Source organism: Apium graveolens, chromosome 10 (genome assembly GCF_009905375.1).
Source record: "Apium graveolens cultivar Ventura chromosome 10, ASM990537v1, whole genome shotgun sequence".
Taxonomy (NCBI): domain Eukaryota; kingdom Viridiplantae; phylum Streptophyta; class Magnoliopsida; order Apiales; family Apiaceae; genus Apium; species Apium graveolens.
The window spans coordinates 219,138,100-219,210,188 of NC_133656.1; the positions used below are offsets into that span (position 1 = coordinate 219,138,100).

Here is a 72,089-nt window from a genome sequence, read left to right on the forward strand (position 1 = left end):
ACATGAAACTTTTATTCAGAAAAAAAAATTTAAAAAAAATATTATGAAATTATATTTTAAATGAATATTGAAAAGCATGCCGAAAAGTAACGTATAGAAATCGATGGGACAGAGGAAGTATATGATTTGTCATGAAAATGAGATGACGGTCATGCAATGTTCTTCGGCGAGCGAGACTCCAGCTAGGCTCACGTAGGGCCTTATAACTAGGGTAAAGTTTAACCACATGGACCCGATTCACGGGCCTTTATAATACTATTGACTTATCCAAATATTCTGTATAGATTTATGTAATATCCCGTAATTTTTAGAATTCGATTAATAAAAGAATAATAGAATAAAAAGGATTAAAATTAGATAAGGACTAGGATTTAAAATTGGGTTAGACTAATGGGCCTAAAATTTGGATCCAATTCTAATATGGATAACTTGTAGTTTAAGATATAGGGTTTTGTCTCGTTATAAATACACCTTATTCATCCTCCTCGTTTTAAGTATTAAAATTCGTAAGGGCTCTTCTCAGCAAAAATCAGCAGTCTTGTAAAATTCGTAGAAAATTCATAGTATGTCAGAATTCAGTGACTCTGGGCTTTTCGGAAAGGTATTTTCATTCTCTACAACTTTCGTGCTTTGTATTTTCCAAGATAACGTCGTTTAGCGGGTCAAAAAGGCTATATTCAGATCTGGTCAGTTTTAGAGGTAAGTTTTCGATCGATCTTACTAGTGTTTTCAAAATTGTGTATTATGCGTGTATATTTGATTATCAAAAAATGGGCTAAGTGATGATATTTTTGAAAGTATTATGTGTTACAAGTATACGTATTGTTGTATCTCTGTGGTGTCTAGATGATAATTCTGAATATTTGATTTGTGCCATGGTTTGTGAAAATATCAAATAAGAACTTAGGACCGCAGTCACCGGATTGTAGTGACAGTTTTCAGAAAATTTAGGACCGTTATCACCGGGTTGTAGTGGTCTTGGCATGTGTTATTGATTTTGGAATTATTGTTGTCTATGTGCTATGTGTATTGTGTGTATCGAATAAGAATAAGAACAAGAAAGTGTATCAAAAGTATTTGTTTCGTATATCGTATCGTATAGATTATCGTATTTTGTTATATGTGTTCATGTTACTTGGCCTACTAGTTGGATCGATTGATTTCTTGCTGGGCTGTATAGCTCATTACTTACAATTTCAGGTTTCGCCTAAGAGTTCGAGTTGGATAGCATTGAAGTTAGAGGACTTAGAATTGGAGTTGTTTGACTTTTAGACTTCTGTTAGCTGCGCTTTTGTAATAGTCTCCTTTGTAATTGAATTTTCGATTAGTAAATTGTATTTTTTTTTAGTTTCGATTTTAGAGTTAATGGTCAGGAAGTGCGGGTTGTTATAGTATGTAATATCCCGTAATTTTTTTAGAATTCGATTAATAAAAGAATAATAGAATAAAAAAGATTAAAATTAGATAAGGACTAGGATTTAAAATTGGGTTTGAATATTAGGCCTATAATTTGGATCCAATTCTAATATGGATAACTTGTAGGTTAAGATACAGGATTTTGTATCGTTATAAATACATCATATTCGTCCTCCTCGTTTTAATCATTAAAATTCGTAGGCCTTTATTCATAAAATTTAGCAGTTTTGCAAAATTCGTAGAAAATTCATCGTAAGTCAGAATTCAGTGATTCTAGACTTTTCGGAGAGATCTTTTCGTTCTCCACAACTTTTGTGTTTTGTGTTTTTCAAGATAACGTCGTTTAGAGGGTCAAAAAAGGCTAAATTCAGATCTATTCAGAATTTGAGGTAAGTTTTCGATCGATCTTACTAGTGTTTTCAAAATTGTATGTTATGCGTTTATATTACTATAACCGCCCGCACATCCGGACTATTAATTCTAAATCAAAACTAAAAAAAAATACAATTTACTAATCGAAAATTCAATTACAAAGGAGACTATTACAAAAGCGCAGCTAACAGAAGTCTAAAAGTCAAACAACTCCAATTCTAAGTCCTCTAACTTCAATGCTATCCAACTCGAACTCTTAGGCGAAACCTGAAATTGTAAGTAATGAGCTATACAGCCCAGCAAGAAATCAATCGATCCAACAAGTAGGCCAAGTAACATGAACACATATAACAAAATACGATAATCTATACGATACGATATACGAAACAAATACTTTTGATACACTTTCTTGTTCTTATTCTTATTCGATACACACAATACACATAGCACATAGACAACAATAATTCCAAAATCAATAACACATGCCAAGACCACTACAACCCGGTGATAACGGTCCTAAATTTTCTGAAAACTGTCACTACAATCCGGTGACTGCGGTCCTAAGTTCTTATTTGATATTTTCACAAACCATGGCACAAATCAAATATTCAGAATTATCATCTAGACACCACAGAGATACAACAATACGTATACTTGTAACACATAATACTTTCAAAAATATCATCACTTAGCCCATTTTTTGATAATCAAATATACACGCATAATACACAATTTTGAAAACACTAGTAAGATCGATCGAAAACTTACCTCTAAAACTGACCAGATCTGAATATAGCCTTTTTGACCCGCTAAACGACGTTATCTTGGAAAATACAAAGTACGAAAGTTGTAGAGAATGAAAATACCTTTCCGAAAAGCCCAGAGTCACTGAATTCTGACATACTATGAATTTTCTACGAATTTTACAAGACTGCTGATTTTTGCTGAGAAGAGCCCTTACGAATTTTAATACTTAAAACGAGGAGGATGAATAAGGTGTATTTATAACGAGACAAAACCCTATATCTTAAACTACAAGTTATCCATATTAGAATTGGATCCAAATTTTAGGCCCATTAGTCTAACCCAATTTTAAATCCTAGTCCTTATCTAATTTTAATCCTTTTTATTCTATTATTCTTTTATTAATCGAATTCTAAAAATTACGGGATATTACAATTTAAAATGAATGTGATGGGGGACAGTGAAGGAGAGTGGCGGCTCGTGGGTCACTAACTCACAATTTCACAGAGATCGAGATTTTGAGGGAAAATTTTGAAACAAAAACGCTTTTAAATTTAGAATTTTTTTAATATCTAGAGAAACATTTTTAATCCGAGAAAGAATTTATTGAAAAGCAATAAAAAATAATGAGTATATTTTAATCTTTTCAGTAATTTGTTATTCTAAAAATTAAGGGGTGTATTCATTTCAGATTTTAAAGGATCGTTAATAATCTACGGATTTTAAAAGATTTTCGTTGATTTTAATTTTTCGTGTATTTTGATGGAGTTGATCCAAAATCTTGTAGAGTCTTGCAGATTTTTTGGAGTTTTTAATAAATCTATCAAAATCCCATGTATTTTGAAGAGATTTCAAGATATTAAAAATGTACTAGCAAATCCATCAAAATCCACAACTTTTTTAAATAAAAGAAAATCCATGGACTTTTGAATATCATTAGATTTTGATGGATTTTTTAAAATCCAAATTGAATACCACCAAATTTTGATTGACTTTTTAAAATCTAAATTGAATACACTCAGATTTTAAAATACTTTTTTCAATCCTTGTTGAATACCTGCAGATTTTAAAGAATTATTTAAAATCCAAATTGAATACCCCATGATTTCTAAAATCCATAAAAATCTTTCAAAATCCCAATTGAATACACCCCTAATTTTTTTTTTCTTCTGAAAATAACACTAACTATGTTTCAACAAAACAAGCCAAGAGTTCATAAGTACATTCAAATTTTCTTTCTTATATTGTTATTTCTATTCGTAAAATGACCTAACTACTCTCTCAAACATGATCAGATATAAAAATGTTAGAATTATCAAATTGAATATTTTTTTTTATATAAAATGATCACAGAATTCACATGCATTTATACTGTATTTTAAAATAAAAATAGTTGACGCGCGCAATCATATCACGAATGATATATCATTTTATAACAAATTTTGATATCCAATTTGATACATTTAACATAACTTACTTTAATATTATTTATGATTATGGCTCATGAGTCGCTTAAATACTGTTTAACTTGGTTCACGTGATTTGCAGGTTATTGCGTGATCCCGAGAGTTTTACCCAGTACACACCGGAAAAATAGCGGCTGCGGGTTTACTAAGATAAAAAAATATAGTTAAAAGAATTTTATTATAATTTTAATTACATTTTTTTCTTATATATTCTCCTTTCTGGGGTGGATCATCGGCGGAATCATATCCGTTCAACTCCGAACACCGTTAAAAATGTACCTTTTCATTTTGAAGAAATATAATTAACATGATGGTATAAGTATAGAACATGTATATTATCCAGAGGGCCTAGAGCTCAGAATTATTGCACATTTTATTTAATATTTCCTCCGTTTTAAAATACAAGTCCCTTTGACATTTTATTCGTATTTTAAAATATATAAAAGTTATACTCCGCATATTTTTTTCTAATTTTTTCTTTCCTTAAATTAAAATTTAATATATATATACTTTTATTCAAAAAAAAATTGAAAAATAATTTGTGAAACTATTATTTTTATTCACCTTAAAATACGCATAAAAAATAAAAATGACTTATATTTTGGTACAAACATACTAATAAAGAGGCATCAACGTAAGCAAAAAAGATACTTAACATGGCTGTGCATATAATTGTTGAAATCATATCTGGGGAGTATCCGTGTAGTTCAAGAAACGAATAAAATGATTAATTAAAAAGTAAGTAACAAATAAAAAGAAAAGGACGAAGAGATAGTTCAAAAAGATAACCAATCAAAAATGGTTCACAAGCTAGATCAAGATACTATGTTCCGACAGCAAGAGGCCTTATATGCCAGATCATCTAAATTACGATAAAGACATAGCTACATTGTGGCCGTTGCTTCAGTTTCAGATTCCGATTCCGGTGGAGAATAGTCTGTAACGCTATAACCATGGGCTATTTGACACAGAGCATTCACTACCTGTCCACGTCACGCAAAACCATAAGTATTCGAGATTCAGCAATTTATCCAAAAAAATATTACAAACAAAACTCTTGAATCGAGCCCGAGGTCAAGGGCTCGAACTATGGGTGTGCGTGAGTTTACTTAGCAAAAAAAATACGAATCAACTAGTACATACTTGATCAATCGAGTATCTTCTATACGGATTGGTGGCGAGACATTTTTCTGTTATCCGAACCATCCAAAAGAGTTGCACAAGATCATAAGAGTCTCCTATTGCACGGTCTAGTAAATCAGGGTAGTTTTTTTCCCTTAAAAGCGGCGTTGCCTATTTTTCAGCAGGAAAAGATAAGGACAAACGCACAGATGAGATATTACCCAGGCATCGATGAATAATTATCGGAATTTAGAGGATTATCATAATTTACCCATGTCAATAGGCTTCTCCCATTGGTATCTTTCAGAGTTTTCCAACCAGTAATCAGCTGTAAAAGAACTACTCCGAAAGAATAAACATCTGTTTTGCTTGAATGTATTACAGTTTCCGCATACTCTGGTGCCAAGTAATCGAAAGTCTTTAAAACCCTGGTTCCTGAAGAACGATCCATGTCCTGATATTGGTCTCTTGTGACTCCATAGTTTGTCAGCTGCATTCATAATGATAGTGAGATAACATTTGGAAAGTCCGCATTATTGGTTCTAAATCTAATTTGAGATGAAAAAAATTAAAATTAACACTGATCATACCAAAGGCTCATAGTCATGTGTAAGTAGGATGTTCTCTGGTCTCATACTCCCATAGAAACTTTTTCTATGTAGATATTGTAACCCTCTAGCTGATCCTAGTGCTATATAAATCCTTCTTTTCCATGTTAGTCCTGTACATCTATCTGCATAATAAACAGTTATTAGAGCTTTTTATTACCAGTTTCTTTACAAAACTAAACATAGTAAATGTACAATACTGAAAATATGGTTTATCTCACCTGATAGTTGTCTGTTAAGTGAGCCATTGCAGACATAATCACAGACCAGCAACCTTTGTAACCCTTCTGAATATGATCCTAACACACCAACCACATTTTTATGTCTAGCCTTCCCAAGTAGCTGAACTCGATTCCTAAATTGCATATCACTGGTGGTTTCCCCTCCGCGACTACTAACAACAATCATTGTTCGATCATTTAAAACCCCTTTATAGATTAGCTTGTGATTGTTTGAGAGTATATTCTGCTCAGAAAATCCAGCTGTAGCACGTTGTAGTTCTTCCAAAGTAAATTCTCTTGCGTTTTCATCTGTATGCCTTGTGTTTGAGCAAACCGAACAGATAGAGTTATTATGTAGTGGTTGCTGTTCACCTGTGTGTCGATGAATGATGTTACAATGATAACTTCTGGTTATGTGTTTTTCATCAATACGAATAAAAGAGCCTCGGGTTGTTGCTACCTACTTGTGAATTGATGATTTGCTTGGATTTGGTAGGGATGCAATCCTTCAGGTTCTGGTGCTTTTGGCGCTCTGATACATTTTACACCTCCATCCTTCCTCATTCTCAGTATACCACATGTGAGATTTTCCATAATGTATTTAATCTCTCTCCTTAGCTTCCTATTTTTTAGAACAAATGTTGAATATAGTAATATCATTGTAGGCCTTCTCCTATCACTTTAAGGTATTGGAAGAGTTTGTTACTTAAAAAATATTTTACCTGTCGAGGATCACACATGTAGCATCAATATTGTTGGCCGCTTGTACAGTGAACTTTTTCAGTGAGTGTCCTGGTTCCACCGCTCTCTCTATTTCAATCTAAATTACATGGAAAGTGTAATGTTGTTATCAAAGCCTATTTCATAATAAACTTGAGTGTGCGCGTGTGAGTGAAATCTGTTTATATACAAAAAAACAAGGGAAAGTAGCAACTTATAGTTAACCTGTTGGTTTCTCATAAGCAAAAGTATGCTTTTCATCTCATTGTTGGTTTCAAACTCAGCTAACTTCTTCCGTATCTCTCTATCAATACTTTCTTGTCTTTTCAAAATTGTTGCACTGGAGTGTAATCTACTTTTGGACACTGCTGACCAATGCAAATTAAAGATTAGAAAGCAGAATCTATCATTCCTTGACTACAGAAGAATCATACAGACTCAATTTACCTAGTATTCCACAACTTAGCAAGGGTGATCTGTTATTTGTCTTCCTAAACGGCTGAACGATGCGCAGAAATTTGATCCTGTCACCAGACTTAAGAGATAAGCTATGCAGCGCCGATCTGATTGGATCCGCTGAAAGCTCTCTCGATGCATCTTGAATAACCAGAACCCTATGAACTCTTGACGACATTTCTTTATTGATTAACTAGCAGAAATTTTTTTCTCGAAAGAAAGAATCACATAAACCCACGCATATATGTAATGAAAATCAATAGGTGGTGATATATATACTAGCTAGCTCTTGCGCAAAATATACATATATCTATGATGAATGAGTAAAGTGCCATATATACCACTGCACTTGTGATAAGCCACTAGCAAACTTGATTTGTACAATTTTCTTGTTTATTTCTATGCTTATTAAAACCGTGTACTCACATATAGACAAATTGTGAATGAAGACAAGACCATTCACCAATGTTGATTATATCCAAGTTTAGGATCTTGGTTTGTAACCATTTATCTATGTTCAAACAGCTTAAAGGGGGCTTGCCTACCTATGTGTCAAATTTTGACACATGATCATTGTCCCATTGACCAAATATACAGATAAGTTCGATTTTTTCTGTCATTCTGAGGGCATTTCCTGGTTTTTGGCTATTGAGATAGTAGACAAATGTTAGTTCCAACTTGCTTCCTAGCTGAAGTTGCTCAGTATCACTGACACCGCACCTATAACCCAACTGATATATTTTGTCCAACACTGCACCTTAGAGATAGAGTGATTCCTTATATACAATTCTTGTATTTCTTTCCCTTGGAATCTCCAGATTCTACATGTTGAAAAACTCTTTGTTGGAACGAGGAATACTATTTTTGGTTCAGAATAATACAAAAAGAGACTGTATGAGACATGGGAAGCTTGATTGGTTGTTAGATGAAGTTTATTAATTTTACCGAGCACACCTTTACTTATATAATACATTATTAGATAGTAGGTTACTCTGATTGGTTGTCGGGGTAATGTAGTTTATTATTTGTTCATTGTAAAACTTGGACAAAGTTCAACCTAGGTGTTTTTTCTTCAAGTAATTATCTTCCTGAACCAAGGGTATCTTAAAACAAGATACAATCTTATAAAGCATCTTGAACACTACACAAACAAACTACAGTACGCTCTTCTACAGGCTACACAATACAAGCGAACAAACATAAAGAGCAAATTCTTGCATCCAAGCTGTTTAAACAAACTGATATAATTACACGGATGTGATGCAGTAGAATCTGTGAAAAGAACTTCACCGAGATTCAGTCTGTGCCGCTTTACTGAACATTGCATCCCTTTAGAAAAAAGGAAAGAAAAATAAATAAAAAGGAAATAAATATTAAGAAGCTGGTAATGGCTTTTGAGGACGACCAATATTGTTTTAGGGAAGGATAATTATTTATTCCACTGGAAAACAATTAAAAGTCCGTATCTGGTTTGATTTGGTTTACTGTAAAACTATTGTTCTCTGCACAACTTAGGATTTTCTGAATACAATAATAAAGAAGAGTGATTTGCCGCAGGATTCCTTCACAATGATGTTGGCTCACTAGAAGCCATTTGATCCACGTTAAAGTCTGCACTGAATCCCTTATGAACTAATGGATGTAAACATATAGCAAGACTCTCCACCAAAACAGGCAGTAATGTCTTTATGCCTAATATATGCAACGTAGGTGCTGTTTTAGCAAAAAGGATGCCTGATGAATCTCACTCGTACAGGCAAATCAGGCATCCAATAAGCATATCTTGAGTTGGTACTGAAATAGGATCCCCAATCACCAGAAGAAAGGTTCATTTCACTTGAGCCTCATAAGATAAAAAGCCCTTTATCTGTTCATGTTGAAGGAGTTCTAATAATAGGACTTATGGTCATGTATATCTTGTCATGTATAAAATATTGGAACATGATATGCTTAAATTATAGGAAAGGGACAAAGAGAAAACTGAAAACATTCTATCATGGAATGCCACTGTAACACTTGGATACTAAAACTGAAATGCAACAAAATATAATACAGAAGTTTCTCAAATAACCAAAGACAAAGGTATGTAACTTTACCTCTAGGTTTGCACCTGAGATGAAAGTTAATTATTTCCTTCTGCTCCACCTCTCTAGTCTCATTACAGTGATGTGGGATCGAGATGTTGACATATTAAGTGAAAGCTGCCATTTAGTAACAGCGCTACAGTAATATAAAAGGCCACAAGCAGCTGGACAGCCTCAACCTAAATCATAAAAAAGGATTACAAACCTGAAAGTCGATAAGGAAATATTGGAGAAGAAGAGGTCCGTGAGTTCATCATTTCATAAATTCCGTTAACAAACTGCACTAGTTGATCATATAAATATTCTCTTCTTCTTCTTCTTGTTTTAGACATTCCTTGAGAAAGCAGTATTTTAGAAATGGCAATATTTTAGAATTAGCACTTTAATCACTCCAATGCTGTTCACTACTCTCAAGTCCACGACCCTCAGGATGGGCAGATGTCCCGTGCTCCAGGTCCCCCCCCCCTCCCCCCCGGTTCTGCTGTTTGAAGGCAAAATTGGCAGTTAGGAGCTAGTCTGCCAAGCTTAAGAAATCTTTTAAGCTTTACATACAAAACATTGTGGAAAAGAAAAAGGGAACAAGCATAACTAGCAAAAAGAAGAGAAAACATAGTTAAGTATAAGAGTAACAGAACACCCGAGTAAACTAAAGAAAAAAGAAAAAGAACAGATAGGCAAGAAAGGACGAGAATCATAAAAACTAAAAAAATAAAGGCAAAATGTAACAAATACCTTAGCATCATGCAGGTAACTTGTTTTATTGTTGGAGTAATCTATTCTTTGCTTATTGCATGAAAATTGGAATACTTTAACCTTGTAAAGAAAAGAAGAGAAAAAGAAGAACAAAGCGAAAGGAGAAGAAAAAAATCAAAGTCCCAAAAGAAAAGAAAGAGAAGAATGAGTTGTAAAGCTATTAAGCTATCAAGATTTTATTCTCTTTTTTAATTTAAATTTATAATATTTCATAGTCGTGCCTCTGATAATCTATTGTTTCATGATTCTAGTTAAAAATTAGAAGTTGAATGAATTATCAAGTCTGGGAGGCTTTTATAATTTCTTTCTGAACCTGCAATGCCTTGGGAATTAAAACACAGTTGAGACTTAAACCAAATTAGAAACTATGTTACTCGGACTCTTCATTTTACCTTCGAGTACCCGTGTCGGACACTCGACACTTGGACATGGACACTCGGACTCGAACACTTAATTTAGGCCAAAAACATATATATTTTTCATAATGTTGCCGAGTCCGATACTTGGACACGTGTCCATGTCGGACACTTCGGCTTAGAAACACCACATCAGTCTATTATGTTTGATTAACCATTACAGAACTAGTTAAAAACTAGGGGAACTACAACTTGTCTATGTGTAGTGTACACTGAGCAAAGTTGAATTGTTATTCTACTCATCAGCCAAACTATATTTTGTCTTCATTCACTTGCACTATGATCATTCATTCAACTTTTAATTTTTTTGCATATGCAAATGACTTCTATTAGTCCATATCCTGGTCTTTGCACAGAGAAACATTATAATCTGCTAATACAAGTAAACATGTGACAAAACACAATCTGGAAAATCAGTGTACCTTATATTCAAACATAAAACAGAAACAAGGAAAAACATTAGTTACAACTTAAAATTAAATATGTAACATTACCAGCAATTAAGCAACACCAGTAAGCAATCACAAACTTGAAAAACAGAAACATGGAAACAAATTACACACTATTGCTTGGTCTTCACTTCCCATGTAGTTGCATTATTTAGCTACTTGAACTGCAGCCTGTTGATTACCTGCTTGAACTGCTGCGTGTTGATTACCTGTTTGAACTGCTGCCTGTTGATTACCAGCTCGAATTGGTGCCCGTTGAATGCCTGCAAGAGTGGGGTTCTCGCGAAGTTCTTTATGCTTGATTTGGCCCAACAATTTAGCTGCTAATGGCAGGCCATCACACCTCTTCACAATTTCTAACTTCAATATATTCAAATCCCCAGGAAACAGAGTCCCATCTTCCTCAACAGTGTCTTTAAAGATTTTCCAGCAAGTATCCTCGTCTGTAAGAGGCTCAATGCAACGCAAATTCTCTTCATCTCCAACCATATTTTTGACAACTTGTTCAACTCTGCTTGTCACTAGTACTGTACCACCACACTCCTTTGGCAATCCATAAGAAAATTTCTCATAAATTTTAGCATTATCATTCTCTGCATCAGAATCAGGCATCTTAAACCACTTGTCTGTGTCGTGAGCATCATCAAGAACAATGAAGTACCTCTTGCCTGTTAACTGCAAACGGAGAGCAGAGAGTAGTCCTCTAATACTGTGCCTTTGATATACCTCGTTAATGATCTTGTCATCGATCCCAAGACACCTCAACATTCTCTTGACAACCTCCTTTTTGTTGTCCTTGTCTTCACCTTTCTGTTTGGACAAACAGACCCAAATTCTTGGAAAGAAATAATCACTCACTCTAGGCCGGCTGAAAATGGATTGGCAAAGAGTCGTCTTTCCAACTCCAGCCATTCCATGAATCCCAAATGCCTTGAATGCATCAGTATCTTTGCGACGTAGTACAAGAAGCCTCTCCAAGGACAATATCTTGTCTTCAAAACCATGAACTTTTTTGGGGTTCACCAATCGAGTACTCCAACGAAACTCCACTACTTGAGGAGTTGTCCTGATTTGGCTAGCATTGTCACTTGAAGCAGTTGGCGCAGTGACGGAATGGCTGGATTCCTCCGGCTTCTTGGTGGTTTCTGGCTTAAGGTCCTGCTTAATTTTCTTTAAGGTTTTGGAAAGCTCATTCATTGAAGAAAGAGAATCAGTAGAGTATGAGAAGGGCTTTTTGGTTATCATTTGCCATTCGGTCAATACATTGTTGAGGTAGTAGAGCTGTTCCCTCAGCAAATCTTCCTCATTGACAGGTTTAGTAACAACAGTTTTGGAGTCACTCTTAGCACTGGCATCAGTAGTACCAGATTTATCAGCAGTAACGCCTGATTCTTTCTTATCACCGCCAGCAGAAGTAGAAGGAGTTTTTGACTTGTGATCTGCAGCATCATCAACACGAGAAATTTCGGATTCATTTGTACTAGGTTTAGCTAAAGTAGCAGTCTTAGAAGCGTTTGAATCTTTCTCACCATCGCCGGTAGAAGTGATTGACTTGTCTCCTGACACAACATCTGTAGCAGGAGAAATTTCCGATTCGTCATGACTAGTACTTTTAGCAGAAGTTCCAACATTAGACTCTTTCTTACCACCGTCAGCAGCAGTAGTATGAGTGTCCGAATCCTGTTGATCCAGAGCACCACCACTTGTCGCAGAGGCCTCTGCAGGAGTAGACGCTTTCGACTCAGCTGGACTGGTAGTTTTAGTAGATGTCCTATCGAGCGGAGCGTCTGACTCTTTCTTAGCACTTTCAGCTAAAGGAGCATCTGTGTCTTTCTTATCACTAGTATCACCCGGGGGAGCACTAGACTCTTTCTTATCACCTGCAACATCAGAAGCAGCATCTGTTTTGTTCTTATCACCAGCATCTAAAGAAGCATTCGTCTCTTTCTCGACACCAGCATCCCAAGGAGCGCCTGTCTTTTTTTGGTCAACAACATCTGAAGCTGATTCTTTCTCATCACCAGCATCCTGAGGACCGCCTGACTCTTTCTTATCACCAGCATCCATAAGAGTGCCAGTGTCTTTTTTATCCTCTCTAGCATCCAAAGGAGCACCCGTGTTTTTCTTATCGCCACCAGTGTCCTTTTTATCCTCTCCAGCATCCAAAGGAGCGCCTGAATCTTTCTTATCACCAGCATCCAAGGGAGCGTCAGTGTCCTTCTTATCACCACCAGCATCAGCATCCATAAGAGCGCCAGTGTCCTTATCCTCTCCAGCATCCAAACGAGCGTCTGACTCTTTCTTATCGCCAGCATCCAAAGGAGCGCCCTTCTTCTCATCACCAGCATCCCGAGGAGCTTTATCGCCACCAGCATCCATAACAGCGCCAATGTCCTTATCCTCTGCGGTATCCAAAGGAGCGCCCGACTCTTTCTTATCACCAGCATCCAAAGCAGCGTCTGTCTTCTTCTTCTCATCACCGACATCCCGAGGAGCTTCTGACTTTTTCACACCAGCAGTAGCAGGCAAAACAACTTTAGACTCTTCCTTAGCACTACCAGAAGTAGAAGCAGTAATGCTGGAATCATGAGCCGTAGCAGAAGGTTTGGGCACATCTGGAATTTTGGCGACAACATTAGCAGCAGCAGGCCTTGGATGAGGACGAGCAGGAGATTTTGACGGACCGGTAATTGACTCTTTTCTAGAGGCGGCAGCAGCGGCGGCGGCAGCAGCATCTAGTTTAATTTTGGTCTGTTTCTTCTTGATCAGGTCCCTCAACTCACAAAAGTCCTTGTGAAGTTTAGGAAGGAAATATTTGACAGCGAAATGAAATTCACTTGTTTTTTCAGATTCTTCAATGGCAACGTTCAGCTTCTTCAGAATGTAAGTCTCCAACTCATCTCCCATTGATCCTATTTATTTTGATCTCCAATCAAATCTAACTCAACCTTGAACCTTCTACTTGTTGACTCGCCCTTATATTTAATATAATAATGGTATATTATCTGCTTATAGCCTCACACTCACACATACTTATATGGAAAACTCCAGTGATGGTGAAGCTGAAAATTCATTTTCAATTGGGCTTTTCTTTTTGTTAACTCGCATCCCTTTGCGTAATGAGTAGGATAGTTTCAACCCAAATGGGCCCAAGTGATGACCAAAAAGGCTGCTTCTATTATATGTCTTGGTTACGGAGAAAGAAATCTATACCTTCCGTCCCTGCCCAATTCAGGCCCGCTTTTAATAACCTCCTTGAATCACTTTACTATATTCCCTACATACTACTTGAATCATCAAAAATTATGATACCATCATATCCATATATAGGCCGTGCATTCACTTATAACCTAACCGAATTTTTTTTCGTTAATCGAAACCAAAATAGTGCAAAAATCTCTATCGAAAATCGAACTAAAATATATTCGATTTAAACCGAGACCGAAATAAAAAAATCGGTTATTACCGAAAATCGAAAAATAAAACCGAATTCTAAAAAAAAATATCAAAATTGCAAAAAACATTCATAAAATTGCAGGAAACCTGTTCCAAGCCTTCAAACTACAATACTTGGCTGATTTCCGGTGCTCGGTTGCAGACCATTATTATAATTTATAATATGTAATCCACAAGTTCACAAATCGATTAAATCAAATCGAATCAAGTAGAGTTGATTTACCTAAAATTGGGGTTTCTTTTTACTTCTATTAATCAAATCGACTGTGGAGTAAATTAAATGTGAAAGTGATAAATTGATAAAGATTGAGTTTGGTGAAGTGAAAGTCGAGACACTATGCGTGAGAGACCAGAGTCAAAAGTTAGGTCTTCTTTTACAGTCTGCTACTACTAACAACTATGTATAACTTATTATATTAATAATAATAATTTACCTTACTGTTTTAGTAATTCGGTTATTTTTTCGATTTTTCGGTTAACTGCGGTTAAAAACCGAAATTCAAAAATATCACTACCGAAAACCGAACCGAAATATAGCTTTTGGTTAACCGAGTCGAAAAAAATTCGGTTATTCGGTTCGGTTTTCGGTTAACCGAACCGAATGCACACCCTTATCCATATATCTACCTTCATGGAACATTGTTCCATATTATGAATTAGGTAAAAAAACCGCACTTTGCACGGTTAAAAAATATTGTAAAATATGTAAGAAAGGTTTGGTTGCTCACAATGTTCAATTCATTTAGGTAATATGTTTTGTATTAACACACGGCCTTTTTAACTATCATTTTTAGCGCAGAGTAGAAACATGACATTACTTTAGCAAAGAAATGAGAAAAGCAATCTCCACATGCGAAGCATACGGTAGAAAAAAAAGATTATATTTATGATTTATCAGTTTATAGAAGTCACCATAAAGTGTCAAATTAAAGGTTTTGTTTTACTAACATAAATTTTTTTGAGTCCACTCTTGTCTTTTCTAAGTGTCTAGTAAATATAAGTAATGGCCTCTGATCATATAATTATGAGTGTTATTATAGTTCTATCAGCTTAGTTCCTACTGTTACGGTTCTAGGTTTGGGTACAAACACCTCCATAAGGAGTCTCTTGAACATACCATGCGGATACTACTTATATTATCGAAGCAAAAACACTGATGCAGTTCAAATACATGAAAAAACATAACTCATGTATCACGGCACAACAACTTTGTGAAAATTTGTGGTACTAAAATTATTAGCACTAAAATTTAAATCGACTGGTACTTGTATAGTGAGACTTTTGCTGGTAGCTAAAATCCAAATAAAACTTGGCACTCTTTTTTTTTTGTGTCCATAAATCTCATTCTAACAATTAATTAGTGATTCATGCCAAAACTTAAAATATACAAGTGTACTGCTATGCTCCTTTTTAGCTAAATTTTTTTACCTCTTACTGGATCCTCAGAAAACACTACCTCTCGTATTTATCTATAGCATTTTCAGTGCTTTGTTTGGAGTTATTATATTGTTTCATTAGACACAAATACAACTTATATAAATGAACTTATGGAAGTGCTGTAACTCTAAAGAAAATAAAAAATAATATTTGCAAATTAGTCTTATTTATTTATTACATGTGAATGTAGAGCCCTAAAGGTTATAAAATACTTAGCAGTGTAAATAAAGTTACTAATTTGTGAGAAGATAAAAAATAACTATTAAGTTTTGGATGCCCCTCTAGTATAGAGTAAGTTCTACAGAGGTACCCTGTTAAATTCTAGCCTTTGCAGAAGTTCTGGAGTATCTCACTGGTCAGGCATGAATAATTATCTTTAGCTGAGGGTTTTGAACAATAATCGGTCCACATCCATGTAGATTTTAGTTGAATACAAGCGACTGCTATTTCTGCGAGGCATGCGTCTAGGAGTCCAACAACAACAGCGCGGGTAACTTCATGATGTTCCAGTAGGACGACTTCTACCTAGAAAAATTAATAATAAATGAAATGGAAGTACTTGAGCATCTTAGAAAGGCTATTAGATTTCTTATTTACTTAAATAATAGTATTTGATTCCGTTTCATGCATGATGCAAAGCAAGAACACAATTGAAAGCGAAAATTGTATGCTTACCTCTTCAGGGTACACATTTTCTCCTCCGCTATTGATCCTTCCATTAGTTCGACCAAGTAGCCAGGCATTTACATCCTTGTCTAATCTCCATATATGCTACATGTATCAAACAAACCTCCATTACAAAGAACAGACTCTTTGGTGGTTGGTATTTGACCCCAGTAACCAAACATCATACGGGGACCCCTTACTCATTTTCGTCATCATTCTGTACCGGTCTCTTCTTTGATATTTTAACTTGGGAGCACAACACCATCTAGAACTATTTTTAGATCTGAATGATGTCAAAAACATATCAGCCGTAATTTTTAAATAACAAAGTGAATATGCTCAAATACGACCAACATTTGTGCATTTTTAACTCTACTTTATTAGAAAAGCAGGTTGCAACAACAAATGCTGATCTCTACAATATATTGTTAGTCGCTAATACGTGCTAATAATACACGCAAGTATACGCGTTCACAAGTAATATAGAATCTTTTCTAGTTCGTTCCCACGGAGACTGGTTTTGGTTAACTAATTAATCTATGCACTTAAGCAACAATGTATGGTTATTATTCAATGCTAAGACGATAACAAATAGAGGTTGTTTATAACTAAGAATTAAACTAACAATTATAACTAAGAGGATAAGATTGGTTGAAATAATATATAAGACAAACATGAGATTCTAACTTCATTAAATACTTCATTTAATAGCCTTATTGTTCTCAACCTTAGCATACAATGGTGATGACACTAATTAGACAACACGAAACTGATAAACGCCAACTTTCGTTGCACGAGTACCATACTACCAGACATCCACAAAAGAGATAGAAGCTGAATAGACACCAATTATATTGAGACCCTATATGTCTATAGAATTTGACAACATAACGGGTTAAGCACAAGTCATCTATTTTGATTACATAGGGCAAGTAAGATGGTTAAAATTACCTACGAATCATGCATAACAATACATGAACCTATGCTAGCATGACAAGTTCTAAATCCTTAAATTCACTTTTGCTTCATTAAGAATTAACACACTATCTTATAAGTTCGCGACGCTCATAAGACGAATATGCACAACCATTACTAGGCTATCATACAATCACCACATACTAAGGCATCAAAATAATTTAACTAAAGAAATCCATAAATAAATCCGCTAGAACCCCACGATAACGATTAGCCCATGATCGGACTCATCATCAACGTGGGTTCTGATGAAAACATGGTATAACAAACGTAGTCTTTATAACGAATAAATAAAATCAAGTACAAGACAAGATTAAGGTTCACAAATAAGAAAATTAGCATCCAAGTTACAACTCAAAACAAAGATTCACAAGTAAAAATAAGATCTTCTTCGTCTTCGTTGAATCGTGCTAAACGGCCTTCTTACGGTTCTCTTTGATATATCTCTAGATTCATATTCTGAAAACACTCTTATTTGAATATATATAGCAGCCCTAATCAATCTGGAAGTCTCCCAATTAGAATTGCATTAGAATCAGGATTCAAAACTTTCACAACGGCACGGGCGCGCGCTATCACAGCGCGAGCCGGCTTTCGCAAAACTCAGATTTTATCTTTTCCCATGCTGCTTTGAGCCGACTTTCCACGAGCTTTTATTCCAACACCACCTTGACACCATATTAGCACCAAAATAATGCTAATTCACATGATTACCCAGATAATGCCTGAAATGCAAAAACACTAGAAAATACGTTAAAATACTTAACAACTTGAGTACAAATACATCAATTCAAAGCTTATTAGAGTATTATAAAGTGTCATAAATGCCACTCAACATACCCCCAAACTTGAATCGTTGCTTGACCACAAGCATAAACAAACTCAAAGAGCAAGAAATAAAAATGCATGAATGCAAATGCATGAATGCAACTACATGAATGCAACGATCCTCGTAGAATAACTAAACCAATCAACAAGCAACACCTCAACAAATGCAGTTATTCGCATTAAGATCAATAAAATCTCACAAATCAACCTACAAACCAGAGACATGCATGTGTGCAAATGCTTATAGATGTACTATCGCAACTAGATCCACAATCATGACTCACTACTTATCAAAATAATTGCAAGTTTATAATTAGAATAAAAGATAGACTCAAAAGAACTTATAACACTTCAATTCTTATATCGGAGTTTAACATGGATTCATGCTTTTATTCACAACAACACAAACACACATATGCTTATTTGATCGTGCAATGAGTGAGGTCCACAAAAGACCTATACAATAGTACCCATGTAGCGAGCGTTAGGCTAGTGGATCTGAGACTATACAAGCCTTATGTCACTAGGCACAAAGTCCCCTAAGAACTTAATAACTCGAGTACTAAAGAGCCCACTCGTGATCAATTATACATAACACTTATTCTTTTTTTCCTTTTTTTATATTTTTTTCTTCTTTTTTTTTCTTACGAATTTCTGAACGAGTGCGTTTCACTCCATCTCGCTCAACCCTAGCCTACTCATAAAAATATGAGCCGGCTACTAGCCATTTGACACCTAGCCACACAACTGGCAATGAAATCCAACTTTCTCCAATTTTTAAATATCCATGTCTTTTATTATTAAGAGAATATCCTAAATTCTAAATATAAACAAGTGATTAAACCTCGATAAATTAACAAACCATGATCATGATCTAGCACTCTAGCAACCTATAAGACTTAGTAAAATACAATTGTCTCTAGTATGCAAATCAATTCGACAAGACTCAACATCACTAAATACGACATCACTATATTAACATCAATATCACCAAATAATCGGAAAAAATTATCTAAGGGATCATGTTATAATGCAAATGCATGAAACTAAATGAACAAAATATCATAAAAACTACCAAAAATAAAAAAAAACTACATGGCACAATATGCAAACTATATGAACTAAACTATTATGAACATGCAACTATATGAGACTCACACAAAAACATATTCCTTCAACTACTACCCCCAAACTTAAAATATTCATTGTCCTCAGTGAAGGTAATAGAAAGGAATCAGGCATACCTATTGCGAATCAGAATCCTCACCCTCAATGGGTGGAGTGTCAGGTAGACCTGGCAATTCGTGTCGTGTTGTGTACTTTCGTTTTTCGTGTACCAACATGTTGATCCATGAACGAAACGAAAATATTTCGTGTACCCAACTTATGAAACGAAACACGAAACGAACATTTTATGTTGACACTAAACAAAATGAAAAGTACACGAAATATTTCGTGTACTTTTCGTGTTATTACACGAAACTGAAACGAAAACGAAAACGAAAACGAAATGATACACGAAATAGCACACGAAAAAAAAATAGTCTGCCAACTAATTAAAGTTAATGTTTATATCAGAATGAACCTTAAAAATGGATTATATCTCTAGAAATCCAGAGGAACTGTAATGGCTATTAATCTCAGCATACATAAAATATTAAAATGCTTAAAAAGTCATTAAAGTCTAAACTATGCAGACTCTCAAATGGCAGAATACATCACAAAACACAAGTGATATTTTTAAAAGGTTAAAGCCAGGAACTTCATTCAGTGATTCAGGACCAGGAGTGAGGCTGCTCTGCCATTGTACAATGCCCTCGAGGATATTTTTATAGCGTGTCCTCACAACCACGTCAATACTATGGATGACATTCCTGCATAATTTTACAGAATTTATGAAGTTGCTGGTCTAGGATATGCTGGCATACATGTAAAAAAATGAAGAATACTATTACACACAGTGAAAAATACCTTATGTGGCAGGGCCTAAATCATCCTTAATTGACAAGTTTATAATATCTTGAGTAAGCTCTTCCAAAGAATAATTGGGAAGAACTGAAAAAGGAAAATTTCAAAATAAGTATTTAGATAAAAGTTCTATTATAAATATGTATAAAACGAAATATACCACATGTTTTATTACCTTCTTTTTCATTAAATCTCCAATCTCGTGTGCAAATCAAGCTTTCAACAATAGCATGTGCTAAACAACTTCGATATTGGTCCAATATTCTTCCACCGATACTAAACGATGATTCAGAGGCAACGGTTGAAATGGGAATCGATAAGATATCTCGAGCCATTAGAGCGAGATTAGGAAATCTGAATTGGTTTGAGTTCCAATATTCCATAATATCAATATCAAGACTCCTGTTTAATCTTTTTTCTTCCAAATACTTCTCCAACTCTGTTTTTTCCACTTGATTCAGATCTCTCTCTAGGGCATCAAATTCCTGAAATAAATTATAATACAAGGGAGGTTATAAAATAGGCAGAGTAGCAATAAAATGAAATGATTGGACATATAATTCAGGTTTAACAGTTACCTTCATTACATCTGATCCAGCCATCTGGAGTGAAGTGCCAGCATCAGGTTCACACACAACAGTATACGTGGGAATTCTATCTTTGTAAAGATCAAACAGTTGCTTTAAAGTGTCATGAAGCAATGTTATTTGTTCACAGTATTCTCCATACAACATTTTGTAGGAAAACTCCACAAAATGAGTCTTATATCATGGATCAAAGACAACGGCAATAGCAAGAATGGTATTATAATCTGCCCAATACTTATCGAATTTGGGTTTCATTTTTGTAGCCAAAGACCTTGCTACATAATTCCTATCCTCAATCGACTTAATCAATGTAAGTTGGACCAAAAAAACATTTGGAAAGTATAAATTTGCTGTGGGATATTTCGATCCGGAAAACAATTTTGTAACATTATAGAATACTCTAAGAAACTTTCATATCCCTTCCATCTTATCCCATTCCTCATCATCAAGATCATGTTTATAGTTAGAATCACTTAATTTCAAGTGGGAAAAAGCTCGACGATAATAGAGTGCACTATCAAGCATTATGTATGTTGAGTTCCACCTAGTTGGGACATCTTGACGCAAACCTTTGCTCCTACTTAAAGCCACTTGTTCTATGCATTCTATAAAATTCTCTTTCCTACCTGGAGACCCTTTAATATATTTAACCGATTCTCTAACTTTTACAACGGAATCATCCATATCTTTCAAGCCTTATTGAACAATTAAATTAAGGATGTGAGCACAACATCTAATATGAAAAAACTGCCCTTTATTTAGCAAAGCATTCCTTAAATTCAGTTGTGTCCTCAAAATATTCACAAATGCATCATTACTTGATGCATTATCTAAAGTAATACTAAACAACTTGAACTCAAGATTCCATTCGCACAAAAGCTTATAAATTTTATCAGCAATAGTAATCCCTGTATGCGGTGCAGGCATATATGAAAAATTTAGTAACTTCTTATGCAATACCCAATCATCCGTAATATAATGTGCCGTAATTGTGATATACCCATCAGTTGCAACTGATGTCCACAAATCTGAAGTTAAACGGACTCTACCATCATAATTTTTGAACATATTAAACAGCTGCTTCTTTTCATATTTGTAAAGTGCTATTATATCACTTTTTAAAGTGTTCCTACTAACCAAAGTAGCTTTCGGATTAGCATAGAGAAAGGCATCCCTAATACCTTCATACTCAACAAATGAAAGAGGCGGATTATGTCTTACCACGATACTAGTGATCATATCTCTGAAATTTTTTGGATCGAATGATGTGTTCCGTAATGCAATAGAACCTTGACTGCTTGACAAGATCATCTGCCTTACATCTCCGGTGCTTAGACAAACTTTCTAATGTTTAAGCATATTACCTGTCCCATTTGTTGAATTGTAAATGCAGGTAAACCCACATTTCGAACATCTGACATACAATACCTTATCTTCTCCAATCGGAAGTTCATCAAATGTATCCCATGCTTTCGATCTTCTTTTTCTTGTTCCCTTGCGCTTCTGTCCAGGTTTACTCGAACCCTCAGTTGGATTAGTCGGGTCAGTTGGGTCGGTTGCTTCATCATCTTTGTCTTCATCGTGCTTGTCTCCTTCATCATCGCTTAAAGATTCATAATCCTGCAAACGATTCACAATCACAATCGAGTCCTACTTAGATATATGACGAACCTTATGAAAATTGAATTCAACTCATGAATTATGAAAAACCAAATTAAATCAAAAACAGATTTGATAATCCACACACTATATAAATTGAATTCAACTCATGAATTTGATATGTACTTTTCTTTAAGTACAAATTATAAATTCACACAAATTGTTCAGCACCCAAAAACAAAAAGATTGCTTTAAAAGATCGAAGCTTACCGGAATATTAGTGTTCGTTTCTTCCATTGGAAGCGAAAAACTCACGGAGCGGCGGATTAAAAGAAGAGAGCGGTGAAATGTTTAGAAGCGGCGGAATGTTTGAAAGAGGGAGAAAATAAAAACCCTAAAGTGCTTTTAGTTTCAAAACATGTGGTCCACGATTTTGGTCTTAATTCGGTCAACAACTACTTCCGGGTAGAAAAGTAAAATTTAAAATTAATATATATATATTATTTAATTACATATCTATTTATTTATTTCATGTACTTTCGTTTCATGTCGTGTACCTGTCGATAAAATCAAAACCAACACTATAATTATTCGTATAATTTCGTGTTCGTGTACTTTCGTGTTCGTGTACCGTAAAGGTAAAACCAAACCCGTTATTATTGTGTCGTGTTCATGTCGTGTTATCGTGTCGTGTACGATATTGCCGGCTCTAGTGTCAGGAGGCGGATACACAGAGTCCTCACCAAATACTGGCCACTTGATGTCAACACCGGTGGCTCTAAATGCAGTCCCAAGTGCTTGGGTGAGATCGTGTGCAAACTGACTATGGATGTCGTGCATCGCATCCATCCTCCTCGCGAGACGCCTATACTGCGTCGAACTTAAACCAGCTCCCATATCTGCTCCTGCTCATGCCTGCTCCTTCCCCTGCTGTGATGGACCAGCCTCCTCTCCATACTAAGCTCTCCAAGCTGCTCGACGGGCATGCTGAGAACCTCCCGCAGTAGAAGCCTCCATAGGCCTACCACCTGGCAGATGAGCATAAGAGTACCCAAGCCCCTTAGGATCGGGCTTGCCGCCATACCACTCAACCATATTGTGCAGCGTAGAACTATCAATAGGAGCACTAGTAAGCTGCAGCTGCTCATGTGCTGCCAATGAATACCAAACGCCATGCACAACTTCGTCACAACGGACGCATACGGAATAACACCTGTAGTACCTCTTCTCAAGAATCTCAGAATCCCCTGATAAATCACCATCCCCAAATCAATGTAATCACCCTGTAGAATACCCCACAGCAAACGAGCACGCTCTACAGTAATCTCATGCACATACAAAGATGGCATGATGTTAGCACAAATAAACGAGTTCCAAGCCCGTACAAACCTGTTCATGCACGACGCAGGGAATGTGGAGTAATTAGTATTTCCCCTCTTGAACTTTCAATGAGTCTCAGGCACACACAGAGTAGCAACGATCAGATCCAAGTTGAATTCCTCAGGAGTCTTATCGTTCCAAGTGTCCTGACCCACCTTCCTCGCAGGCTGCTCAATCACCCTCCTAATAGCATCGACACTGTACTCCACAGTCCTCCCTCAAACCATCGTGAAGCCATTCTTCTCCGCTTTGGCATTAGCATAGAACTCCCGCACAATACTCATGGGCACAGCAGCGGGAGCCTCACAAAAAGAAACCCAACCCATCTCAAGAATCATCTCCAACAGCTTACCATCGTTTCATGATGGCAGAAAACCTCGCTCCTTAGTAATAGGCTTCGAGAGAAGCCTCGTGTACTCCTCCTCAGCCTCAGGAGTAGAAAACCTGGGCCTCACACCACCCGCAGATGAAGAATCGGTGGTGCTGCTGCTTACTTGTGTTCTTTGTCTCTTGGATGCCATCGGAATTGAAGAAGAGAGAATAAAAGTTTAAGTGTTTAGAGAGAATTTGTGTTTGAGAGTTTGTGAATTGGTGGATAAGTGGTGTATAAGTGTATGTATGTATAGGTGGAGAGGTGAGAATTCTATAAGGAATAGAAGTGGAAATTAATTATGGGAATCGTGGGAATAATGAGTTTGATTGGGAGAGGGAATTATGGGATGTGGAAGAGTAAAAATCGGGCTGGAATTGATTTTGGAGTAAAAGTCCTGAAATTACCTTGTAAACTACTGTTTTATTTTTTTTTCGAACAAAAACACGGCACGGCCACGCGCTAGGACAGCACGGGCGCGCTCACTCTCTGGAAAACCGGCGCGGGCGCGCGCTAAGTCAGCGCGGGCGCGCTTGGTTACTGGAAAAACGGCGCGGCCGCGCGCGGCCGCGCCCAGCTTCTGTAGTTGGCCCTGAATTTTTTTATTTTTCTAATTTTTTTTTATTTTTCTCCTTTCTTCTTGCTTCCTCTACCTACTAATGTAAAACATACTTGGGTTGCCTCCCAGGAAGCGCTTGTTTTACGTCATTAGCTCGACGTAGAATCTTGATCACATGGACAATAAAACGGCACTCACCGCCTCGCGGTTTGCCGTGTCACCATAGTAATTCTTCAACCTCTGACCATTAACCTTAAATGCCTGGCCCGGATCATTCTCAAAAATTTCCACTGCTCCATGTGGAAACACAGTTTTGACTATGAAGGGCCCTGACCATCTTGACTTCAACTTTCCAGTAAAAAGACGGAGACGAGAGTTGAACAAAAGAACTTGTTATCCCGGCACAAATGATTTGAGCACTAGACCTCGATCATGCCACCTCTTGACTTTCTCCTTATACATTTTGTTGTTCTCATAAGCTTGAAGTCGAAACTCGTCAAGTTCATTCAATTGAAACATCCTCTTCTTTCCAGCTGCATCCAAGTACAGATTCAATTTCTTCAAAGCCCAATATGCCTTATGCTCGAGCTCCGCAGATAAATGACATCCTTTACCATAAACCAACTGAAACGACGACATTCCCAATGGAGTTTTGTAAGCTGTTCTATAAGCCCAAACAACTTCATCAAGCTTCAAATACCAATCTTTCCTTGATGGACACACCACTTTCTCTAAAATGCGCTTGATCTCTCTGTTAGACACCTCAGCTTGACCATTTATCTTAGGATGATAAGCTGTGGCAATGCGATGATTCACATTATACCTTTTCATCATAGCAGTGAACTTGCGATTGCAAAAATGCGACCCCTCACCACTGATTATGACTCTTGGAGTTCCAAACCTTATGAATATCTGCTTGTGAAGAAAATTAAGCACCACTTTCGCATCGTTCATTATCAACGCCTTAACTTCAACCCATTTTGACACGTAATCAACCGCCAACAAGATATACTGATTGTTACAAGATGAGATAAATTGCCCCATGAAGTCAATTCCCCAAACATCGAAGACCTCAACCTCTAGAAGCACATTAAGAGGCATCTCATCCTTCTTAGACATATTACCCACACGTTGACATCGATCACATTTCAAAACAAACTGGTGAGCATCTTTAAACAATGTCGGCCAAAAGAAACCTGTTTGGAGAACACGAGTTGATGTCTTTTCTCCATCATAATGTCCTCCATAAGCCGTTGAGTGGCAATCTCACAAGATCCCCCCGTTTCACTGTAAGGAATACATCTCCTGATGATTTGGTCAGCTCCTTGACGAAAAAGAAACGGCTCATCCCACATATACCACTTCACTTCATGTAGAAGCTTCTTCCTTTGAGCATAAGATAAGTCAGGAGGCATGGTATTACTCACAAGGTAGTTCACAATGTCTGCAAACCACGGTTCTTCTTCTTGCACTCCAAACAGCTGCTCGTCGGGAAAAGACTCATTTATCAATGTCTTATCCAATGAAGTGGCATTAGGGTTCTCCAAACGCGAGAGATGATCAGCGACTTGATTTTCAGTCCCTTTTCTGTCCTTGATCTCTCGTTCAAATTCTTGAAGCAAAAGAACCCATCTAATCAATCTAGGCTTCGAGTCTTTCTTTGAGACGAGATAACGAATTGCAGCGTGATCAGTGAAAACTGTCACCTTAGTCCCAAGTAGATAAGATCAAAATTTCTCAAAACCATAGACAATAGCCAAAAGTTCCTTCTCCGTAGTAGTATAATTTAGTTGAGCACCATTTAGGGTCTTACTAGCATAGTAGACCATATGACATATGTTGTTCTTCCTCTGCCCAAGAACTGCTCCAACTGCATAGTCACTTGCATCACACATCATCTCAAAAGGTTGGCTCCAATCAGGTACAGTTATGACAGGTGTCGTGATTAAACTTTTCTTTAATGTCTCAAAAGCTGTAAGGCACTCGTCATCAAACTTGAAAGGAACATCTTTTTCTAGCAAACTGCACAATGGCTTCGAAATCTTAGAAAAGTCTTTGATGAAATGCCTGTAGAAACCCGCATGACCAAGAAAACTGTGAATTCCCTTAACAGAAATAGGTGGAGGCAGATTCTCAATGACCCCCACCTTGGCTTTGTCTACCTCAAGGCCCTTATTAGAAACTTTACGCCTAAGAATAATGCCTTGTCGCACCATAAAGTGGCATTTCTCCCAATTGAGAACCAGATTGGTCTTAACACACCTCTTGAGAACGTGTCCAAGATTTTGCAAGCATTCATCAAAAGAATCGCCAAATACAAAGAAGTCGTCCATGAATACCTCCACATTCTGGCCAATCATGTAATAACCCCAATTTTTGGAATTTTTGAAACCCTTATGAATAGTGTTTTGCTGATTATGCTGAATAAGAAAATTTTTCATGCCACACTATGTAGGGGCTCTTTTATTGATCTTCTGGGATATTATTAGTACTCTATATGATAAATAAGTGTATGTAAAGATCGTCAGAATCCAAATTCGAACACTTTGATTTTTCCCGAAAATCTACCAGATACAGAAAGAATTGAGTATAAGGTAACAGAATAAAAAGGATTTAAATGCAAGGATTAAAAGAGAGGATCATGAAAGGAATATAATGTATTGAGAAAGGTTAAAGAAACCTATGTAATAAGATCCCGGGTATGATCCCTCAAACGATAAACGAAAATAAAAGTTAAGCAAACCGTATAACAGATGAGTGGTCATTAGGCAAGCAATTAAGAGTTAATCAAGGAGGTTAGGGATGATGATGTCATCAAACCAACAAGAAGAGGACAAGTGTGGAGGGTGACATCACATGATGACCAAAGCATGACATAAGGGAAAGAAGTGTGGTTGATTTATAACCACACAATTTTTTTTTCATGGTTAAAAATGATTAAAACAAAACAAAAGTCAACCAATCAAGGCAAATCAAAACAAATCACAAAAAACACAAAAGCTCTTCCCTTTTCTTCATCAAGCTCTCGGCCAAAATAAACACAGCAACTTCAAACTGCCATATCTCCTTCAATACTCACTCAAATGTTGTGTTCTATAGCTTTTTGGAAAGGTATTGAGATGGCCTACAACTCTTGTTCACAAGTATCGTCCAAATAATCATGGTAAGACCCTCATTTTTACAGTTCTTTCAATCGGACTTTTAGAAACTTTAAAGCCTAACTTTGTGTTCTTGATTTCTTTGGAAAGATCAAGCTTGTAGGAGGCTCCATAAGGCTTCCTAGTAACTTTCCACCCTTCAATAAAGGTATAAATCTTCACACCCTTTAGTAATAAGTTTGAATGTTGAAATTTGGAGATGGTTTGGATGGATGAGTAGTAATTTGAATGATAAGCATGATTCGAGCTTAATTGTTAAGTAGTTTAGTTGAATTTGGAGATGTTATAATATATGATTGGATTGAGATCCTTGAGCTTATTATGACTGAAATCAGTAGCATTTATGTGTATCTTGAGTTATTGTTGATTGGTAGTTGGATTGATATGATTTGGAATGGTAAAAATTTGGGAAATCGCGTAAACATAGTCGTCGTAATGTCCGATTTACTTTAGACTGTTTTTGCTCTTAACATCAGGACCCGAGAAATCCCTGTTAGGTTTTAACCATTGCCATGATTAGATATTTCATGTTACAAGCTTCGTTTTGATATATGGTTCGTTTGAATCTGATGTTCGGTTTAGGAGAAACGACCGTTTTATGTAACGGCGTTTCGCGACCGAACCATTACCCCTCGCCTTACTTTGAAACCTTGGTTAAGGACTTTAAATGACTATTTGGGGTATGAAACATTTATGTAAAGTGGATTAGGCAGTTGGTAAGGTGCTCGCGAAAGAATCGCCTTAAAACTCTTAATGGCTAATTTATTAAAAATAGTGGAGCCGAGGGTACTCGAGCGACTTAAGTGAATCGTTAAGCGCGAAAGCGAACGTTAGGACTCTAAATGGTTGAAGTCTAGTTTCTTAAGCGACCGGGGTTTAATTCCAACTTATGTTGTTGTTCATAGGTTATCGGACCCCCTCTAAGCTTAAGTCTATCCGGGAGCACTCAGGCAAGTTTTCTACCCGTTATACTGTTGTTGTGATGTATATATGTATATGTATTATCTTGTGATAAGTGCATGATTGTTATTAGCAAATTCTTGCGATATATTGGAGCATGTTGATATGATATATATGCATGCATGTTTCGTATTCTTGATTTATATATATGTTGGTTCAAATGCTTATTAGTTGCATAATACCTATGCTAGAGATAAGCAGTAGTTGCGTATACCCTGAGTGTAGGGGACCCAAAGGTGAACCCTTTTCTAAAACCGGGAGTAGATGTTCCCGAGTATATTATATATATTTATATATATATATATATTGATGTAGTTTTCAAAACTATTAATCGAATAAGGTTTATTCGATAACTTTATATTATTTAATGAATATTATTTCGAATATTCATTCGGGGGCTTATAACTCCTTTTATTTTATTTAATGAATATTATTTTGAATATTCATTCGGGGGCTTATGACTCCTTTTTTTATTGAATATTATTTGAATATTCATTCGAGGGCTTATGACTCCTTTTATTTTATTTAATGAATATTATTTCGAATATTCATTCGAGGGATTATGACTCAGTTTATTTTATTAACTGAATATTATTTGAATATTCATTCGGGGACTTATGACTCAGTTTATATTATTTAATTAATATTATTTGAATATCCATTTGAGGACCTATGACTCCGATTATTTACTGAAATATATTCTTTATTTTATTAAAGAATAAGGTGTCGATAATCAAACTTATTTTTGATTATTCAAATAAAGATAGTACTTTCGTATAAGTATATCTTTGGTTATTTAATACTCATTTCAATTATAAGTTTTACAACTTCTACTTCAATTATTTGTATAAAGATTATTTTTTATGGGAATATTATTTAAATAATAATATTCAGATATTTTCTAATATATTGGGACTGATTTACTTTATTAAATCAGCATTATTCCAAACACTCTTTAAAGTGTTTTCGAGTCTTTAAAATGATTTTTAAAAGTTAGAGCGGATCCCAAAACTCATTTTTATATATTTAAGATCTTCCTTTTAAAGGGGATTTAAATACTCGCTCAAAAGCAGAGGGATCCGGCTCTGTGGTGTATTTTATATTCGCAACAAGGTTGCGGTTTTGGTAAATGAATTGATTACTTACCCAACGTTCGGGAAGTAAGTCAATCTATTTGAGTCGGCATAAGCAACATGGGCTCAGTGGGCGTCCATGAAAGTGTAAGTGGCTCAGTGGGAGTCCATCAAATGCGTAAGTGGCTGAGTGGCAGTCCAGCATAAGGTCCTATTGCGACCAGGGTGATGACCAGTGGGGAATTCGTCCGTCTACTAGTAGAAAAGGTTACTTATTGGTATCTTTGCCTGATCAACAAGATATCAGGTTTATGCCAAGGTTTTCTCCTTTCCAAAATTCATTGGATATTGCAACTCTGTTTATAATTTTCATAACAGAGGTTTTCAAGGAGTGTATGAAATATATATATATAGGTGTATATATATATATCGGGACTTAATGAAGTATCTCGTAACTTCATTATTTATAATGATATTTCAAGGATTGAATCTATTCAAGTTTTATCTTGTAGTCTCATCTGGGTGATGAACTTTTGAAACTGATTATAACTTGAACGGTGGTAGTTCAAGCAGTATTCGGATATAAGTATATTGGAGTATCTTGTAACTTCATCTTTTAAACTTATATCTAGTAAATGATTATCTTGTGCATGTCAAAGATTTTCGGAAAAACGTTGAGACAAGGTTAGATATAGGAGATCACCTTGCAACGATATTTTATACAGTTATAAACTGGAACTCTGTGTATATTATAAATGTCAGAGGATTTCAAAGATTGTGAAAAGTATATATGTATATATATACTGAATATTTTGCGACTTGGTCGCGTTAAGATATCAGCTTGGTTCATTTCTTCTTGACCAAGACTTTCATGAGTACTATGAGAATGCTCTTATATTGTTAGTTATTATACATATTATTTCGGTGGGCTTGTTGCTCACCCTTGCTTTCTTCTTTCATCACACAACATCAGATAGACAAGATGAACTGGACCAAGCTCCCAATTCGCGAGCGGATATGAAACGTTCCGCAGTTTCCTATAGGCGTTGGTGTCGCTGTAGCTGAGGTAGGAACTACCAATAGGCTAGGCTTTCAACTTTTGATGTACCAGACTTATGTATCTCTATCAATTATAATAATGGCAAATAAATGTAAATTTATTTAGAAACCCTTTTAAGGTGTAATGGCATATAATTTTGGAATAAAATGACTCGTGTTATTTTTGGATATTCATCTCTGAGACTATAACTTGTGGTGTGTGTGTTTATTATGGGGTCGCAGTACAGAGTAGTTGATTGTTTATTAAGATTGGGTGTTATTAAGGGAAATGGAACTCGTGACAACCCGGATCCCCGACCCCGGATTTGGGGGTGTTACAGAAATGGTATCAGAGCTAAGCGTTATAAACCTCATAGATGATATGACGTTAAAATAATAAGTTCACTAAGATAATAAGAACTCTTGCCAAGTTCATAGTCGGGCTACCTAACGTAGTACTGACAGTTAAAACCCTTATGGGAACCCTTATAAATATCGTGATAGAAGCGTAGTTCGTTATCGTAGATGGTAGCGGGACTCCGAACCCTGAGGTTGAGGAGCAACAGCGCGATGATGTTTTATTACTAATTGGAGATCGGATTGTGGATCCGATAGAGCGTCCTAACGCAGGACCGGATGATGTTCATATTGAGGATGTATTGGTTGAGGATGTTGTCCTAGATGGGATTGTTGCTGAGGAGGATCTCGTGGAGGATCCTAACAAGAATGAATAAAGGACCACTGAGGAATTGATGACCATGGTTAGGGCGACTACCAGAGGTAGGATTGGCCGGTCAGTACCAGAGGTTCGTTCAAGTTTGTAAAGATAGTAGCCCCTTTAACGCGGCTTACTCATAAGACTGAGAAGTTTGAATGGACAGAGAAATACGAGAACAGCTTTTAAGAACTGAAGCAATGATTGGTGACGGCCCCTATGATGGCATTGCCGGATTGAAAAGGAGATTTTGTGATCTGTAGTGACGCTTCGCATAAGGAATTAAGGTGCTTCTTATACAGCACATCAAGGTAATCGTGTACGCGTCAAGATAATTAAGGGAATATAAAATTCGATATCCCCACCCATGAGCTTGGGCTCGTGGCAATAGTTTTGCCCAAAAGATTGAAGGCACTACTTGTATGGAGAGAAGTGCGAGATTTACCTAAGCCATAAGTGCTCTAGTACATTTTCACGCAGAAAGAGCTCAACATGCGCCAAATGAGGTGGTTAGAGCTAATCAAGGATTACGATTATGAGATTCTTTATCATTCGGGGAAAGCCAATGTGGTGGCTGATGCCCTTAGTAAAAAGGAGAGACTCAAGATGATAATGTCTTTGAGAGAGTTTATAAGAGGTTTTGAGAAAATAGAAATAGAAGTGAAGGTAACTGGAGCCGGTACCGAAAAGCTGTTTGAAATTGCAATACAGCCCGAATTATTGGAAAAGAACAGATTGTGCCAGAAAAAGTGATGAATGAAGGCAGAGAGCCAACAAATAGATAAGAGATTAATACCGAGAAAGATGATAAGGGAATAATGAGGTATTCCTACAGAATTTGGGTTCCAAATGTTCAAGAGCTTAAAGATGAGATCTTAGATGAAAGCTAGTTTGAGGAATAAGATTTAGAGCAAACCCTGAACGTGATAGTCAGGGAGGTCGCCATCAAGATAGAAAGAACCCATAACATGATGAAGTGGAAAATGAGGATTTAAAATATGTAGGAGGACCCCGATTATGGAGAGGAGGAGGGAATGTTCAGACTAAGGAAACAGAAGTCGAGTAAGGAAAGGAGACCCGAGACGGTACTCCTATACGAAAATTTATGGACCTTTCTAGACAGAACTTAGACTATTATCCCCAACCACCACCCTGAGGAAACAATGCGGTGAGAAATTCTTTCAGGACCTTTAAGTCGCTAAGCCCTTAGAGTTCCAAGGAACAAGCTGACCCAGTCGAGGCAAGAGCCTGGCTAAAGGAAATATAGGAATCATTTGAGATTCTAAATGATGGACGAATCACAAAAGACTATTTTTGTCACTTACCCTCCTAAGAGAAGGGCCACTACTGGTGAAAGACCAAGAAAGGCACGGAGCCAGAGGTTAGAATAAACTGATTAAAGTTCAGTCAATTGTTTTCGAGAAAGTAATTCCCAAGGTTATGGAGATAGTGTAAAAGTTTTAGAGTCAGAACAAAGGCGGACGAGTATGATGAAATATGAAGCTAAGTTGTAAAAGTTGTCAAGATTCGTTCTGATGACAAGAATCCCAGAACGATGTGATGCTTGAAGTCAATGATTAGTGGGTTCATGAAATAATGATAAGAGAAAGGAAAATAAAAAGAAACTGAAGTGGAAAGGAATATAAAGGCAATAGAGTTTGAGGAATGATAAGGGAGTTGGGTATGAGGAAACCCTAAAGACTCTTAGCAATAGAAATAGAAAAGTATGTAATCGTCAGGATGAGGGTGATTCACCATGAGTTAAAGTTGATGATTGAAGGAATAAGAGATACATATATTTTATCCCCTGTAAGTTGGGAGGATTTGAGGAAACCTTGAGATAGCTCGAAGGATAAATATTGAGACGCGGATAGACTGAGGAGACAAGGAAGTAAGAAATTAGAAAAATTGGATGAAGGAAGTGACCTTCAAGAATGTGAAGTGTAAGACCGATGGCTTGATACCCAGGAAGGGAGACGCCGGGTATGAGAGATATCCCAACATTGAGATGACTGTTGACATAAATAACAAAAGTAAATACGGAATTATTAAGAAGAAGTTCACGTTGAACACGACCAATATCTTCCAGAACATCCTTGTTATCGTTACCAAATCAAGCAAGAAAAGTAGATAACCGTAGTTATCTTTTGGAGGCCATATTGATTGACCTCATTTTGAATACAAATGTTATTGTGAAATTAGGCATATACTATCGAGGTGGGAATGATTGAATAAGACACCCTTATCAGGGATATATGACTTGATTTATCCATGGAAGGATGCATGTACCTTTTTAAAGGTGGCATTAAAGATAGAACATCGGTAACTTAAAATAAATCCTAGGGGAATGCATAAAGGTTGGCATTTCACCCTTAATAGGGATAGTATGAGTTTTGACAGTATGAATTGGAAAGGATTAAGGTAATAACAACCTTTAAGTATCAGTGGGGAAATTTTTCAGAAACATATAGACAATGGTTCTAGTATTAGTAAAGGGTATTTCGATATGCCATGTTTCTAGGGAATACAGGAGGAACGATTCAAGGATAACCTTAGAGGTTTTACAAGGAGAAAGGTAATATTCAAAATTCTCAAGAGTAAAAATGTTGATAAAGGAAATATGACGTAATTATAATGATGCCAAGTGGGGCACGTGTTAAACCACGAGAAAGTATGGATCGAACCAGTAAAGGTCGAAATTGTTCAGGGCCATTAGGGCCTAAGATAAAAGATGTTCCAAGTATAATTGAGAGTCAGTCGTGGCAATGTTCACATCTAATGACTAAGGCAATGACTTATGGAAAAAAAATGGTGATTTTTTTTTCTTCTCACCAGGACTTAAGAAAAGCTTTTTCATATAAGCAGTGATTGAAATGAGGTAGAAAATTTAGTTGGAGGTGGTTAAAATGACATTGATTGTAAGGAAATTTTACTATCAGGAAAGGCCAAAGAGGTGGCCGACACTTTAAATGTAAGAGGATAATTATAGGCGCTCATGCGAGAGGAATATAGTGATGATGGTTGAAGCCGGGAAGGTTGTATTACGATTCGGAAGATTGACATTCCTTCTGATGACTGTGCAATACTCAACCGTAATAGTAGTTGGGTAAAGGTTTAATTCGTGTAATCGCCATGAGCGGGCTATCTATCTTAGAAGGTACTATCTTGAGATAAGCCAGGACCATGTTTCAAGAAGGACTAAATGAACCTTTGAGTTAAGTCTTCTATTGAAGGCATATGATTAAGAAGGGTATTAACCTGTTATCGTTGCTTTGATTGAAACTCTTCTGCAATTTTATCTGCTTCATGTCATGAATGTACGCCAGGATCTGGAGTGTTCTTCATGAATTATGAATGGTGATTATGTTAACTCCTTAGAAGAATTCGATAAGGTAGGTATGGACTTTGTATGGTTAGATATGAAGATTTCATGGAAAATGAATGACTACAGTAGGTCAGTGGTAGACCATAGTAATGCTCCAATGAGTCTATGAATAATGAGACAATGGCAACTGTGAGAGTTATACTGTAATGAATGTTGAGATTGAGTACCACTAATCGGGTCATGGTGATGTATAAGTTATCATTGAATAGACTAATTAAGTAGATTATTTACCTATTGAATATTTATTCCTCCGTATCAATAGAGGGTCGTATGACTATACGAGGAAGGTTGTGATGCAAGCATAGAATTCTAGTAACGATGATGTCTAGAATGAGATCTCAGATTCGATTTTCAATGTCGAGGGAGTTTCAAAGGTGATTGTGTATAAGCTCGAGGAAGAGCATGGGTCCATAGAATGATGGACGGAATAGCAAAAATATTTAAGCATGTGAAATGCGATGCGATAATACTTGATGTTGATATATATACGTATATGTTTTGTTCTCCTATGACAAACCTCTATAGTTCAGAGGTAGATTCCAAGCCAGATATTTTGTGGCAGTATATTTTATATATATACAATTCTCTTCAGTTCGTTCTTTTCTCTCCTTTTCATTTCATATAAGCTGAGAAGAACAACCCTTCCGGAAGGGGAGGTATTGCCGAATGACTATCTATCTGTGTGATAGAAGCCTAGTAGGATACCATCTATTGTTTAATTGCTTGTCAAGTACTAAAGGCGGGCCACCTTCTGTACTAACTATGCGATATAACAAGTGTTCATGATCATAGTGATCTCTCAATAAATTCTTTTATTCTATATGAAGGACCAAGCTTTCGAAGATGGAAGCAGCTAAAGGAAGTACTATCAGTACGATGGTATTCCGATTCTAACGCGTTCGTGATACTAAGGTTGACGTGGTTATTAAAAGGTTATAGAACGCTAACGAGCAAAAGTGTAACCAGTATAGTATTATGTACGGAAGATAGTAATGACTACAAACTGGAAAAGAATGGGTATTGAGAAGCAAAAGCCATAGTGCTAGAAGCTATGATGAGAGTCTGTGCAATAGACTTGAATGAATTTAGAATGATCACTTAACGCGGATTGAGTTTTCTTATGAAAATAGATCATATGTCATTATCGAGATGTCGCCTTATAAGATCCTTGAGGGAAGACAATGTCGATCTCCCTTATGATATGATGATGTTGCAGAGCGCAAGATGCTTAGACCAGCAGTGGTCCAAAGGACCAAGGATATAATAGATTTAATTAGAGGACGGCTGGTAGTAGCCCAAGATGGGCACACGAAGTATGTTGATTTGATATGAAAGGACAAGGAATAGGAAGTAGGGGACCTAGTGTTGTTATAGGTATTCCCTTGGAAAGGATGGATGAGGTTCGGAAAGAAAAGAAAGCTAAGCCCACGAATTGTTGGACCCTTTGAGGTATTAAGACGTACTGGGAAGTTAGCATATGAGCTAGCCCTACCCCCGAACATGTAGAAAGTTCATAACGTGTTCCACGTATCAATATTAAGGAAGTATAATTCGGATGCCAGACAAATAAGGGCATATGAGCGCATAGACATGCAACACGACGTAACCTATATGGAGCAACCAGGAAGGGTTATAGATTGAAAAAGGAACAAGTGCTTAGGAGAAGGGTTATCAAACTATTCAGAGTTTGATGGAAGAACCACAATGTGGGAAATTTACTTGAGAATTAGAAAGTGCAATGCTAAGAAAGTATCCCTATTCAATTTCTATCTGATTCCGGGACGGAATCCTTTTAAGGAGGGGAGACTGTAATAACCCCAATTTTTGGAATTTTTGAAACCCTTATGAATAGTGTTTTGCTGATTATGCTGAATAAGAAAATTTTTCATGCCACACTATGTAGGGGCTCTTTTATTGATCTTCTGGGATATTATTAGTACTCTATATGATAAATAAGTGTATGTAAAGATCGTCAGAATCCAAATTCGAACACTTTGATTTTTCCCGAAAATCTACCAGATACAGAAAGAATTGAGTATAAGGTAACAGAATAAAAAGGATTTAAATTCAAGGATTAAAAGAGAGGATCATGAAAGGAATATAATGTATTGAGAAAGGTTAAAGAAACCTATGTAATAAGATCCCGGGTATGATCCCTCAAACGATAAACGAAAATGAAAGTTAAGCGAACCGTATAACAGATCAGTGGTCATTAGGCAAGCAATTAAGAGTTAATCAAGGAGGTTAGGGATGATGATGTCATCAAACCAACAAGAAGAGGACAAGTGTGGAGGGTGCCATCACATGATGACCAAAGCATGACATAAGGGAAAGAAGTGTGGTTGATTTATAACCACACAATTTTTTTTTCATGGTTAAAATGATTAAAACAAAATAAAAGTCAACCAACCAAGGCAAATCAAAACAAATCACAAAAAACACAAAAGCTCTTCCCTTTTCTTCATCAAGTTCTCGGCCAAAATAAACACAGCAACTTCAAACTGCCATATCTCCTTCAATACTCACTCAAATGTTGTGTTCTATAGCTTTTTGGAAAGGTATTGAGATGGCCTACAACTCTTGTTCACAAGTCTCGTCCAAATAAGCATGGTAAGACCCTCATTTTTACAGTTCTTTCAATCGGACTTTTAGAAACTTTAAAGCCTAACTTTGTGTTCTTGATTTCTTTGGAAAGATCAAGCTTATAGGAGGCTCCATAAGGCTTCCTAGTAACTTTACACCCTCCAATAAAGGTATAAATCTTCACACCCTTTAGTAATAAGTTTGAATGTTGAAGTTTGGAGATGGTTTGGATGGATGAGTAGTAATTTGAATGATAAGCATGATTTGAGCTTAATTGTTAAGTAGTTTAGTTGAATTTGGAGATGTTATAATATATGATTGGATTGAGATCCTTGAGCTTATTATGACTGAAATCAGTAGCATTGATGTGTATCTTAAGTTGTTATTGATTGGTAGTTGGATTGATATGATTTGGAATGGTAAAAATTTGGGAAATCGCGTAAACATAGTCGGCGTAATGTCTGATTTACTTTAGACTGTTTTTGCTCTTAACATCAGGACCCGAGAAATCCCTGTTAGGTTTTGACCATTGCCATGATTAGATATTTCATGTTACGAGCTTCGTTTTGATATGTGGTTTGTTTGAATCCGATGTACGGTTTAGGAGAAACGACCGTTTTATGTAACGGCGTTTCGCGACCGAACCATTACCCCTCGCCTTACTTTGAAACCTTGGTTAAGGACTTTAAATGACTATTTGGGGTATGAAACATTTATGTAAAGTGGATTAGGCAGTTGGTAAGGTGCTCGCGAAAGAATCGCCTTAAAACTCTTAATGGCTAATTTATTAAAAATGGTGGAGCCGAGGGTACTTGAGCGACTTAAGTGAATCGTTAAGCGCGAAAGCGAACGTTAGGACTCTAAATGGTTGAAGTCTAGTTTCTTAAGCGACCGGGGTTTAATTCCGACTTATGTTGTTGTTCATAGGTTATCGGACCCCCTCTAAGCTTAAGTCTATCCGGGAGCACTCAGACAAGTTTTCTACCCGTTATACTGTTGCTGTGATGTATATATGTATATGCATTATCTTGTGATAAGTGCATGATTGTTATTAGCAGATTCTTGCGATATATTGGAGCATGTTGATATGATATATATGCATGCCTGTTTCGTATTCTTGATTTATATATCTGTTGGTTCAAATGCTTATTAGTTGCATAATACCTATGCTAGAGATAAGCAGTAGTTGCGTATACCCTGAGTGTAGGGGACCCAAAGGTGAACCCTTTTCTAAAACCGGGAGTAGATGTTTCCGATTATATTGTATATATTTATATATATATATATTGATGTAGTTTTCAAAACTATTAATCGAATAAGGTTTATTCGATAACTTTATATTATTTAATGAATATTATTTCGAATATTCATTCGGGGGCTTATAACTCCTTTTATTTTATTTAATGAATATTATTTCGAATATTCATTCGGGGGCTTATAACTCCTTTTTTTATTGAATATTATTCGAATATTCATTCGAGGGCTTATGACTCCTTTTATTTTATTTAATGAATATTATTTCGAATATTCATTCGAGGGCTTATGACTCAGTTTATTTTATTAACTGAATATTATTTGAATATTCATTCGTGGACTTATGACTCAGTTTATATTATTTAATTAATATTATTTGAATATCCATTTGAGGACCTATGACTCCGATTATTTACTGAAATATATTCTTTATTTTATTAAAGAATAAGGTGTCGATAATCAAACTTATTTTTGATTATTCAAATAAAGATAGTACTTTCATATAAGTATATCTTTGGTTATTTAATACTCATTTCAAGTATAAGTTTTACAACTTCTACTTCAATTATTTGTATAAAGATTATTCTTTATGGGAATATTATTTAAATAATAATATTCAGATATTTTCTAATATATTGGGACTGATTTACTTTATTAAATCAGCATTATTTCAAACACTCTTTAAAGTGTTTTCGAGTCTTTAAAATGATTTTTAAAAGTTAGAGCGGATCCCAAAACTCATTTTTTATATATTTAAGATCTTCATTTTAAAGGGGATTTAAATACTCGCTCAAAACCAGAGGGATCCGGCTCTGTGGTGTATTTTATATTCGCAACAAGGTTGCGGTTTTGGTAAATGAATTGATTACTTACCCAACGTTCGGGAAGTAAGTCAATCTATTTAAGTCGGCATAAGCAACATGGGCTCAGTGGGCGTCCATGAAAGTGTAAGTGGCTCAGTGGGAGTCCATCAAATGCGTAAGTGGCTGAGTGGCAGTCCAGGATAAGGTCCTATTGCGACCAGGGTGATGACCAGTGGGGAATTCGTCCGTCTACTAGTAGAAAAGGTTACTTATTGGTATCTTTGCCTGATCAGCAAGATATCAGGTTTATGCCAAGGTTTTCTCTTTTCCAAAATTCATTGGATATTGCAACTCTGTTTATAATTTTCATAACAGAGGTTTTCAAGGAGTGTATGAAATGTATATATATATAGGTGTATATATATATCGGGACTTAATAAAGTATCTCGTAACTTCATTATTTATAATGATATTTCAAGGATTGAATCTATTCAAGTTTTATCTTGTAGTCTCATCTGGGTGATGAACTTTTGAAACTGATTATAACTTGAACGGTGGTAGTTCAAGCAGTATTCGGATATAAGTATATTGGAGTATCTTGTAACTTCATCTTTTAAACTTATATCTAGTAAATGATTATCTTGTGCATGTCAAAGATTTTCGGAAAAACGTTGAGACAAGGTTAGATATAGGAGATCACCTTGCAACGATATTTTATACAGTTATAAACTGGAACTCTGTGTATATTATACATGTCAGAGGATTTCAAAGATTGTGAAAAGTATATATGTATATATATACTGAATATTTTGCGACTTGGTCGCGTTAAGATATCAGCTTGGTTCATTTCTTCTTGACCAAGACTTTCATGAGTACTATGAGAATGCTCTTATATTGTTAGTTATTATACATATTATTTCGGTGGGCTTGTTGCTCACCCTTGCTTTCTTCTTTCATCACACAACATCAGATAGACAAGATGAACAGGACCAAGCTCCCAATTCGCGAGCGGATATGAAACGTTCCGCAGTTTCCTATAGGCGTTGATGTCGCTGTAGCTGAGGTAGGAACTACCAATAGGCTAGGCTTTCAACTTTTGATGTACCAGACTTATGTATCTCTATCAATTATAATAATGGCAAAGAAATGTAAATTTATTTAGAAACCCTTTTAAGGTGTAATGGCATATAATTTTGGAATAAAATGACTCGTGTTATTTTTGGATATTCATCTCTGAGACTATAACTTGTGGTGTGTGTGTTTATTATGGGGTCGCAGTACAGAGTAGTTGATTGTTTATTAAGATTGGGTGTTATTAAGGGAAATGGAACTCGTGACAACCCGGATCCCCGACCCCGGATTTGGGGGTGTTACAAATCATATCATAAAAAATGGCCATCATACATCTCTGAAATGTGGATGGTGCACCGCACATACCAAAAGAAACTCGTCTGAAGGCGAAAGTACCAAATAGACAAGTGAAGGTAATTTTCCCCAGATCTTCTCGAGCGATACAAATCTGATTGTAACCCAAATAGCCATCCAGAAGACAGTAATACCCATGCCAAGCCAATCTATCAAGCATCTGGTCAATGAAGGGCAAAGGGAAGTGATCATTCCTAGTGGCTTTGTTCAACTTCCTGTAGTCCATGCAAACTCTCCAACCCGTGATTGTTCGTGTAGGAATAAGCTTATTCTTCTCATTTGCTACCACAGTAATACCACATTTCTTTGGCACACATTGAACTGGGCATACCCATGAACTGTCAGATATAGGATAAATGATTCCTGCATCTAGCCACTTAAGAATTTCCTTCTTCACTACTTCCTTCATGATTGGATTAAGGTGTCTTTGTTGCTTGACCATAGGCTTGCTACCTTCCTCTAGCAGAATTTTATGCATGCAACAAGAAGGGCTAATTCCCTGTATATCTGCTATAGTCCAGCCAATTGCCGATTTGAACTCTCTCAGAATCCTCAGAAGCTTTTCCTCATGGCTACCTGAAAGGTCAGATGCAATAATAACAGGCAATATAGATGCATCACCTAAAAACGCATACCTCAAATGCTCAGGTAAAGGCTTAAGCTCAAGAGTGGGAGCTTCCTCAATAGATGGCTTGCGGCGTTTAAGAGCTTTGTTCAATTCCTCCATTCCAAGAGATTCAAAAGGCATATCTATCTTCCTTTTCCAGGGAGAAGCATTCAAATATTGTAATTGTTCTTCACCTTCATCATCTTCGCTATCAGACTTTCCCAATAAGGCCTTCTCTAAAGCATCAGACCTTAGCAATTGATCAAGTTCTGACGTAACCACATAATCGACCAACTCCACTTTAAAGCACTCCTCATTATCAGTAGGAAATTTTATAGCATTGAACACATTAAAAGTAACATCATGATCCAGAACTCGCATCGTAAGCTCACCCTTCTGCATATCTATCAAAGTTCGACCAGTTGCCAAGAAAGGTCTTCCCAAAATTATGGGAATCTTTTTATCTTCCTCGAAATTAAGAATGACGAAATCAGCAGGGTAGATGAGTTTATCAACCTTTACCAAGACATCCTCCACAATACCTCGCGGATATGTAATAGAACGGTCGGCCAACTGTAAGGTCATATAAGTCGGTTTTGGATCAGGCAAGTCTAACTGCTTGAATATTGACAAAGGCATCAGATTGATGCTAGCTCCCAAGTCACATAAGCATCTGTCAAAAGACAATTTTCTAATAGTACAGGGAATAGTGAAGCTTCCTGGATCTTTAAGCTTCAGAGGCAGCTTCTGTTGTAGCACAGCACTGCATTCCTCCGTGAGAGCGACTGTCTCTAAATCATCTAGCTTCACATTACTAGAGCGAATACCTTTCATAAACTTTGCATAACTAGGCATCTACTCAAGATCCTCAGCGAAAGGTATGTTGATATGAAGTTTCTTGAACACCTCCAGAAACTTCTCAAATTGGTTGTCCAGCTTTTTCTTCTACAGCCGCTTAGGAAAAGGCGGTGGTGGATAGATCTGTTTCTCCCCTGTATTACCCTCAGGAGCTTCCTTGGTTCCACTTCTACTTTCTGCTGCTCTACTTCTTTCTCAGCCTCAGCTTCTTCAGTCAACACTTGAGTTTGTTCAGGATTCGCAATCATTCCAGACCTTAAAGTGATTTCCTTTACCTGCTCCTTAGCTTCCCTCTTTCCTGACACTTCAGTGTCACTAGGTAGTGTACCAGGCTAACGATTAAGCAAGGCATTGGCAATTTGCCCAATTTGATTTTCCAAGGTCTTGATAGAAACGACTTAACTTTTGCACATAAGCTTCAACTCCTCTAATTCAGATTTTTCATTAGCTTGTTGCAGCTGGAGTTGTTGTCTCGGTGCATATTGCGGTTGCTGAAAACTAGGGGGCTTGTACTACTTAGCTGGATACTGCTGATAAGGCTGTTGAACCGCATTCTGAGTGTTACTCCAACTGAAATTAGGATGATTGCGGTTGTTGGGATGATAAGTGGCTAGCACAGGTTGCTGTGAACGCTAAAAGTTGCTCACGAACTGAGCTGATTCACTAGAAATTGCGCACTGATCAGTCTCATGGGCACCAACACAAAGCTCACAGACACTAGCAATTTGATTAACTCCATAATTAGCCAAAGTGTCCACCTTCATCGTCAAAGCCTTAAGGCAGCTATAGCAGTTGCTGCATCCAACTCCAGAATTCCTGCTACCTTTCCCTGAGTCAGTCTCTGGGAAGGATTCTGGTACTCATTAGCAGCCATCAATTCAATAAGTTCATAAGCTTCATCGTAACTTTTAGCCCACAAGGCTCCTCCTGATGTTGCATCAAGCATGGGTCTAAAAGTAGCACCCAATCCATTGTAGAAACAGCTAATAATCATCCATTCAGGCATGCCATGGTGCAGGAACTTCCTTAGCATCTCTTTATATCGATCACAAGCCTCACACAGAGATTTTCCAGTTTGTTGAACAAACTGAGTAAGAGCATTCCTGATTGCAGCAGTCTTCGCCATAGGGAAGAATATAGTGAGAAACTTTTGAGCAAGATCTTCCCAAGTGGTGATAGACCCTGCTGGTAGAGAATATAACCAGCACTTAGCTTTGTCCCTCAGAGAGAATGGGAAAAGTCGGAGCTTGATAGCATCTTCAGTCACATCATTGAATTTGAAAGTGTCGCAGATCTCGATGAAACCCTGATGTGCATGTTGGGGTCTTCGGTAGGAGAACCCCCAAACTGAACTGAGTTCTGTATCATCTGAATCGTGCTTGACTTGATCTTAAAAGTGTTAGCCCTGATGGCTGGCCTGATGATGCTTGACTGAATGTCATTGATCTTAGGCTGAGAATAGTCCATCAAAGCTTTAGGATTTTCCGCTTGATCACCTATCTCTACTAAAGCTGGTTCCTCGATTTTCTCACCTTCTTCTAACTTCTTTTCTTCCTCAAAAACTTCCCTTCGAACCACCACAAGTTCTTCCTCGGCTTTATCCAGAGTTCTCTTACGAGTACGCGAACGCGTATGCATACACTCTAGCTAGAGTGCCTGAAATAAGACAAGGAAACAAATATGTAAAAATGTCCGAGTCAATGAACTTTAACGACCACTGATGGAAAGCACATAAATTATAAATTAACACTGCAGTCCCCGGTAGCAGCGCCAAAAATTTGTTAGTCGCTAAATACGTGCTAATAATACACGCAAGTATAGACGTTCGCAAGTAATATAGAATCCTTTCTAATTCATTCCCACAGAGACTGGCTTTGGTTAACTAATTAATCTATGCACTTAAGCAACAATGTATGGTTATTATTCAATGCTAAGACAATAACAAATAGAGGTTGTTTATAACTAAGAATTAAACTAACAATTATAATTAAGAGGATAAGATTGGTTGAAATAATATATATGACAAATATGGGATTCTAACTTCATTAAATACTTCATTCAATAGCCTTATTGTTCTCAACCTTAGCATGCAATGGTGATGACACTAATCAGACATCAGACAACACGAAACTGATAAACGCCAACTTTCATTGCACGAGTACCATACTACCAGACATCCACAAAAGAGATAGAAGATGAATAGACACCAATTATATTGAGAACCTATATGTCTATAGAATTTGACAACATAACGGGTTAAGCACAAGTCATCTATTTTGATTACACAGGGCAAGTAAGATGGTTAAAATTACCTACGAATCATGCATAACAATACATGAACCTATGCTAGCATGGCAAGTTCTAAATCCTTAAATTCACTTTCGCTTCATTAAGAATTAACACACTATATTATAAGTTCGCGACGCTCATAAGACAAATACGCACAACCATTACTAGGCTATCATACAATCACCACATACTAAGGCATCAAAATAATTTAACTAAAGAAATCCATAAATAAATCCGCTAGAACCCCACGATAATGATTAGCCCATGATCGGACTCATCATCAACGTGGGTTCCGATGAAAACACGGTATAACAAATTTAGTCTTTATAACAAATAAATAAAACCAAGTACAAGACAAGATTAAGGTTCACAAATAAGAAAACTAGCATCCAAGTTACAACTCAAAACAAAGATTCACAAGTAAAAATAAGATCTTCTTTGTCTTCATTGAATTGTGCTAAACGGTCTTCTTACGGCTCTCTTTGGTATATCTCTGGCTTTATATTCTGAAAATGCTCTTATTTGAATATATATTTAGCATCCCTAATCAATCTGGAAGTCTTTCAGTTAGAGTTGCATTAGAATCAGGATTCAAAACTTTCGCACCGGCGCGGGCGCACGCTATCACGGTGCGGGCGCGCTGTCATTCTGGAATCCTGGCACGACCGCGCGCTATCACAGCGCGGGCGCGCCGTCCTTCTGGGAAAAACTCAAATTTCATCTTTTTCCTTGCTGCTTCGAGCCGCCTTTCCACGAGCTTTTATTCCAACGCCACCTTGACAATGCTAATTCACCTGATTACCCAGATAATGCCTGAAATGCAAAAATACTAGAAAACACGTTAAAACACTTAACAACTTGAGTACAAATACATCAATTCAAAGCTTATTAGAGCATTATAAACTGTCATAAATGTCACTCAACATATATGATGAAAGAGTTACTGATCAATCACAAAAAAATGAACGACCATTTTTTGGATTCTGGTCGTTGACTTAAAGAAGGTTTTTTTTTTACAATTTGTTTTAGAGGGTTAAAGCTAGACTGATCCTACAATTAGAATATAGAAAGAATTAATACAGTGAAGTTGTGCTTCACATGACTGAAAGTGATGGATTTATAAAACAAAAGGTCACCAAAGCATAAACTGATGTTACAACTTAGGTCTTTATTTAGCACAATATTCCTAACCATGAAACTCAAAAACACCATAAAACCAGAATGCTGGATAGGTCGTTAAAATACATGTTCTAACAATTGGATCAACATAGCACGTGAAATTTATGAACATGAAGTCACTGGTGAAACATTTATAGAAAATGATGCAGAAAAAGCAAGCCAGGTGATATGTTACTCTGTCCGAAGAATCTATGCATCACCTTGTAGAATCTGGTTCTAAAATAGTTTCTCCTTGCAGTCTTTGCTAGTATAAGACCTTCATGAGTTCCAGTTACCTAATAAGACTAAAGATTTTTCCAAAAAATATAAAGAATTGTCCGCACTATAATAATTTGAACTAATATATCATTCTTAGGTCTACTTGATTAAAATTTAAGGTGTAGAGTAACTGCTTGAATTTATAAATTTATATAACAATGACTGATTCTCGAGTTCATCATCTTCCATTTTACAGTGTGAGTGTTAGAGTTTCCTATGTGCGACACATGGCGTATGGCGCAACCCAAGATCCAAGACAAGAGTGTCCTAACTTAAATGAGGTTGTGAACATTGACTCCTCGGAATCACCAAAAAAGTACAAGATCTCAAGAGATTCTGTGGCTGTAATACTAAAACTGAAGCAGTTAAAAGAGTGCGAATTCACCCATTACACTCCTTAGTTCCAAATCTCATATGGTAATAGTATTAGCAGTTTCAAATTACACACTATTGATCAAAATAAGCTGTTGATATTAATAACCACCACCATATTTCATCTAAGAATATTACTACCCCCCGATTACATCTAAGAGATACATTCTCTTGAGATTTTCTCATGTTTCTGCCCAACCTATGGAAAACCAGTATTCTTAAATAATAAAATTAGCCGATAATCCATTTTTTCATCTTTTCAAACTGCACCTTTAACTTACAATACGGAACACATTTAATTTCTACATGAGCCTATGTAGAGTCAGTTTGACAATCAAAACAAAAGAACAAATGAATTTATTATTAATTTTCATATAACAATGCAGGAAGTGAACACAATGTATTATTTGTTTACTAATTTATTCAATGTAGTATTAAGCAAATTGTGATTTGTGAAACATCACACAATACACATTCTTGAATAGTCACTTACAATGAAGTTATCTTAGTACAGGAATTTTTTTGGCTTCTGGAAAAGTTTAAAGCAGTAGAGCGCATAAAAAGAAAAATGAAACCACTTTTGTATAGAATATATGTTAATTGTGTCGCGCTCTCAGCTTGCCTAATCACACGTAGCATGCTACCAAGACAACACATACGCATATAAACTCTTTAAAATGACCTAAATAATCAAGCAAAATGGATACAATTGAATGTAAATTATATATATATTGATTGCAAAATTAAGAGGCAAATCTCTAGATTTATAGCTTATAGATTAAATTTATTTGGAATTATCAGAAACGGGTTGCATGAATACATGTTGGAGTGTTAAATGAAGTATCATATTGGCATATAATTTGAGTTCTTGTTATAGTGCATATTAATACGACACCAAGTAATTTAGGCTTGCTAATATTATATAAGACTCATCTATTTTAACGTCTCTAAATCAATACAACACCAGGTAATTCAACCAATAACATTGTGAGTATGACATTCTAGCGTTCGAGTGCAACTAATGGTTTGGTAATCCCACATTGGTTTACAGGATTTTAGCACAAAATAACTATATTTTACAATTGTTAGAGTTAAGATCGTTTAAAGAGAGGATAAAGTGGGATATCTTATCAGTGTCATCAGAATCACTATTAGGTCCATACTTTTATGGTACAATCAAGGGTTATACTTGCAAATATATTGGTTTCCTTTTGATTAAATGTAACTTGGATGACATAATAAGAATGACTCTCGAAAATTTGAGCGCACACACATCCCTTGTCTCAGTACCAGAGCTTTATAAGTTGTCATTGATATAATCAGTATGTGCGTCAAAAACTTAAATCTTGCCCATTGCGTTGTAATTGCATACAAAAATATAAATATCATGTGCAACAACAAAAATCTACTTACCCGGTAACTCTAAGTTAATATAATCAAAAACAAAAACTAACTCGAATAGTGAACATAAATACATAAATGAAGAGAACATTATTCCTCGTAAGTCAAGTCCACAACCATTTATTTCTTTGATTGACACAAGCTAAAAAAGATACGTAATGCAAAAAAATGCTAACCTGACTATAGGTGAATCAACTCCACACAACCAGCAGAAAAGGTAATTTAATTCATCCCCAACCCTAGTCAGTTTTCCTTTTGTAAGGCGTGTAAGGTCAAAACACTGTAAAAATACGAGTGTATGATAATAAGACCGGAAAATTTGATAAATAAAAAATCTTGAATTACTCCAGTGTGAATACTCTTTATATGTCTCCAACAAATTATTATTAGCAAATTCTTTATTCTTTATAGGGAACACGGAGCACCAAAATTTACAGTTATTGGCTGAAAAGATAGACAGAGGAATCCTAATCCTCTAAGCAAATATACGAAAGTTGAGACCAGTTTGAAAGAGGAAAAACTAAATTAAATACCTATGATAACTGTATAAGGGTATATCATACAATATACGTATATAGCTCTCTGAGGGTGAATTGGAATTGAGTAGAAACAAACCTGATTAACGATAATTTTCTTCGTAGGCATGAATTATATAGATTGTGAGTTATTTCTCCTTGTAGCAAAGCTTTCGCAGCTGCACATTACTGTATACATAAATAGATAGGTTTTCTGGTTGATCGGTAGGAGGAGGGACAAAAACTGAATGGGGCTGGGATATAGAAAGCCAAAAGGCTCAAATTGTTGTATCTGATAGATAAAAAGCTTTAAATCAATTATTTTAGCAAATACAGTATAAATGAGAGGAAGGCTCTGAAATGAGAAACTTGGTTTAAAAGCTGTTGAAGCCGCCACGTCAGACTCGTGAGATTTTCCTTTATATAGATATATAGATTCTTCACCGCATAAAAGTGTTCGATTACATTTTTTTATTTGCGTTCAAGAATCAAGAGAAATAATAAATAATATAAATATTTAATTTATTTGTCTATTTATATTTGAACACATTTTTCAAATCCGGTAAAATACTAAATTTGCGTTCTCTATGTAGTGTCGTGTAATTTTTAAGTCTGAACATATAAATTGACCAAACAAAGACTATCTGGTGAGATTCGGACCGAATCGAATATAACCGATCTGATCTCGGTCTTTAAAATCAGAATTCAGTTTTAAGTTCGGTTATACCTTGAAAAATCTGGCCCAAACATGAATTTATGTGTATATTTATTTTAACTTTAGGTTATATTTTAAAATATCATATATATATGTATATATATAAGCAAAATGTTACACATAATATATTTTAATGATCCAGATTAATAGAAACTAAATTAATATAAAGTATAAACAAACACTATATTATAAATCGTTAAACTTCATACTTAGCATTGATATTCATATATTTAAAAATTTATATTTACCTTTAAAATAAAAAAATATTTACCTTTAAGATAAAAAGATATTTACTTACTTTTAAATCTCAACTGTTCTGCAAATTAGCATAATTTTTTATATACTAAATTTGAAAGAAAGATTAAAATTAAATTACTTAAATATAAATCATATATATATATATTAAATCGGTACATGCTAGTAAAATTTATTATTTTTTAGCTAATTAACAAACGACCAGTTTAACTATAGAGAAAGTTTTCTTAGGTTTATTAGCCTAAAATAATAATAATAATAATAATAATAATAATAATAATAATAATAATAATAATAATAATAATATCATTCAGGCATGAGGCTATCCCCAACCCGTTCCCTGACTTTCATAAGTAATATAAATAAATAAATAATAATTTAAATTTATATTCGTTAAATTACAATGAATAAATTAACGCATATAAAATTTATAAGTTTAATTTTTTAATTTTTTTATTATATTAAATGTTCGTACGAAAAAAAGATTTAATAATTTTTTTATCAAGTATTATAAATACATTTAAATTGGAATTGATATTTAAAATATGATGTTAAATTTAAAGCATATTTTTGTAACATGATTTGCTAAATTATTTTTATTAAAAAAATTAAGTATATAAAATTTTATTTGAAAGAAAATTTTAAAATCCCCGATTATCGACGGAGATTCTAGTGTCTTATCCAGGGCGGGTATATTTGAGCAAAATAATCCTAATTCGAGTATACGAGTTGAGTTCGAGCACACATCTCGATAAAGTTTAGTTTTGACTCGGAAAAAGTTTAAACTCGACTCAAATTACACACTCGAACGAATTTTAATTTTATTTACTAGTTTGAAACTCGTGGGGGAGTTTTTAGTCTTGTTTTGTAATTTTTTTTATATATACATTGATTTTTATTATGAAGATATAGTCATATTTTGTTAAATCTCATCTAGATAAACTCGCAAGACACGATAATCATGTAATTCGCTCTATTTCAACATACGGTAATTATTTTTAATTTATCTTAATCAATTTTTATTTTCAATACCTCAATGTCATATGATGTTTACTTTTAAAAAAATGGTTTTGAAGAAATCAAAATTATCAATTCTATTATATTTATTTATTTCAAAGAAGTGTAAGAATGCAACCCAACTTCTTTTATAATACAAAAATGATCATTTGTAATTTGATTTCTATTGTCAAAGTAAAATTATAAATTTATTGTATTGGTGAAAGAATAGTGTAATGTAATATGTTGGATAAAGTTCATTGCAACCATGCATAAATTAGATGTAAATATTTATTAATTTTTTGAGAGTATATTGAATTTTATATTAAAAATAATAATTCTAGTTATTTACTTAATTGTATGTATTTTTTAAAATCACTAATAATGTAAATTATAGCTTTTAATATTGTTATTAGGAGTATTTAATCTTTGGTATTTGGTAAAATATTCTAACAAAATAATATTTTTAATGTTGTTATTAGAAAGGTTCGAACTTTTAAATTTTGACAAGATAGTATAAGTTTTTAGTATGTAATTAATGACTCTAATTTATTTACTAAAATTCTGGCTATTATTATTTTTTCTATCACAAAATCAAACTTATAACAATTATATCATATATTCCACTTTTTTTTTAGAAAAGAATATATTCTACTTTTTATATTATAGTTTAGATTGCGAAGCATCAATCAGTATTGCCAGTATCAATCAATGTTAATTCCGTGTATAATATCCACTTGCGTATCATTAATACATAAAGACAAGAGATTATAAGAAGATAAGGATGAGGGCATAAGACCATGTGCAACGCGGGGCCGTTTGCTGTCTCGGGACGAGCAAAATGAACTGGCTAATGAATTGTGACACTGGACAACATTGGAGAGGAGACACTGAACTATTCAAGTGCCACCACCCTGGGCTCGGACAGTTCAATATTTTTATTACTTTTAACAGTCACTTTTGTAAAAGCTGCACTACACCTCCAATTGTAAAAGAAAAGTAATGTTAATATATAGTTGTTGCTAAATAATAACGTTGTAAACACAACGTATATATAAACGGTAATAAATTTTTTTCCCTATAAATACCAATTTCCAAGCTTTTATTATTTACACTCCTTGCTTCTAAAAAAAATTATATTAGCAAAAGATGAATCCAAATAATCCCCCATCTTCAAATCAAAATTCAAACTTTCAAAATCTAAACCCTCAATTTCCATATCCATATCCAAATTCCTATTTTCTAAACCCACAAAATTTAAACTTTAATTCTCAAAATTCAAATTCTCAATACCAATTTCCACATTCTCAAAATTCTCAATTTCCATTTTCATATCCTCAAAATTCTCCATATCAATTTCCATTTCCTCCTTTTTCAAACCCACAATTTGAAACCCAACAAATACCTATCAATATTCAAAATTCTCCGGAAACGCAAGTCCCGACATTTGGTCACGAAAACATTATTGATCTAAATAATGATTGTGAGGAAACCGAAGAAGTACGAGAAGCTATTGGTTAGTGGAAGTGGGTTGAAGATAAACTTTTGATAAATGCATGGTTGAATGTGTCACTCGATCTACTAATCAGTACTGATCAAAAAGCCGAAGTATTTTGGGATCGAATTCATCAATATTGTGAAGAAGATAATTCTGATGTTATTAAGAGAGGAGTTATGGCAATGAAAAAAAGGTGGCAACGAATAAATGAAGGTGCTCAGAAATATGGATCGTGTTATGATGAGGCTCTACGAAGAGTCGGGAGCAGTTCAAACTTGGACAACATAATTGAAGAAGCTAATGCACTTCATTTAAAATAGTAAAAGAAGAAGTCTAACTTTGACAATCATTGGCGTGAGCTTCGTAGACATCCCAAGTGGAGAACTCCTACAACTAGTGCAAGTTCTAAAAGAACTAAATTAAGTAGTTCTGGAGCTTACTCATCGGAGGAAAATAATGATACACCAACATATGATGAATTTGAACTGATTTGTCCTACAGGTATGAAAGCATCTAAAAGGAAGGGAAAGGGAAAGGGGAAGGAAACAGCTGCAGAAGTCGAAGAATATGAAGCTTTCGAAGCTAATGAATTGAGAAGAATGACCATAATGGAAGCCGTAAATGAAATTCGCCAAAAATAGATTGAAACTCGACAAAGGGAGCTTGAGGCAAAGCAAGCTGAGATGGACTTAAAAATCATTTTGGCAGATACTGAAAAAATGACTGATGCTCAGCGGTTGATGATTACATTCGTATTGGAGAGAGTACCGCGGTTGAAGGCTTGAAAAAATTCGTCTCAAATATAATTACAATATTTGAGGGTGAATACCTACGAAAGCCGAACTCGGATGACATGCAACATCTACTACAGATGGGTGAGGCTCGTGGCTTTCCTGGTATGATGGGCAATATTGATTGCATGCATTGGCAACGGAAAAATTGTCCAAAAGAATGGAAGGGAATGTTCATGAGTGGTCATAAAGGAGTTGCAACAATTATACTTGAAGCGGTTGCTTCATCTGATCTTTGGATATGACATGCATTTTTTGGAGTTACTGGATCAAATAATAACATAAATATTTTAGATCGGTCACCAGTATTTGATGAAGTGCTACAAGGTCGTGCTTCAGAGATAAATTATACCATCAATGGAAATAATTATAGTATGGGATATTACTTAATAGATGGAATATATCCTGAATGGACAACGTTTGTTAAAACGATACCACGTCCACAAGGTGAGAAAAGAAAATTGTTTTCAAAATATCAAGAGAGCCAAAGAAAAGACGTTGAACGCGCGTTTAGTGTGTTACAATCCCGTTTTGCAATTGTACGTGGCCCGACACGTTTTTGGGACAAAGAAGATCTTGGGAGAATTATGAGAGCATGCATCATAATTCATAATATGATTGTTAAAGACGAAATGGACACATATGCAACTCAATTTGGTCCATTATCAAATTATGATGATGCAACAAATGGGTTATCGCAACCAGATTTAGGTGAAGAACCTTCAGTCCCGTATGAAACGTATATTCAAAATAGTATGCAAATGCGTGATAGACGGACACATCGTCAACTACAAAATGACTTGGTTGAGCATATCTCGCAGTTCCATAATAATCATTATATTTTTTTATATTGTAACGTTTAAATTTAATGTTTTCTTGTGTGTTATTTTTTATTTCATGTTTTTTTGATAATATGATGTATTTTAATTAAAGAACATGTTTTTTATTTTAATAATATTTTTTTATTATTTAATCATTTTAATATAATTATTATAATTTAAATATTACTAATTTATTTTAAAATTAAATAATAAAATTATTTTATTAAATATATATTATAATAATAATATAAGGGTACCTACAAAATGTGGGAAATGGGCTCTAGCATTGTATGGGTTGGGGTCACTTTTTTTATAAAACCAAGTCGGGACAATGTGACAATATAATGTCAGGAAGGGCAGGGGAACTGACCCCCTGCATTGCACATGCTCTGAGCCCCAAAAGCAACCAATAAGTGTGAAATGTGTTACCATCAACATCTTAATCTTACAATTATATACGTCTTAATTTTTATGATAAAACATAACCTTAAAAATGCACAGAAGGGGAACTTTACATTTAAAAACACCAAGGATAACAAAATAATTAAGAGGACGTTTAAAAACTTGCATTTTATTTTAAATGAATGATTTCAAATGATAGAATTTGAGTTGTCATTTCAAATTTTCGTGTTTATACTAATATTTAAATGTCGTGGATCTCAAATTAAATCCAAATTCAAATTTCCAAACAGCTTATTTGATCAAATCCAGAATTTTAAATGAAATCCAATTTTCTAAACGGGCCATAAAATAGAAAACTTTGAAGAATCGTGAAATGGGATAAGGGTCCAATTGGTCCGGGTCGTATCGAATGGGACTGTCAGTTGTTCATGAGATACTTGTTTTTATAGTTTTATATGCGCGAAAATGACATAAATCATCAAAATATTCCAACCAATTATCTTTAAAGTCGCGTGTCAAAATTTGCATAAAATTCATTTCTTCTTCTAGAAATTTAAGCAGTGCAATTTTTGTTTTTGCAAATAACAGTTCGATGAAACTAATATATACTGTATCTTCATACCCTCGCAAAATCAGAATTACAAATCAGATGAACATGAACTAACATAAAGTTATTTTGTGCTTTCACAGAATTAAAATTAAGAATAGCACGATATTTTTGTATTTCAACTCAAATAAGTTTTTAGTTGAAGTTATCAACTTTTTTTCTTTCTACAGAGGTGGTAGCGATGAGATATCTATACAGAATTATGAGGATGCTAAGCGAAATCTTCATAAAGTGCTGGATCAACGTGAGATTTTCTGGCGGCAGCGATCGAAAGAGTTGTGGCTTCAAGCCGGCGATAGAAACAGTTGATTTTTTCATAATTCGGCTACGAGTAGAAGGCGTGCAATTCAAATTCACAGGCTTAAGGATGGTACAGGGTAATGGAGGGACTGGAATAATGATTTGCAAGGTGTCATTACAGATTACTATAAGAATATCTTCATGTCTTCTGAAACTGATTGGGGACCAGTGATTGATTGCATTGATCAAGTAATTACAGGACATCAAAATATGAGCTTGTTGCAGGAGGTTTCTGACATGGAGGTTAAAGAAGCTTTATTCTAGATGCATCCCGACAAGTCACCGGGACTGGACGGGATGACGCCAGCATTTTATCAGAAGCATCGGTCCATTGTGGGAAAATATGTTGTCGCGACGATGATAGGTTTTTTCAATCTGGGCAACTTCCTCGAGGGCTTAATGATACTAACATTGTGTTGATTCCTAAGAAGAAAAACCCAGTTGAGGTGGGTGATCTTCGTCCAATCTCCCTTTGCAACGTGATAGTTAAAATTATAACAAAGGTGATGGCGAATAGGTTAAAAATTTTCTTGAAAGATATTATAGCTGATAATCAAAGTGCTTTTGTGCCGGGTCGCTTAATCTCAGATAATATTATGATATCGTATGAAGTAATGCATCACATAAAGCAGAAGAGAAGAGGGAGGGAAGGGAATATGGCGGTTAAGCTAGATATGAGTAAGGCGTATGATAAGATCGAATGGAGTTTTTTAAGGGCCATCATTTGTAAATTGGGTTTTGATGATTGGTGGATACATTTGTCTCTCCAGTGTGTAAGTCCGTGTCGTATGTGATTACTCATGGCTCTAAGGAGATGGGTCCTATTATTCCAACGAGAGGAATACGTCAGGGTGATCCAATATCACCTTATCTATTCATCTTGTGTGCTCAAGGCATGTCTTCACTGATTGCTAAATATGAAATGGAAAAGTGGTTGCATGGTGTCAAAGTTTGTCGAAGATCCTCTATCATTAGTCATATGCTTTTTGCAGACGACTGTTACATCTACTGTAGGGCGAATGTGGAGGAAGCTAGAAATTTGTTGCAGCTGCTGGATATTTACGAGAAAGCTACAGGTCAAAAAGTAAATTCACTGAAGTCCTCAGTTATTTTTAGCACTAATATAGCAACAGATCAACGGGTTAATATTTGTGGTGTATTCCAAATGACTGAGGCCGATGAAAATAGCAAATACTTGGGTTTGCCGTGTATTTTGGGTGGGAAAAAGTTGAGTTTATTGGGGTACTTGAAGGATAAGGTTATGGCGAAAGTGAAGCGGTGGGATGGTACGTGGGTTTCTAAAGGTGGTAAGGAGATTCTAATCAAAAATATGGCTCAAACTATTCCCAGTTTCTCAATGAGTGTGTTCTTACTTCCGGTGGAAATTACAAAGGAGATTGAGAAAGTGCTTTCGAAGTATTGGTGAAGCTCGTGGTCAAATCAGAATTCTAGTATTCATTGGATGAGTTGGGAAAGATTGAGTCGTCATAAGGTGCAAGGAGGCATGGGGTTTAGAAACTTTAGAGATTTTAATCTTGCTATGCTGGCCAAACAGGGTTGGAGATTATGTACAAATAAAAGCAGCCTGGTTAGTCGAGTTTTCAAGGCTCGGTATTTCGGAAATGGTGATTTTTTATCAGCTAAGTTGGGGAATAAACCAAGCTTTGTGTGGAGAAGCATCTGGGAGGCAAGAGATATTCTTAAAGAGGGGGCTCGTTGGATGGTGGCATCGGGAGAAAGCATTACTATTTGTAACCAACCTTGGCTTAATGATGTGGTAAATCCCTACATCACTTCTGAGAAGCGGACTCTTTAAGAAAATAATGTTTCTTCTCTGATATGTATTGGTAGTAGGGAATATGTTAGATATATTTGATAATGTCATGGCTAATATGTTTTATGTTTAGCTTTCAGATCTTGCGTGAACAGGATAGATCAGTACTTAACTGTTGATCAGTACTTATACTGGAAGTCAGGACTTAAGGATATCAGTACTTGTATTATCAGGAGATAATCATCAGAAGATAGATATCAGAACTTAAGTGCTGAAGGACAATCAGATAAGGACAGTAGCTGATTAAAGGAAAGAAGATCGAGATAAACATAAGAAGAGATATGCATGAAGAAGGAATTCCGTGAAGAATGGAATACTTGGAAGAAAAGATATCTGATTGATATATTTTAGGAAGCAGAATTATATTCCATATCAATTAGCGATTATCTTGTAACTGTGTAGTATATAAACACAGACATAGGGTTTACACTAAGAGTGTTCTCATTATTAGAAAAGATTATTCATTGTAACCCTAGCAGCTCTCGTGATATTTGTTCTTCACTGAGAGGTAACAATTTCATACTGTAACAGAGTTTATTGTTTCAATAAAGTTTGTTTTCTGTTACTTAAGTTCTTAAAGTTCGATTTGAGTGTACTATACACTGTATTCACCCCCTCTACAGTGTGTGTGTGACCTAACAATTGGTATCAGAGCCTATCATTTAACATACATACAGTTAAAGATCCAAACACAATCATGTCAGACACAGAAACTCCAACTAAGCCTACCAAAACTGAGGAACCACCGAAGACACAAATTCAGAGTCGGTATGAGACCATCAGAGTCCCCATACTGAGACCATCTGAATATCCCATATGGAAGGTAAGGATGACCATTTTTATGGAAGCAACAGATCCAGAATACCTTGATAGAATCAAGGAAGGTCCTCACAAACCAACCAAACTCGCAGTTGCAGTTGCAGGTGAAGCAGCAAAGACCGTACCAAAGGAGAAGAGTGATTATACTGCTGAGGACATAGCATCAATTGCTAAAGATGCTAAGGTACGACACTTACTGCATAGTGCCATTGATAATGTAATGTCAAACAGGGTAATCAACTGCAAGACTGCTAAGGAGATATGGGATGCTCTGGAAATAAGGTGTCAGGGAACTGACACAATTAAGAAGAACAGGAAGACAATACTCACTCAAGAGTATGAACACTTTGACTCAAAGAATAATGAGTCATTGAATGATTTATATGATAGATTTGTCAAACTCTTGAATGATTTGTCATTGATTAATAAAGAGTATGATCTAGAAGATTCAAACCTTAAGTTCCTGTTAGCTCTTCCTGAATGCTGGGATTTGAAGGCAACGACAATAAGAGACAACTACAATCTTGATGAAACAACTCTTGACGAAATCTATGGAATGCTCAAGACTCATGAGCTGGAGATGGAACAAAGAAGCAAGAGGAAAGGAGGAAAGTCATGGACAGTTGCTCTTAAGGCTGAAGAAGAATTCCCCAAAGCAGCTTCCTCAAAGAAAGACAAGGGTAAAGCTCTTTTCATAAAGTCTGATACTGAGTCATCAAGTTCTGAGAGTGATGATGACTCAGATTCTGAAAGCTTGCCTGAGACTGATGCTGATGAGGAGATGATGAAGCTGTGTGCTCTTATGGTGAAAGGAATCACAAAGATTGCATACAGGAAGTTCAGGAAGGGAAAGAAGTTTTCCAGGAAAAGCATAAGTTCTGATAAGAAGAATTTCAGAAGATCTGAAGGCAGAGGAGGAAAGTCTGACAGAGGAGATTACACCAATGTTAAATGCTATAACTGTGGTGAGAAAGGCCACATATCTCCTGACTGCAAAAAGGTAAAGGGTGACAAAGGCAAGGCTCTTTTCATACTGATGATATTAATGAGTTGAGAAGATATCTTAAAACCATGTTTGTTAGCTATAGAGATCAAACTTTAACATGTGAAAGATTAACTTCTGAAAATCTTGCATTTAAGAAAAGGAATGATTTCTTAGAAAAAGAGTTAGTCATGTTCCATCAAACTCAGAAGGATAGAGATGATGCTTTTTATGTTAGGGATGAAGTGCTAAAATTAAATGAATCTCTAAAAACTGAGTTAGAAAAGGAAAGAGAGATTATCAGGACTTGGACTAACTCTGGCAAAACAACTCAAAATTTGCTAAGTAGTGCAAACTGGAAAGAGGGCTTAGGTTATGGAGAAGATAAGAATCATAAAGAAACTGAAGAAATTAAGCCTGTTGTTAAGCAAAAGCCAAAGTTTAAAACTGTTAAGTTTGTAACTGTAATGTCTGAAAATGAGAAATCAGAAGTTAAAGAGGAATTAACTTCTGACAAGCTAAAACAGGAAAAGACAGGTGAAGTAAACATAGGCTTAATGACAAAGAAGCAGCTTAAGTATAAGCTGAAAGATGTCAAGAATGCAAACAAGGTAAAATCACCTAGGAAAAATAGGAATGGAAAGGAAGGTGTGAATAAAAGCAATGATTATAAACCTGTTCCTGATGCTCCTAGAAAAACATGTCATAACTGTGGAAGTTCTAACCATCTGGCTTCTTTTTGCAGGAAGAATAAGAATATTAACTCCTTACCTTCAAAATCAGGAGTTAAGAGTCAGTCTGTTAGATACAAACCACAAAATCCTTGTTTTCATTGTGGTAGTTTATGGCATTCCATTTATACTTGTAAGGAATATCATAGTTTGTACTATGATTATTATCAAATAAAACCTTCTTTGAAGAAAGTTTCCATTGTTCCTTCTAGTGTAAATTCTGATTCAAAGTCTGATAGTGTAAGTTCTGATAAGAAAAATGTTAACATAAACTCTGATGCTAAATCCGCTGCAAATGTTAACAAACTTAAAAAGACCAAAGGATCCAAGCAAGTCTGGGTCCTTAAAACTAATAATTAGTGGTCTTTGTGATTGCAGGGCAACAGGAAAAATATTCTAGTTCTGGACAGTGGATGTTCAGGACATATGACTGGAAATAAGGCCCTGCTATCAGACTTTGTGGAGAAAGCTGGCCCAAGTGTTTCTTATGGAGATGGCAACATTGGAAAAACATTGGGATATGGCAATATCAATCTTGGAAATGTCATAATTAAACAAGTAGCTCTGGTCTCAGGACTTAAACACAACCTACTGAGCATAAGTCAAATCTGTGACAGAGGTTATCATGTTGATTTCTTTGAAGAACACTGTGAAATTGTGAGTAAATCTAAAGGCAAAGTTGTTCTGAAAGGATATAGACGTGGTAACATTTATGAAGCTAAGCTTTCAACAAGTACTGATGGTTCTGCAATCTGTCTGTTAAGTAGAGCATCAATTGAAGAAAGCTGGAATTGGCATAAGAAACTCTCTCATTTAAATTTCAACAATATAAATGAACTGGTCAAGAAAGATCTTGTGAGAGGATTGCTAAACACAGTATTTGCTCCTGATGGTCTTTGTGATTCATGTCAGAAAGCCAAACAAAGAAAATCTTCATTCAAGAGCAAGACTGAATCATCAATTCTTGAGCCTTATCACCTTATACATATTGATCTATTTGGCCCAGTAAATGTCATGTCTATTGCAAAGAAGAAGTATGCGTTGGTCATAGTGGATGAGTTCACCAGATACACATGGGTGTATTTCTTGCACACAAAAAGTGAAACTGCATCTATCTTGATTGATCATGTCAAACAGCTGGATAAAATGGTCAAAGATTCTGTGAAAATTTTAAGGAGTGATAATGGCACTGAGTTCAAGAATTTGATAATGGAAGAGTTCTGCAAAAGCCATGGAATAAAGCAGGAATTTTCTGCTCCTGGAACTCCACAGCAAAATGGAGTTGTTGAAAGGAAGAATAGAACTCTCATTGAAGCTGCACGTATAATGCTTGTAGAAGCAAAGCTTCCAACCTATTTCTGGGCTGAAGCTGTGCAGACTGCTTGTTTTACTCAAAATGCAACACTCATTAACAAGCATGGAAAAACACCATATGAGATGGTGAAGAAAAAGAAGCCAAATCTGAAATATTTTCATGTATTTGGATGCAAGTGTTTTGTTCTCAAGACTCATCCTGAACAGCTATCAAAGTTTGATCTAAAAGCTGATGAAGGAATCTTTGTTGGATATCCACTTTCCACAAAAGCCTTGAGAGTCTATAATTTGAGAACAAAAGTGGTCATGGAATCTATCAATGTCTCTTTTGATGACAAGAAGATCACTGGTCTTAAAGATTTCATTGACCATGATCAGCTGAGATTTGAAAATGAAGACTCATATTCTGATACTGAAAATCCTGACAGTCTAAGTCCTGATACTGCAAACTCTGATGGATTAAACTCTGATGTTATTGAAACTGTGGTGACTACGTTAAAGGAAGATGCACCTATGCAGGGGGAGCATACTCAAGATCCTACCACATCTCAAGAAACATCAGAACATGCATCTGGCTCTTCAAGTTCTGATTCGTCAAGTTCTGATAAGCCAAGTTCTGATAGTGCTGAAAATCTAAATACTGAAGAATCCAACTCAGAGAGCATAGTTTCAGGGGGACCATCAGAAAATGAAAATGAAGATATCATGGATCATGGGGGAGCATCCAGTTCTAGAAAAAACCTTCCATCTGCAAGGAAGTGGACAAAATCACATACACCTGATTTGATAATTGGAAATCCTGATGCAGGTGTCAGAACTAGAACAGGTACTTCAAATGAGTGTCTATACAATTCTTTTCTCTCTCAGACTGAGCCAAAGAAAGTGGAAGAAGCTCTTCAAGATGCTGATTGGGTGCAAGTAATGCAGGAAGAGTTGAATGAATTTGAAAGAAACAAAGTCTGGACCCTAGTGCCAAGACCAAAGAATAGATCTGTTGTTGGTACAAAGTGGGTATTCAGAAACAAAACTGACAGTGATGGCATAATTACAAGGAATAAGGCAAGGCTGGTTGCAAAAGGATATTCTCAACAGGAGGGAATTGATTATGATGAAACATTTGCACCAGTTGCTAGGTTAGAAGCCATAAGGATATTTTTGGATTATGCTGCTCACAAAAAGTTTACTGTCTTTCAAATGGATGTGAAAAGTGCTTTTCTCAATGGAGAATTGAAGGAAGAGGTATGTTAGATATATTTGATAATGTCATGGCTAATATGTTTTATGTTTAGCTTTCAGAATCTTGCGTGAACAGGATAGATCAGTACTTAACTGTTGATCAGTACTTATACTGGAAGTCAGGACTTAAGGATATCAGTACTTGTATTATCAGGAGATAATCATCAGAAGATAGATATCAGAACTTAAGTGCTGAAGGACAATCAGATAAGGACAGTAGCTGATTAAAGGAAAGAAGATCGAGATAAACATAAGAAGAGATATGCATGAAGAAGGAATTCCATAAAGAATGGAATACTTGAAAGAAAAGATATCTGATTGATATATTTTAGGAAGCAGAATTATATTCCATATCAATTAGCGATTATCTTGTAACTGTGTAGTATATAAACACAGACATAGGGTTTACACTAAAAGTGTTATCATTATTAGAAAAGATTATTCATCGTAACCCTAGCAGCTCTCGTGATATTTGTTCATCGCTGAGAGGTAACAGTTTCATACTGTAACAGAGTTTATTATTTCAATAAAGTTTGTTTTCTGTTACTTAAGTTCTTTAAGTTCGATTTGAGTGTACTATACACTGTATTCACCCCCTCTACAGTGTGTGTGTGTGACCTAACAATTTGTATCAGAGCCTATCTGTTAACATACATACAGTTAAAGATCCAAACACAATCATGTCGGACACAGAAACTCCAGCTAAGCCTACCAAAACTGAGGAACCACCGAAGACACAAATTCAGAGTCGGTATGAGACCATCAGAGTCCCCATACTGAGACCATCTGAATATCCCATATGGAAGGTAAGGATGACCATGTTCCTGGAAGCAACAGATCCAGAATACCTTGATAGAATCAAGGAAGGTCCTCACAAACCAACCAAACTCGCTGTTGCAGTTGCAGGTGAAGCAGCAATGACCGTACCAAAGGAGAAGAGTGATTATACTGCTGAGGACATAGCATCAATTGCTAAGGATGCTAAGGTACGACACTTACTGCATAGTGCCATTGATAATGTAATGTCAAACAGGGTAATCAACTGCAAGACTGCTAAGGAGATATGGGATGCTCTGGAAACAAGATGTCAGGGAACTGACACAATTAAGAAGAACAGGAAGACAATACTCACTCAAGAGTATGAACACTTTGACTCAAAGACTAATGAGTCATTGAATGATTTATATGATAGATTTGTCAAACTTTTGAATGATTTGTCATTGGTTGACAAAGAGTATGATCTTGAAGATTCAAACCTTAAGTTCCTGTTAGCTCTTCCTGAATGCTGGGATTTGAAGGCAACGACAATAAGAGACAACTACAATCTTGATGAAACAACTCTTGACGAAATCTATGGAATGCTCAAGACACATGAGCTGGAGATGGAACCAAGAAGCAAGAGGAAAGGAGGAAAGTCAAGGACAGTTGCTCTTAAGGCTGAAGAAGAATTCCCCAAAGCAGCTTCCTCAAAGAAAGACAAGGGTAAAGCTATTTTCATAAAGTCTGATACTGAGTCATCAAGCTCTGAGAGTGATGATGACTCAGATTCTGAAAGCTTGCCTGAGACTGATACTGATGAGGAGATGATGAAGCTGTGTGCTCTTATGGTGAAAGGAATCACAAAGATTGCATACAGGAAGTTCAGGAAGGGAAAGAAGTTTTCCAGGAAAAGCATAAGTTCTGATAAGAAGAATTTCAGAAGATCTGAAGGCAGAGGAGGAAAGTCTGACAGAGGAGATTACACCAATGTTAAATGCTATAACTGTGGTGAGAAAGGCCACATATCTCCTGACTGCAAAAAGGTAAAGGGTGACAAAGGCAAGGCTCTTGTCACAAAGCAGAAAAGCTGGACAGACACCTCAGACTCTGAAAGTGAGGAGAACTATGCATTGATGGCAAATGCTGATAAAGAAAGTGCTGAGAGCAGTTCTGAAGCTGCTGAAACAAAGGTACCTCAGACTACTTATGCTTTTCATACTGATGATATTAATGAGTTGAGAAGATATCTTAAAACCATGTTTGTTAGCTATAGAGATCAAACTTTAACATGTGAAAGATTAACTTCTGAAAATCTTGCATTTAAGAAAAGGAATGATTTCTTAGAAAAAGAGTTAGTCATGTTCCATCAAACTCAGAAGGATAAAGATGATGCTTTTTATGTTAGGGATGAAGTGCTAAAATTAAATGAATCTCTAAAAACTGAGTTAGAAAAGGAAAGAGAGATTATCAGGACTTGGACTAACTCTGGCAAAACAACTCAAAATTTGCTAAGTAGTGCAAACTGGAAAGAGGGCTTAGGTTATGGAGAAGATAAGAATGATAAAAGAACTGAAGAAATTAAGCCTGTTGTTAAGCAAAAGCCAAAGTTTAAAACTGTTAAGTTTGTAACTGTAAAGTCTGAAAATGAGAAATCAGAACTTAAAAAGGAATTAACTTCTGACAAACTAAAACAGGAAAAGACAGGTAAAGTAAACATAGGCTTAATGACAAAGAAGCAGCTTAAGCATAAGCTGAAAGATGTCAAGAATGCAAACAAGGTAAAATCACCTAGGAAAAATAGGAATGGAAAGGAAGGTGTGAATAAAAGCAATGATTATAAACCTGTTCCTGATGCTCCTAGGAAAACATGTCATAACTGTGGAAGTTCTAACCATCTGGCTTCTTTTTGCAGGAAAAATAAGAATATTAACTCCTTACCTTCAAAAACAGGAGTTAAGAGTCAGTCTGTTAGATACAAACCACAAAATCCTTGTTTTCATTGTGGTAGTTTATGGCATTCCATTTATACTTGTAAGGAATATCATAGTTTGTACTATGATTATTATCAAATAAAACCTTCTTTGAAGAAAGTTTCCATTATTCCTTCTAGTGTAAATTCTGATTCAAAGTCTGATAATGTAAATTCTGATAAGAAAAGTGTTAACATAAACTCTGATGCTAAATCCGCTGCAAATGTTAACAAACTTGATAAGGCCAAATGATCCAAGCAAGTCTGGGTCCTTAAAACTAATAATTAGTGGTCTTTGTGATTGCAGGGAAACAGGAAAAATATTCTAGTTCTGGACAGTGGATGTTCAGGACATATGACTGGAAATAAGGCCCTGCTATCAGACTTTGTGGAGAAAGCTGGCCCAAGTGTTTCTTATGGAGATGGCAACATTGGAAAAACATTGGGATATGGCAATATCTATCTTGGAAATGTCATAATTAAACAAGTAGCTCTGGTCTCAGGACTTAAACACAACCTACTGAGCATAAGTCAAATCTGTGACAGAGGTTATCATGTTGATTTCTTTGAAGAATACTGTGAAATTGTGAGTAAATCTAAAGGCAAAGTTGTTCTGAAAGGATATAGACGTGGTAACATTTATGAAGCTAAGCTTTCAACAAGTACTGATGGCTCTGCAATTTGTCTGTTAAGTAGAGCATCAATTGAAGAAAGCTGGAATTGGCATAAGAAACTCTCTCATTTAAATTTCAACAATATAAATGAACTGGTCAAGAAAGATCTTATGAGAGGATTGCCAAATACAGTATTTGCTCCTGATGGTCTTTGTGATTCATGTCAGAAAGCCAAACAAAGAAAATCTTCATTCAAGAGCAAGACTGAATCATCAATTCTTGAGCCTTATCACCTTATACATATTGATCTATTTGGCCCAGTAAATGTCATGTCTATTGCAAAGAAGAAGTATGCGTTGGTCATAGTGGATGAGTTCACCAGATACACATGGGTGTATTTCTTACACACAAAAAGTGAAACTGCATCTATCTTGATTGATCATGTCAAACAGCTGGATAAAATGGTCAAAGATTCTGTGAAAATTTTAAGGAGTGGTAATGGCACTGAGTTCAATAATTTGATAATGGAAGAGTTCTGCAAAAGCCATGGAATAAAGCAGGAATTTTCTCCTCCTGGAACTCCACAACAAAATGGAGTTGTTAAAAGGAAGAATAGAACTCTCATTGAAGCTGCACGTACAATGCTTGTAGAAGCAAAGCTTCCAACCTATTTCTGGGCTGAAGCTGTGCAGACTGCTTGTTTTACTCAAAATGCAACACTCATTAACAAGCATGGAAAAACACCATATGAGATGGTGAAGAAAAAGAAGCCAAATCTGAAATACTTTCATGTATTTGGATGCAAGTGTTTTGTTCTCAAGACTCATCCTGAACAGCTATCAAAGTTTGATCTAAAAGCTGATGAAGGAATCTTTGTTGGATATCCACTTTCCACAAAAGCCTTCAGAGTCTATAATTTGAGAACAAAAGTGGTCATGGAATCTATCAATGTCTCTTTTGATGACAAGAAGATCACTGGCCTTAAAGATTTCATTGACCATGATCAGCTGAGATTTGAAAATGAAGACTCATATTCTGCTACTGAAAATCCTGACAGTCTAAGTCCTGATACTGCAAACTCTGATGGATTAAACTCTGATGTTATTGAAACTGTGGTGACTACGTTAAAGGAAGATGCACCTATACAGGAGGAGCATACTCAAGATCCTACCACATCTCAAGAAACATCAGAACATGCATCTGGCTCTTCAAGTTCTGATTCGTCAAGTTCTGATAAGCCAAGTTCTGATAGTGCTGAAAATCTAAATACTGAAGAATCCAACTCAGAGAGCATAGTCTCAGGGGGAGCATCAGAAAATGAAAATGAAGATAGCATGGATCATGGGGGAGCATCCAGTTCTAGAGAAAACCTTCTATCTGCAAGGAAGTGGACAAAATCACATACACCTGATTTGATAATTGGAAATCCTGATGCAGGTGTCAGAACTAGAACAGGTACTTCAAATGAGTGTCTATACAATTCTTTTCTCTCTCAGACTGAGCCAAAGAAAGTGGAAGAAGCTCTTCAAGATGCTGATTGGGTGCAAGCAATGCAGGAAGAGTTGAATGAATTTGAAAGAAACAAAGTCTGGACCCTAGTGCCAAGACCAAAGAATAGATCTGTTGTTGGTACAAAGTGGGTATTCAGAAACAAAACTGACAGTGATGGCATAATTACAAGGAATAAGGCAAGGCTGGTTGCAAAAGGAAATTCTCAACAGGAGGGAATTGATTATGATGAAACATTTGTACCAGTTGCTAGGTTAGAAGCCATAAGGATATTTTTGGCTTATGCTGCTCACAAAAAGTTTACTGTCTTTCAAATGGATGTGAAAAGTGCTTTTCTCAATGGAGAATTGGAGGAAGAGGTATATGTTGAACAACCTCCAGGTTTTGTAGATACCAAACATCCAGATTATGTCTACAGGCTTGATAAAGTACTTTATGAACTTAAGCAAGCTCCTAGAGCATGGTATGAGACTTTAGCTCAGTTTCTTCTGGAAAGTGGATTCAACAGAGGAACAATAGACAAAACACTGTTCTACCTCAACCATGGAAAGGACTTCTGGTCCAGATTTATGTTGATGATATTATTTTTGGATCTACAAATGACAAACTTTGCAAGAAGTTTGCCAAACTAATGCAGTCAAGATATCAGATGAGTATGATGGGGGAACTTAGCTATTTTCTAGGCCTTCAAGTCAAGCAGAATGAGGAAGGCACTTTTATTTGTCAAACCAAGTACACCAGAAACTTGCTAAAGAAATTTAGAATGCAAGATTGTTCAAGTGCATCCACTCCAATGGCCACTGCAACAAAACTGGATAAGGATACCGGTAAATCAGTAGATATTACTGACTACAGAGGTATGATCGGCTCTCTACTCTATCTAACTGCTAGTAGACCTGATATCATGTACGCTACCTATCTTTGTGCAAGATTTCAAGCAGATCCAAGAGAACCTCACTTAACAGCTGTAAAAAGAATCTTTAAGTATCTTAAAGGAACAGCTGCTCTGGGATTATGGTATCCTAGAGAATCAGATTTTAAACTAATAGGTTACTCAGATGCAGATTTTGCAGGTTGCAAAATTGACAGGAAAAGCATAAGTGGAAGCTGCCAATTTCTTGGAGGCAGATTGGTTTCTTGGTACAACAAGAAACAAAAGTCAATTTCCACATCAACTGCAGAAGCAGAGTATATTGCTGCAGGAAGCTGTTGTGCACAGATTCTTTGGATGAAGAATCAGTTACTGGATTATGGGTTAACATATTTCAAAATCCCTATTTACTGTGATAATCAAAGTGCTATTGCTATGACAGGTAATCCAGTTCAACACTCAATGACAAAGCACATCAGCATCAGGTACCACTTCATCAGGGAACATGTGGATGAAGGTACAGTGGAATTGCATTTTGTTCCCACAGATCAACAATTGGCAGATATCTTCACAAAACCATTATGTGAAGCTACTTTTACAAGATTGGTAAATGAACTTGGAAAGGTTTCAGGTTCTTTCTCTAAATCTGCTTAGACTTGTTCTGTGTTATCAGACTTTATGCTCAGTATTTACAGAATTAATCTCATTGTATATTCTGTGCTTAATTGATAAATGTCTTTAAGTACTGACTGTTGTCTGATATATGTTTCTAAACTCTGATAAGTGATATGTTTGTTCTAGTACCTAATCAATCCTATGAGGATAACTGTGCTAGATAACTGACCTAGTAGTCTTCAATAAACAAATGATTCCATGGAAGAAGTAATTATTTCAGTGGAAATCTTATGACACTAGCAAATTCTGATAATTGAGCTTAGTTAAGTTTACTTTGTATATCTTATTACTAAGTCACAAATTAGAATAATGCTACTCATCTGATAAGTTCTGATACTAGTAAAACTGCTGAATGTACTAAGTGCTGATAAACCTCACTTATCAAAAGAAAAAAAAATCAAAGAATAAAATCAGGTACTCCTTTGAGATCTAGAGTAAAAATGTGGAAGGGACGACCCAAGTGCATTGCTGGTATTAAGTAAATATGCATTAGAAAAGCAAAATATTTTCTTGGTGACTTTTCACACTCTATGATTACTGGAGAAATACTCTGATAATAGCATAAATTCTGATAAACAGTCGTGACTCACTTACACTGAGAAGCCACTGTAAAATAGAATTTCAAAAGATGCATAAAATGAGCACAAAATAGTTGAGGTGGACTCAAGCATGAACTCATTCATCAGTAGGTTTCAGGACAATGGCAGATCTTTAGCAAAATTTTAGTTATGCCTTATTTCTAAGATGTACTGAAGTGAATCAGACTTTACTCTTTGTCTGTTTTTAGCTTAATGCACACACTAATCACTCCATCTGAATGATGAAAATTTCTGTGGTGGTCTATGTTATTTTAGATAAACAGTCAGTGTGTCATTATTGCACAAATTCTGAGGACAAGTTCTAAGTTACACGTTCTGATGATTAAGTTCTGACGTCCATAACTCAGAACTTGTATGAGGATTTACTAAGATGGGCATTCCTTTTTCGAGTTAAGAAATTATGTTCTGATGACTGTTAAGTTCTGGTATAGGTCTAAGTTCTGATTTCTCAGTCTAATCCTTTACTTGGCTTATCTGTGAATAAAATTTGATAACAGTCTCAGTTCGAATTAAAATATGTTGAAGTGGAAGATTAATAGTCACTATGATTAGGCGGGAGTTTATGGCTGAATTGGGATATGAAAAAAGTCTGACGAAACTTGGACAGTTGAAACGGGCTAATAACAGAAGAGATTGGAGTTTCTTCTTTGATTGCATCACCAAGCTTTTGGAAACAAATGTTCGAATTTTGATGCTATTCCCATTATGAGTCAGCACATCGGGTATGCAATTATCAATCAAACTCATTTTGATTTTGCAACTGCTTTAATTGGTTTTATTGGGGATAGGATGACAGAGGATCGAGATGTTGTTTATTTTGCTAGATTTTGTCAACTTATTTACACTTATTGTACTGATGAACCTCAGTTAGTCAGCACCCAAACCCCACCTTTTAAGGTTGCAAAAAGGTACTTTAATGATCTGGTAAATGCTGATACTAAGAAGAAAATGGTTAGACCATTACAGATTCCTAAGTCTGTAAAACATATCCTGGTAAATGCTGATCCTGATACCTATAGATCTGTTTACTCTGATGTCCAACCACCTCCAACCACCCAAAATCCATCAACCTCAGTACCTACCTCTCATTCTACTCAACCTACCCTCAGAACTTATCTCCAATCCTATCTCTCCACTTCACAGACTGCTCAACCTTCTTCTTCAGCACCTACTGTGAAGCCTATATCCTCTAAGCCAAAGAGAACAAAGACTGTTCCTCAAACACCTCAAAAGAGGAGGAGATTTACTTTGAGAGATGAATCAGATTCTGAGGAACAGATTCCTTCTTCAGAACCTGTGGTGGATGAAGCTGAGAAGGCAACTTCTCAGAAGGATTCTGAAATTGGGGGTTCTAGGCTTCTCAAGAGGCTTAGACGTATGATAGTTCCTGAAACTCCCAAGGAATCCAAATCAACAAGGAAGTACAAGAAACAGAGGGCACAAAGGCCAGTTTCAGATGATGAAGAGGAAGCAGCTAAGGAAGGGGATCAGGAATCTCTGATCTCACAAGACAAGGAATTTGCTCCAGTCACTTCTTCTCCATCAACTCCATCTCTGGAAGCTGTATCTGACACGGCTCCCTCACCATCTGTGTCTCCTGTTGATCCAGGCACAAGTGCTGAAATTGATATTCAGAACCTGGTTGTGCCTGAAATACTTTTCTTAGAAGCTCCAACAGCAAATAATCCTTCCACAACACCTGTTATTGATGCTGTTCAAACTCCAGAGTTATCAACAACACCTTCTCTGCATCAAGATGCTGATGATCAGATTTTAGGTGAGCATCAGGATATGGCTGTTGATCAGAACTTAGTATCAGATCAGCAATTAGAGGATGCTGAAGCCTCCATTGCTACTCACATTGTTGTCTTATCAGAAGATATTGATTCTTTAAGTTCTGATGCTGCAAATGTTGGAGTTACTGGTGAAGCTGCTACAACTGTAGATGCTGATGAAGCAGGTCCTTCAGGACAAACTCCTCCACCGACTCTTTCTAAGTCTGAACTGGTAAAAGAGTTTGTTATCAGGGATGCACCAGTGCCTTGGAGTGAAACTCCTGCAGGTCAGGAGTGGACTAAGGCATGGAACTCAGTTTCCTGTGTTCCAAATGCTTTACATCTTGCTGAGCACTTGACTAAAGCTGATGAAATGTTAAATTCTGATGATTTTAAAACCCAGCTTAGAGTCACTGCATTGAGTACTAAACTTCTACAAGGTCTTCATTCCAATACTCATGCAGAGCTACACAAGATTCAGGAGAACTTTATCAAACAGGAACAAGTTTGGAAAATTGATAAGAAAAAGTTCTTTCAACCTACCATTGACAGGATTGCTTATATTGAGAAAACTCAAGAGAAACAACAAGCTCAGATTGATCAAATTCTGATAAATCAAGCTTCTCAACAATCGCAACTTACTGAAATCCAGACCTCAGTGGAACTACTTATCTCTCTTTTATTACCTGCTGATGCCAAAAAGGGGGAGAAGGTAATTAAGTCCAAATGCCAAACCAAAAAGACACTGCAAGGAAAGGATGATGGAAAAGATGACCAAGGAAACTCTGGAATGGGTAGTGGTCATAGTCAAGGTAGAAGGTTTACATCAAGACAAGCTAGTCACAGAACAAGTTCTGATATTGGGAAAAGAATAAGTTCTGCTGCTGGTAAAAGGATAAGTTCTGATGAACTTCTAGATCTTGATGAGGAAATGTCAAGACAGTTATTTCTTCAAGAAAATCCAGGAATGGACTTGGAAAGTTTAAAGGAAGAAGAAGCCAGACTTAAATCAGAGAAAGTCACATCTAAATCTGAAGCTTCTGGTAAAAAGTTACTTCCAAAACTTAAAGGCATTATGATCAAAGAAAGGACACATACTGAAGCAACATTGGCTAGATCACAACCACAGATAGATCCAAGATCCAAGGGTAAAGAAAAGGTTGGTGAACCTATCAAGCCTTATGTACCTCCTGAGGAAGAAGAAATTACTGATGGAAAAGATGATCTTGCTCTGACTACAAGAAAAGTTCTTAAAGCAACCTCTGACATGGCTCAAGTTGTTCAGAGTCAAGAAATTGTAAGTTCTGATATTCAGAAGAAGCAAGTAACCTCTGACAGAGCTCAAGTTAACTTGATATCAGAAAATAGATCAAAGACACTCCTACTAGGATTCACTAAAGCAAAACAGACTCAATCTTTGAAGACTACTGCAAGTGGTTTTGAAGCAAGAGTAGTTACTGGAAAGGAAGCTAGAGATAAAACGGGATTGGGA

The 72,089-nt window shown here is 35.9% G+C and overlaps 3 protein-coding genes, 1 long non-coding RNA gene and 1 other non-coding gene across 11 annotated transcripts; 1 reads left to right on the forward strand and 4 right to left on the reverse strand.

Annotated features, from left to right (window-relative positions):
* Positions 1-4,704: 4,704 nt before the first annotated feature.
* Positions 4,705-10,080, reverse strand: LOC141693053 (putative serine/threonine-protein kinase PBL7). Of its 7 annotated transcripts, none has more exons than XM_074498045.1 (11): positions 9,415-9,857; positions 9,222-9,274; positions 7,117-8,992; positions 6,895-7,034; positions 6,672-6,769; positions 6,414-6,571; positions 5,950-6,321; positions 5,711-5,853; positions 5,392-5,610; positions 5,142-5,291; positions 4,705-4,981 (listed from the first exon to the last, which is right to left on the reverse strand). In XM_074498045.1, the coding sequence occupies exons 3-11, from the start codon at positions 7,301-7,303 to the stop codon at positions 4,883-4,885; spliced, it is 1,566 nt and encodes a 521-aa protein (XP_074354146.1). In that variant the 5' UTR covers positions 7,304-8,992; positions 9,222-9,274; positions 9,415-9,857; the 3' UTR covers positions 4,705-4,882. The 7 variants fall into 7 exon arrangements, with proteins under 7 accessions (XP_074354146.1, XP_074354147.1, XP_074354150.1 ...); XM_074498046.1 differs by having other exon boundaries at positions 7,117-8,454; positions 9,222-9,326; XM_074498049.1 differs by having other exon boundaries at positions 7,117-7,292; positions 9,415-9,853.
* A 704-nt stretch (positions 10,081-10,784) lies between these two features.
* LOC141689553 (uncharacterized) lies at positions 10,785-13,895 on the reverse strand. The gene is made up of 2 exons (XM_074493896.1): positions 12,357-13,895; positions 10,785-12,266 (listed from the first exon to the last, which is right to left on the reverse strand). The coding sequence occupies exons 1-2, from the start codon at positions 13,732-13,734 to the stop codon at positions 10,975-10,977; spliced, it is 2,670 nt and encodes an 889-aa protein (XP_074349997.1). The 5' UTR covers positions 13,735-13,895; the 3' UTR covers positions 10,785-10,974.
* A 7,260-nt stretch (positions 13,896-21,155) lies between these two features.
* LOC141691827 (zinc finger BED domain-containing protein RICESLEEPER 2-like) lies at positions 21,156-23,299 on the reverse strand. The gene is made up of 4 exons (XM_074496580.1): positions 23,231-23,299; positions 22,173-22,364; positions 21,563-22,088; positions 21,156-21,439 (listed from the first exon to the last, which is right to left on the reverse strand). The coding sequence occupies exons 1-4, from the start codon at positions 23,297-23,299 to the stop codon at positions 21,156-21,158; spliced, it is 1,071 nt and encodes a 356-aa protein (XP_074352681.1).
* A 20,216-nt stretch (positions 23,300-43,515) lies between these two features.
* LOC141694303 (small nucleolar RNA R71) lies at positions 43,516-43,622 on the forward strand. The gene has a single exon (XR_012563622.1). It is a non-coding gene; the product is annotated as a small nucleolar RNA R71 (small nucleolar RNA).
* A 1,487-nt stretch (positions 43,623-45,109) lies between these two features.
* Positions 45,110-48,882, reverse strand: LOC141692490 (uncharacterized). The gene is made up of 3 exons (XR_012562833.1): positions 48,626-48,882; positions 48,187-48,290; positions 45,110-45,613 (listed from the first exon to the last, which is right to left on the reverse strand). It is a non-coding gene; the product is annotated as an uncharacterized LOC141692490 (long non-coding RNA).
* Positions 48,883-72,089: the final 23,207 nt, after the last annotated feature.

What these genes read in the sequence shown, in the direction of transcription:
- LOC141693053 (XM_074498044.1), bottom strand. Translation starts at nt 7,303, where the DNA reads ATGTCGTCAAGAGTTCATAGGGTTCTGGTTATTCAAGATGCATCGAGA. An exon ending in GCTAAGTTGTGGAATACTAG is followed by an intron (nt 7,035 to 7,116) that starts GTAAATTGAGTC and finishes ATTGGTCAGCAG; the next exon opens with TGTCCAAAAGTAGATTACAC. An exon ending in GGAGAAGCCTATTGACATGG is followed by an intron (nt 5,292 to 5,391) that starts GTAAATTATGAT and finishes GCTGAAAAATAG; the next exon opens with GCAACGCCGCTTTTAAGGGA.
- LOC141689553 (XM_074493896.1), bottom strand. Translation starts at nt 13,734, where the DNA reads ATGGGAGATGAGTTGGAGACTTACATTCTGAAGAAGCTGAACGTTGCC. An exon ending in AATCACTTCTACCGGCGATG is followed by an intron (nt 12,267 to 12,356) that starts GTGAGAAAGATT and finishes ATGATGCTGCAG; the next exon opens with ATCACAAGTCAAAAACTCCT.
- LOC141691827 (XM_074496580.1), bottom strand. Translation starts at nt 23,299, where the DNA reads ATGGAGAGGAGGCTGGTCCATCACAGCAGGGGAAGGAGCAGGCATGAG. An exon ending in TTCCGATTGGAGAAGATAAG is followed by an intron (nt 22,089 to 22,172) that starts GTATTGTATGTC and finishes CTTAAACATTAG; the next exon opens with AAAGTTTGTCTAAGCACCGG. An exon ending in TACTTTAGATAATGCATCAA is followed by an intron (nt 21,440 to 21,562) that starts GTAATGATGCAT and finishes TTGTTCAATAAG; the next exon opens with GCTTGAAAGATATGGATGAT.